The following is a 69,144-nucleotide window of genomic DNA, read 5'->3' as shown; positions in this document are numbered from 1 at the left end:
TTAGGGTGCACACATCCTGTAAACGCAGACACAACCTCAAATTGGGACTAGTGTCCCAGACACTTGGGGCTGGAAGGGAGCATTAGCAGTCACTGAATTTGAACTTTTCATTAAGGTGAGAAAGCAGGTAAGGCCCAGGGTGGACAGAGAAACCAGGCCTCCGCCTTTTCATTCCTGCACTGTTCGAAGGCTTTGGGAACCCTGAGCAGTTCTAGTACCTCCCCGAGGGGAAGAGAGGCGAGGCAGGAAAGGCGGCAGCTTTTATTCCCAGCGGCTTTAAGTCCTGAGACTGTCCGTGGTCTGAGCCTCCAACCCCTTCTACGGTTCCCAGCCTCCCACCCGAGACACCATAGCCCTTTTCTCAGATCCACCCAGACACGTGCTACTTTTGTGTTGGACTCCAGCAGCAGAATTAGCCTGGTGCATTATTAACTCGGCGGGATGCAGGCCTGAGACACTCCAGAAATCCGGCTCTAAGCAGGTAATGGAGTGAGCGGCACCTCTGGAGAGGGGTTCTCCCCTCCCTCCCAAGTGTCCTAGAATAGTCCAGCACCTGGGTCACACCCCTCCCACTGGAGCCCTCTGCCCCTCTTCCTCCAAGTCGGTAATTGACTTGTTAGGTCCTGGGCTTCAAAAAGGACCTGGGCACAGGCAGAGGGCTTTATGAGCTCTATTTCTAGAGAAGTGGGCTAAATATTCACATTCTCATGATGCTGGGGGATATCTGGGACACCCTCTTTATCACCATTCCCTCTCTTTCCCTGTCTGTGAGTTCTGGTGTGAATTCCAATAAACATTTTTCTCCTCTTCACTGAGCTCTTGCTTTCCTGTCAACTCAAATGAGTCCCGGGACAGCTCACCTCCTGCAGGAGGCCCCCACCCCCCGCGTGGAACACCCAATTCCTCCTCGCCTTGCTGTGAAGGGGGAAGGCCTGGCCCTGGGAGTGAGGACACTTAAACGCTGGTCCTCATCTTTGGGGGAATTGTGGTGTGACATTGGACAAGTCATTTCTCCTGTCTAGCCTTGATTTCTGCATCCGTTTAAAGGGGTGGAAGAGATTGCCTCTACAGATCCTTCCAGCTCTGATGAAAAGGACCTTGTCTGTGCCCCTGGGTCAGTTAGTGCTCATTGCTGAAGCCCGTCAGCCTCCCGGGGGATTTGGGACACATTCAGGAGGCCCCTGGAGACCCTGTGTGTGGATGGGTGTGAGCACTTGAGGCTCAAAATTGTTTCGTTCTAGTTCAGTAAACGCCTGTTGGGCAATGCTGTGGGCAAGGTACTGCACGTGGCTGTGAGGGCGGTGCCAAGATACACCAAACCGTGCATCCTGCTGGGAGTTTGCAGTCTCGTTAGATGGATGAGAAATTGGCAAACGGTTATTACCATAAGGCAGAATGCAATTAAGAGCTACTCTGGGAGTAGTAGTGTGCACTAAAATCATCTGGGGTGCTTATTAAAAATGTACATTCTTGGTTCCAGCCTGCACCCCGCCCCCAGGGTTTCCACTATAGAGGATTGGGGTGGAACCTGGAAATCTGCATTTTAACAAGCTCCTGGGTGATTCTGATGCTGGTGACGCAAGGACCGTGTTTTGGGAATCACAGATAGAGCGGCTAAGGGAACAGGCTGCACAGTGGGGCCAATTCCTGGCACCTCGGAATTTAGTAGGCATAAATAAAAAATCAAGTTTTATTTTATTTATTTATTTATCAAAAAATAAATAAAAAAATCAAGTTCAGATAAAGGAATGTGTGACCTTGGGCAAGTTATTTAACAATTCTGAGCCTTGACTTACTCATTTGTAAAGAGATAACAACAATGCCTTCCTCACAGGGCTGCTGGGAAGGTTATATACTGTAATAAATGATAAATGTTTACTATAGGGACCTGTGCCATCATAAGCATGCAGTATTATTATTATTAAGTTATAGACAGTATTGCAGGACTGGGGAAGGCTTCATGGATGAGATAACTTTACATCGGGCACTGAAGGATATGTGGGATTTATTAAAAATGCTAACAATTCTACATAAACTCTTTCAGAAGACAGAAGAGGAAAAAATACCTTCCATCTTCTTTTATAAGGCTGGCATTACCCAGATACTAAAATCAGACAAAGATATTATAAGGAAAAAAACTAAAGACTGACATCCCTTATGAACATAGATTCAAAACTTCTCAAGAGGATATGCACAAATTTAATCTAGAAATATAGAAAAAGGGTAATACATCATGACCATGTAAAGTTTATCCCAGAAATAAAAAGCTTATTCAATATTCAAAGAATTAATTAGTGTATTTACCATATTGACATATTATAGAAGGAAAAAACATATGACCATCTCAATAGATTTAAGATATTAACAAAATTCTATATCCATTCATGATAAAAACAAACAAACAACAAAAATCTCTTAACAAACTAGGAGTAGAAGGGAACTTCCTTGCCTGGTAAAGGGCATCTATGAAAGCCTATAGCTCACTATTTGCTGGTGGAAGTCTTAATGCTCTTCCCATAACATTGGGAACAAGTAAAGATATCTGCTGTCATTACTTCTAATTCAGCATCACAATGGGATTCCTAATAGTGCAATAATGCAAGAACAAGAAATAAAATCATATAGATGGGAAGGAGGAAACAAAACTAATTTTATTCATATATGATGTGATTGTATATGTAGAAAGTCCTAAAGCATCTTACTGGTCAATGTATTCCTGTATTGAGAAAATCTTGATTTATACAGATAGATGAATGCAAATGGTAACAATATTTGGAACTAATTGGTCTTTAAATCTCTGATTACTTTTCATTGAAGGAGAAATGGCAGGAGAAGCTTTAGTTCAAAGTCTGCAGAAACATGAGCTAGTTTAGTGCATTGTTGAACTCCAGTGAATTAAACTTTACTGTGGATCACATTTGAATGCACATACTGTTTATTTTAAATTCAACTTTAATGAAGATTAATTTATATACAATAAAATGCATTATATTACATTTTAAACATATACCTCAATTTTTAAAAAACAAATCCATATAGCCTTATAACTGCTATCACAATAACTATATAGAACACTTCCACCACTCCAATAAGTTACCCTATGCCCAGGCAAATTTTGATGTACTTCTTGTCACTATAGATTGGTTTGTCTGTTCTAGGATTTCTTCAAATTGAGTGTGTGGTTTTACATTTCCACCAGCAACATATGAGAGTTCCAGTTGCTCCAGCTTCTCTCCAGCACTGAGTGTTGTCAGTCTTTTACATTCTAAGGGGTGTATATATGTCTCATTGTAGTTTTAATAGCATTTTTCTGATGACATGTCATGTTCAGCATCTGTTTTTGTTCTTACTGGCCTTTTGTACATCTTTTAGGAAGGGTATCATCCAATCTTGTGTAGATTTTTATTGGATTGTTTGATATCTTATTATTGAGTTGCAGGAGTTCTTTGTGTATTCTGAATAACAATCATTTGTCAGATATATGTATTGTCAATATTTTCTCCCAGTGTGTGGATTGTCTTTTAATTTTCTTAATGGTATCTTACATGCAACAGAAGTTTTTAGTGTTGATGAATACTATTTTATCAATTTTTCTTTATAGTTTGGGCTTTTTGTGTTCTAAGATTTCTAATGTGTAATGGTCACATTTTCTCCTAGAATAAAACTTTATCCTAGAAGTTTTATAATTCTAGAGTTTACATTGAGGTCTATGTCCCATTTTGAGTGGATACTTGGGTATGGTATAAAATAAGGATAAAAGTTCATTTTATTCCTTCAAGTTGATATCCAGTTGTTTGAGTACAAGTTGGTCAAAAGGCTATTGCTTGCTTGTTGAACTACCTTGGCAACTTTGTTAATATCAAATCAGCATATATGTGTGGGTCTATTTCTGGACTCGTTATTCTGTTCCATTGATCAGTGTGTCTAGTCTTAATATTTCTATAGTAGCTTGACTAAGTCTTGAAAAGAGATAGTATAATTCCTCCAACTTTCTTCTTTTTAAAAATTATCTTGGATATTTTCAGTCCCTTGAATTTCCTTATAAATTTTAGTATCAGTTTGTCAATTTCTATCAAGAAATATTGCTGTTTTAATTGGAATGGTGTTGAATCTATAGATCAGATGAGGAGAATTGACATTTAAGTATCTTGAGTCTTCCAGTCTATGAACATAGTATATCTCTTCATTGCTTTAGGTCTTCCTTAATTTTTCTCAGCAATGTTTCATAATTTTCAGCATACAGTCCTTATATATATTTCGTTAAATTTATCCTTAAGTATTTCATGTGTTTTATACTGTTGTAAATAGCATTTAAAATTTTTAATTTGCTACTTATTTGTTGCTCATATATAGCAGTAGGTAATTTTTTTCCAAATATCCATTGTGGCAGAGCATTAGGAACTACTACAGTTTTCTGTGCAAGGTGTGAAGGAAGATGAAGCCAGGAACCTACTGGAATGGATGGAACAGGGAGGCCCAGAGGAGGGCATTGCAAGATGCACAAGGGAGAGGCTGAGAGCAGAGAGAGGTCTTGGGTACCCACTGCAGCAGGCATTCTTTGCCTATTTAGACTAAAATTTCTTTAAAAATAGGAGAATATTTTCTCAAGTTCATGACCTTCCACAGAGCTTGATCCAGGGTGAAATATGCCTGGGATACTCAAGAAAAATTTTATGAAAGTGATTTTTTTTTAAGTGATGACTTTCACTAGAATCCCAGACTTGCCTAAAAAGGAAGAGGAACAAAATAGTGGTGATTGCACAATTACGTTCTGCCTCTGCTAGGGAACCCTCAGTCCCTCCTCCTGTCACTATTGTCAGAGTTGATCTCTTTGGCCTTGACTTGGTCTGTCCTCTCCCCCTGGTCTCACTCTCCCCCTCCTGGTTTTCTGTAACCCGGCTCAGACTCCTCTTTCCTAAGTCTCTTTAGTGGAGCTAGTGGGGTGCCTGCCCTATCTCTATGAAGACCACCCTCTCTACCTGCTCCCTCTCCTCCCCTGAAACCTGCTCAAAGTTCACCACCTTCAAGCAGGGATCCCAATCTGTGTCTCTTCAGCATTTATGGATTCAATTCAACATTTATGTATTGAACTCTCAAATTAATCAGACTTGGTTCAAATTCGGTCTCTACTTCTTAACTAGTTGAATCATATAAGGAAAGCACTTAATCTTTTAAACCTTAGTTTCCACTTCTAAAAAGTGAAGATAATATTGGTAGCCACCTCATAGTGCTGTTGTGAGGATTAAAGGAGATTATCTCTGTAAAGCACTTAACACGGTTCTGAAACACAATAATTGGGTAATAAATGTTGTGTATGCTGCTGCTATTGCTGCTGCTGGGAAAAAATGAGAACTTAGATATTTATCTTTGTAAAATGTCAACAGCAAAAGCTAACATTTGTTTCCATTCCCCTGAACAGTTTATATGACACCCTGGTTATGTAGCAAGGATGGGTCTCATTATCAACCCATTGGACAGATAACAAAACTGAGGCTGAAAAGCCCACAGTCACAAAACCAGGAAGTGGTGGAGCTAGCATTGAAAACCATGGCTGTGGGTCTTACATTGCACATCATTTCCACCATACCCTACTCCAGTTTCCTCCTTTGCCTGAATCTCCGCCCTGTGACTGGGTTGGGGGTGCTCACACAGTGGTTGGGGCCTCATGCTGAGGCCTGGCTGAGCAGGGAAGGTGCCAGATTATAGGGTGGGGGAGACATTTCAGCTTCTCAGCCTGGGTCCAGAGAAGAAGACCAACTGAGAGAAGTCACCGAACCCTGCAGGAAGCTTGTGTTACCTCATAAGTGACGTCTGTCAGGTCTGCAGCCTCAGCAGAAGGAGGAGAATAAGGGGCTGCTAGTCAATGTGGTAGACTGCATTTTCATGCCTGGATAATAGGTAGACAAGAGAAGCTTGAGCCCAGAATATTCCCTCAGGCAGTTGGCCCAAGAGTTATGGAGTGGCCAGAAGAAGGGGTCAGTGTCCTTGGCCTGCGAGTGTTTCCTGAAGGCAGAGCTGTTTCACCTCCTGGCAGAAGAGTTTAAAGCCTGGTGGAGCTTGACTGCTTTTGTTATAAAAATATCACCCATTCATTATTTCAAACTAGGAAAAACAGAAAGATGAAAAATTTAAAAATCAACCATTACACGAAACAACCATGGTTAACATTTTGATATATTTTCTTTTCAAACGTGTTTTTCTAAAGTATTTAGCTTTAGTCGGTTAACAAAAAAATATAGCTATTCTCTTCTTATATCTCCAGTCTTATCCTAAGCCTTCTTTTCTGTGCCTAGGCTTTAGTCATACTGAGTATTCAATTTTGATTTCTCTTTTTCTCACTTAACATTAAAATAGAATTTTTTTGTTTACATAAACCCTGTAATTTTTGTTATCTCTGTAATATTCCATTGGGGGACATAGTTAACTATTCCAAATTCTTTTTGTTTTTTTTTTTGACATTTGTTTTAGGCAGACAAGTATACTGTATATATTTTTTTTGGTAGGGAGGTAGAAGCTATTCCCACCAACTATAGAAAATTCTGAGGGGGTCTCTCTAAATCACCATTCTTTCTAGATATCAGTTTCTAATTCATCAGTATCTCTGTCCTAAGGCTCCCGGGAGACCTATCTTGGGTTTCAATACTACTCTGGTAGAAACTGAAAGTGTTGAAATACCAACAATTTTAGAAAACACCTACCTGAGAGCTTTTTGGGTATAACTGCACACGCCTCATATTGCTGAGGTTAGCAGATAGTTGATAGATAACAAATAAGAAAACCCAGCTAAATAAGCAATAAATATGTGACAGACTATTCTCAAGCAGATGAATGGCATTTTTTATTTTCTTGTCACTTTCAGCTTCAGGGGAGCTAAACTCATGAATTTGTCTTTGGTCAGCTGCTGCTCCAGGAGACGAACAAGGGGGGCCCTGTGCATCCCAGCAGGGACACACCGAGACATCTTCCCACATCACGGTGTCATTCATTGTCCTTGGGTCACCATGAGCATGCAGGTCTATGCTTCGAGATACCAGAGCAGAGATTTCAGCGGTGTCTCAGCCACTCTGCCCGGAGGGTGCTGGAGGGGGCAAGGAGCTCCCTTTCGGTCTGTAGGAGTGGTTGCCGCTAACCAGGCTATGCTGGGCCAGGAGGTTTCAGGAGCCAGAGTTTCGCTGGCCTTGGGGGAAGCGAGGGCATCTCCACCAGTGTAGCCAGAGCCTGGGCCATGGTGGCAGTTGGGGAGCTATGGGGAGGGACATTTGGGGGTGGGCTTTGGCCTTGGTGTTGGTTTTGGGGGGCTTGAATCTGTAGGTCTTGTGGTCTTCCCTGGCATCCGGGAAGTTGTAACAAATGGAAGCTTGTTGGAGCCTCTGGATGTGAAAATTGACCCTTAGGTCCTGGACCCAAAGGTCCAGGAGTGAGAGCAGATCAAGAAACTCAACAAGTTTGCCTTCTTCATTGACACGGTGAGCGCTCACGCCTGGAGGCCAGAAAGCCAGGGCTGCATAGCTCCAGGGACCTACTGAAAGGTCCGTTTGCCACGATGGAAGTGTGCCTCATGGCGACTGCACTGGACAGTACAAATCTAGGATGTCTGAGGCCAACTAGCTTAGTCTCGTGTCTTGATGCTGGCCCTGGTGGAAGGTGCCCACTTTGTTTTCCATGTTCTCCAAACCTCTTCAGAAGACTGCGTCTGAGTCCCAGCAAGTAATAGGGACAAACAACTTCTATCACAGCATGCAAGCATTGAACAGACGCCAGAATCAGTCGTCACTCTTGCCAGGCCAGCAGAGACTTCTCAAGTCCATTACAGCTGCCCCTGGGCCTGAGTGCTTCAACTTCCTGTGTCCAGGTGTAGCTCCTGGAGCAGCAGAACCAGGTGTTGCAAACCAAGTGGGAGCTGCTGCAGCACCTGCATGGCAGCTCCTACACCACCAGCCTAGAGCCCATCTTCAAGGGCTACATGAGCAGCCCAGGCAGCAGGTGGACCAGCTCATGGCAGAGAAAACCGGGTCAAGATGCAGGATGAAGAGATTGCTTAGAGGAGTAAGGGGAGGCTGAGGCCTTTGCCAGACCAAGGTGAGCATCTGGAGAAGTGTCCTTGCTGGGTTATACCCAGAGGAGTGAGTTGAAGGATCCCCTCCTTCCACCAGCGGGGGTTTGTGAAGTCCATGCACTGGACATGGACTTGTCGGAGTCTGGTGAGACGGCACACTCACACGCAAGTTACAGGAAGCACATTTGTTACTACACAGAGAGCAGAAGCCTAGGATTCATGCCAGCTAGTCCCTAAGGCTCAGAAAAGCTGCCCAGGGTGGATGGAGTCACATGCCCCACTTGTACCACAGCTGGGGAACCCTGAAAGGAGCCTGCCCAGGGTCGGATACCCCAGGGCACTGTGAGTCACCAGGCTCAAGTGTTGAAGGACGTTGCATTTCTAGGGGAAACCAGGCTGCTCTGGTCAGTACCCCCTTATCTCAGGATATTGCATTCCCAGAACATTCTGCAGTTATTTTCGAGAACCACAAGCAAGAAACGGGGGAGAACTGGGTTGGTCCAAGGCCACCCAGACAAGTGACCTGTAGGGTGGACCTGCTCCATTTGCCCTGTGGTTGGGAGGGTTGCCTGCCCTCATGTCCTGTCCTAAAGATTAGGTGAGAGGACCACCTGTGAAAGCCTTTGGCTAGGCCACTGGAAGTCACTAGGGCTCTGGCTTGCTGGGGACCTGCCAGTCCTGAGTCAGGGGAGCTGTTCCAACTCTGTAGACTTTGGCACAATGACAACACCAGCCCAGTCAGCTCCCCGTTCCATGGACCATGGTGGCCAATGCTGCCACTCAGACTGGTTTCCTTCCACCTGTATACAATCCCCATTGCTTTCCCACCTCTGTGGTCTATGGAGCTACATCCCAGCCTTCCTAACACTCACCTGAATGGAGCATGATTTAAGGTGGTTCTTTGGCAGAAATAATAATTCTAGGTCCACACTTAAAATAGTGGGTGACTTCCGTCCATTGTGAATTGTCTGTTATGATCTCTTTCTTCATGGTCTGACTGGAAAAGACAGACCATGTTTGTATTCTTGCTCAGCATCTGGCTAGGTGATGTGTGATTGTGGTATAACCATGCTGTGAAGGAAAGTTTTGTTTTCTCCACCAGACTATACACTCCTAGCAGACAGGAATATAGCTCCCCTGTTTGTTGGTTTTGGCCACAGTGACCAGACTGGGCAGGACCTACAAGTCCTGGTTGAACAAGGCAGACGGTCTGGGCTGAGGAGCCCTGGGGTGAGGTGTTGGCTCTCCCTGGGCTGCCTTTTCACGCTTGCCTTTTCCTGGTTCCGGTGCCAGGAGCTCCAGGTCACTGCTGCAGGGAAGGGTCATGACCTCAAAGTCATCAAGATGGAGATCAATGAGCCAAACTGAGCCATCCAGAGACTTCAGGCAGAAATCACCAAACTCAACAAATAGGCGGGGCACCAACCTGGCAGTGGCAGCCACTGGGGAATGGGGTTTAGGTTGTTCTTTTCTACTTTTCTGTATTCTCAGGCGTTCCACAATAAATGGTGCTATGAGGGTGAAGGAGAGAGAGTACAGGAGTGTGGGTAGGTACCTGGTTGCCTGTGCTGTAGTCACTGCCTGCTGCTGGCCCTTGGCAGAGCACTGTCCTGCAAGATGCCATCCTGGAGGCAGAGCAGAAGGGCGAGGCGGCCCTCAAAGATGCCCAGGACAAGCTGGCAGAGGTGGAGGCCACCTGCACCAGGCTAGGGAGGACCTGGCTCGGCTGCTGTGCGACTACCAGGAGCTGATGAGCCTGAAGCTGGCCCTGGACGTGGAGCTCGCCACCTCCTGCAAGCTGCTGGAGGGTGAGGAGTGCAGGTGGGTGGCCCAGAGGGGACAGGATGGGCGAATGTCCTCATTGCTCTGTCACCGTATGTGGTCTCTGCCAGGCTTCCTATCTGTATGATGGGGCGGTGCATTAACTCATTCACTCCCAAAATGCTGCCTGAGCTTCGTTCAGCAAAGGTGTCCAGTCAGGGCCTTTGTCCAGAGTACATGTGGCCAGCAGCGGCCTGGCCCTGAGTGCTGCAGCCCTTGACTCTGAACTTTTCCTCTCTTGGACAAGAGGGAAGGGTGGGGGGATTTCTGTGCCTTTGGGAAAGGCAGAGAGCAGAGGCATAGTTTTCCTTAGCTTCACCCAGCCCAGGCATGGCTAGATGGACCCCAGGCTGGGAACAGATTGGGGGCACATGGGGCAGAGGGGCCTGGAGAGGCATGAGTAGTCGTGCTGGTCCAGGAGCAGTGGCAATGGGGCGACCGTGGGTGGACAGGTGAGCAGGTGCAGCGATGGAGGTCGGCTGCCCTCGTCACTCCATGTGGGGTTTGATGCTATCCCAGAGTGAGACTGAATGTGAAAGAACACACAGACCTGGGGCATCCTTTCCTCTGGACATTGGTCTCCTCTGACCCCTGTCAGAGGATTGACTGATTATTCTGTTTTCATGCCAACAGGCTATCTGGAGAAGTTGCCAACAGCATGCACTACTGGAAGTAGCTGGGGGAGTCTCCTCTGCTGGCCAGTCCGGGAGCTGCCCCTCCCTGTTCTCTGTGAGTCAGGGCAAGGGGCCTTCAGCTAGGAGGCCGGGTCCCAGGGCTCTGACCTCGCTCTGTAGGCACGGGCTGTGTGGCCTGGGACAGGCACCTGTGGTGCTGCCAGGTGCCTGTGGCATGCAGGACGTCACCTTGCCTCCAGGTGGAGGGAGTGGAGACCCTGTCCTCAGGCCCCTCTCAGGCTAGAGTGGGGGATGGCCCAGACTGGTGGGTGGTGCAGGAGCTCTGGCATGGTGGCTACTGTTCAGCAGGATGCCCTTCAATGCTGTGTGAGATGGGTGTCAGGATGTAGAGGGGTGCTGGGATGCTGGAGTGCCCAGAGCTGCCCTGAGCCTCCCTCTCTGTCCCCCCACACTGGTGTCAAGCACCGTCTCAGCTTTTGGTGCCACTGCATCTGGCTTCAGCTCAGGGGGCAGAGTCTCTTCTAGCGGAGGCAGCATCCTCAGAGGACCCGGCGCAGCTTCTGGGTCTGTGTCCAGGGCTGTGGGGTCCTCAGGGCCCAGTTGGAGCATCTGAGGGTCCAGATCTCAGGCCTGGAATTCCAGCACTGGTTCTGGCTTGGGAAATGCGGAGACCCATTCATCGGGAGTCCAAGGCCCCAGGTCAGGGCACAGAATCCTGGGGGTGTCCTCCCAGAGGCAAAGGCCAGTCTTCCGGCCTGCTCTCGGCCTGATCTCTCCCGGCCTCCACCTACCTGAGTGTTTCACAGGGCACACACCTGCTCTGGCCCTACCCACAACTCTTTATTTTCTTTGGCAATTTGGAGGTGGGCACCTGGGTCAAAACAAATTCTATTTCTTTCCCTCTCCCTGCCATACGTCCAAATGTCGGGCCTCATGGGAAACCCTTCACGTGGAGGCTCAATGGGCCTCCAGGGCGTGAGTCACCCCCTGCGTCTCCCTGCACCCTCGTAGTGCTCTTAGCCCCCACCGTCTCCTTCCACAGTGCAGACCCAAGAGCTCTTCCATCTCCGGTCCTGAGCGAGGGCATGCGTGAGCACCCCTCTGCTATTATTACTACCAATCCTCAGTCACCCACCTTAATGGATGTCAGCCATGACACCGATAATCTGCCACCACGGTTTAGCAAGAACATGTTTTTACGATTTTATAAAGCCCTGTATGACCCATTTGGGGGCATAAGGATGCTCTGCCTCCCATGGATTCACAGAGCCTGGGTGGTCGCCAAAGGGAGGAGAGAAGATCCACGGGGACCTGGAGGGTGAGTTTGTGCCAGCCTGGCCCCGCCCCGTTCCCCTAGAAAGCCAAGGAGGACTCTCTACCTGGAGGGACACGTGAGAGTGCGCTGAGTTCAGGTGTCTCCCCTTCTCCAGGGATGAGGATAAAAACGTAACAGAAGCAACTATGTCTCAGGGACCACAGTGCGGCAGAGTCCAGTTTGCAATAACATCCAGTGTGACCTGCTGGGCTAGAAGGGTTATGAACAGAGCCTTGAGCTCCACTGTTTATGGAAGAGATCTTGAATCCTATTTTGTTTTAAAGAATTGACTATTCCCCCCCCTCCCCCCCCCATACTTTTCCAATAAACTTCATGGGAAATTCATTCTGTTTGGGAACTTTTTAAATATTTGCTAATCAGATAGGCCCTGAGTATTGTTCACCATCCTCAAATTGTCACCCTGAAACACACACACACTTACACACATGCTCACTGTCTTCTCTGTGCTCAGCTGTCTGTGCTGATGGAGAGCGCATCGGAAGGGCATGCTATTTCTGTCCAGCTTTGGCAGGTGGGCACAAAGCACCCTCTTTATTGGGAAGGCTCAGCTTCCATTTGTAAAACAGTAACTTCAGGTCCTTGAGCCTTGCTTGGCAGCAAAGCTGGTGTCATTATTGCCTAATTACGGGGTAATAGTGTTGTTATCATTATTGTTGGAGGATTATAATCAGGTAAGTGGTCAGAGGGTGTGGAGTGGGAAGCAGCAGCCTGGGGGCTCAGGTCACAAGGGCAGCCCTGCTGTTTGTCCCCTGCTTTGCCTAGAGGTGTTGAATTGGGAGGTGGGTCTCATCAGCTCTGTCCTGAGCTCTGTTCTGAGAACCAAGGGGAGGGAAGATAGCCCGGGATAGGATGGGCGGAGACCCTGCCCTTGAGCAATTCCTAGGCTCCTGAGAGGGACCATTCATTCATTCAAAAACCATTGATGGAGCACTCACGATGTGCCAGAATCTGTCTTTGACACCAGTGCAAAAATATGACCGAGACCTTTGTTAGGAAGGCAGGCGAGTGAATGTGCAGTGTGATGGCGCAGATGCTGCCGGGGGGAGTGCGCACCCAGGTTAGGCCACAGGGGGACTTCCTTGAGGAAGAGCCCTCGGCTCTAAAACGTGAAACCTGAAAGAGGAGTTAGCCAGAGGGAAGGGAGCGTGTAAGTAGAGGTGCCGTATCTCCTGTGACCCGAGCGGCACTTGGCACATGGCAGGTGCTCAGGAAATGTTGGTTGAATGAAAGAAAAGGGATTGGCAAGAGCTTGGCTCTTTGGGCTCTTTGAAGAAAGTCTGGTGGAGCTTGGAGAGAAGTGTGGCAGGAGAGCTGGGTGGGGCCAGATCATGACAAGTTGGCCCTTCTGGGTAGAGTGACCACCTGTTCCCGTTTGCCTGGGACTTCCTGGTTTTAAAACTGAAAGTCCCCCTGCCTGAGAACCCGAGTCCCAGGCACAGTGGGGTGGTTGGCTGTTCTGAAGCTGCCTTACCTCCCCAGGTTGGGACTCTGTCCTGCGGCTTTGCGCAGTGGACTGACGCAGTGGCGAGGGCACTTACCTCTCGGAGCGTGGCTGAGCCTGCTGGGTATCCCCAGCATCCGTTCTCCTCTTCTTGTACAGAAGTAGAAAGGTGAATACGCACATTTCCCAGTCTCTCTTGCAAGTGACCATGGCCACGAAACCAAGTTCTGCACGGTGGGATGTGAGTCTAACTGATACCGTGCTCCCTGTTTGCCATTAAAAGGCCCTGAGAGTGGGTCCAGGCTGTGATGAAAAAAAAAAAAAATATGAGGAAGTTTAAGAAGCTTTACAAGCTCAGACCTGTCCCAGATCTTTTGAATAAGAATCTCAGGGCAAGGAAAATGGGTTGTTATAAAAGATTTCAGGCAATAGTGGTTCTATAGTGGACTGCCTGGCGTCCATTCCTGGCCCCAGCTGTGTGACCTTGTGCAAGTAACTGAACCTCTCTGTGCCTCAGTTTGTTTATCTATAAGAAGTGTGTTAATTGTACCTTCTTGATGGGGTTATTTTGAAGATTAATGTGTTCAGAACAGTACCTGGCACATAAATGCTTAATTTAATGAATATGCTCAATAAATGTTGCAAAATGGTACCATCTTGTAAGACTATAATATATTACATCCAGATATTGATGTTGATAGAGTTAAGATATAGAACATTTCTGTCACCACAAGTTTCCCTTCATGCTGTCCTTGTATAGAAAACCCGAGTCCCTCCTGTGACACACTCTAATCCCTGTCAACCACTAATCTGTTCTCTATATCTGTATTTCAAGAATTTTATATAAATGGAATCATTTCAAGAATGTTATACAAATGGATCATACAATATGGAAACTTTTAGGATTGGCTTTTTTTTCCACTCAGTATAATTCTCTAGAAATTCATCCAGGTCTTTGCACGTATTAACATTAATAATTTGTTCCTTTTCATTGCTGAGTAGTGCTCCGTGGTATGGATATACCATAGTTTCTCATCCATTGAATGGTATCTGGGTTATTTGCCATTTTTGATTATTGCAAATAAAGCTGCTATAAACATTTCATATAGGCTTTTGTGTGAACATGAGATTCATTTCTCTGGGATAAATGCTCAGGTGTGTAATTGCTAGGATGTATGGTAGGTGCCTGTTCAAATTTTTAAAAACTGCCAGACTGTTTTCCAGAGTGGCTGTACCATTTTCCTAGCCATGTGTGAGTCATCCAGTTTCTCTGCAACCTTGCCAGCGTTTGGTGTCATCACTAAGTTTTATTTAAGCTCTCTGATAGGCGTGTAGACATATCTCATTGTGGTTTAAATGATGCTGAATATCATTTCATGTACTTTTTACCAATTGTATGTTCCTATTCAGTGAGATGTCTTGTTATATTTTTTGTCCATTTTCTAATGGGATTGCTTGCTCTTTTATTTTTGAATTTTGAGAGTTCGTTATATTTTCTAGATACTAGTCCTTTGTTGGATGTGGTTTGAAAATAATTTTTCCCAGTCTGTAGTTTGTCTTTTCATCCTGCTTAACAAGGTCTTTTGCAGAAAAAAATTTTACTTCTGATGAAGCCTAATTTATTGATTTTTCCTTATATGGATCATGCTTTTGATGTTAAATCTAAAAGCTCTTTATCTATAATACCTTTGATCTTGAAGATTTTCTCCTATTGTTTTTCTAAAAGTTTTAGTTTTACATTTGTCTGTGACCTATTTGAAGTCAATTTTTGATCAATTCTTGGCCTTTTGGCTAAGATCAAGTGTGGAGTCAATTTTTGCATGAAGTGTAAGACATAGGTCAAGATTTTTGTTTGTTTGTTTTTTGTTTCATACATGAATATGGAATTGCTTCGGCAGCATTCATTGAAAAGACTATCTTTCTTTTAGCAAATTATTTTTGACCCTGTGTTAAAAATTAGTTGAGGTCTAATTTATCTATGTTTTTTGTTGTCTTTGTTTGTGATTTTTGTTTCTGTTATGCATTGAATTGTGTCCTCCAAAAAAAGACATGTTAAGGTCCCAACTCTTAATGTGAACTTATTTGCAAATAATGTGTTTTTTATTCTTTTTTCTTTTTTTATTTTTTTATTTTATTTTATTTTTTTTTTTGTTGAGACAGAGTCTCACTTTGTTGCCCAGGCTAGAGTGAGTGCCGTGGCGTCAGCTTAGCTCACAGCAACCTCAGACTCCTCGGCTTAAGCGATCCTACTGCCTCAGCCTCCCGAGTAGCTGGGACTACAGGCATGCGCCACCATGCCCGGCTAATTTTTTCTATATAGATTTTTAGTTGTCCATATAATGTCTTTCTATTTTTAGTAGAGACGGGGTCTCGCTCAGGCTGGTCTCGAACTCCTGACCTTGAGCGATCCACCCGCCTCGGCCTCCCAGAGTGCTAGGATTACAGGCGTGAGCCACCGCGCCCGGCCTATAATGTGTTTTTTAAAGTTTTTCTTTTGAGATTTCCTCTTCAACCTGTAAAAGCGTGAGCTAGTGTGTGTGGGTTTTGAGAAAGATTTCTCCAGGCAAAGATTAGGATAGAAAGAAGTCTATTTACTTTTTCCTGGGCAGAAAAAGGGCCAGCACAGAAGTGAAGGAGGTAGAGAATGTTGGCAGAGAGAACCAGGTATTCAGGCTTTTAATTTAGGGGATGTAAAGGTTTGTGGCTGTAGCCAAATTAACCGGGCACTGCAACCCGCTGCATTCGCATCCTCTCTCTTCTTAGCAGCGGCTGGTGACAGAAACTGAAGCCACGGCAGGATGTCAAAGTCCAAGAGTTTAGTGAAAAAAAGCTAAAAAGATTTCCAAGTGCTATTGCCTTTAGTGAAATTGAGGACATGTAAGAAAATGATTATTCTTAACTAGAAAGTAGCTATTTTGCATTAAAAAAAAAGAAAGGGAGGGTGAATTTGTCAATGACATACCATAACTTTTGTACAGAATTAGAAAAGAGGGATGGGCAAACTGTTCAAGCATGCCAGCTAGTGGAACCATTGCATGTTTATGGAGGAGATTATATACTATGGATATATTTGGGATTTCGGAATTGGGAAACTCTTGAGTCACATACTTTGGCAATGTCAAGGGTCTATGAAATTCAAGTGTCTTCCCCCAGCCGCCCACCAAAATTGTGAGCTAGGTTTGTTCTCCTTAGTTTGGGACCCAAGAGCCTAGCACAATACCCGGGACAGAGTTAGCCCTCGACAGAAGTTTGTTAAATGAATGGATGAATCAATGAACGAGTCGATGGCTGACTGGCTGGACAAATGAATAAGGCCTGCGTCGTTCTGTGGAGTCAGAAGACCAGCCAAGGGAGTGCTCAAGGCGAGGGCACGTGTTTTTGGGGGCATTTTCATTCTCAGGGATTCACACACAAAGAAAGGACTCATTATATGTTTGCTAAAGGAATGACGTTCTCAACTATCTGAGCCTCGGTTTCCCCATTAGTGAAATGTGTGTGGATCATGACCACTCCTCTCCAGGCAGAGTAGCTTCTGTGAGGAGCTCTTTCAACACTGTAAAGTGCTGTCCCAGTGTCAGCCATTGTAAACAGTGGCAATGACCACTATTTCAAGGTCAAGAGTCAGGGTAGCGGAAGGTATAGGAGCAAAGAAGTCGGTGTATACAAGTGAAGGTGAGCAGGGCGGCCTGGCTGGCACAGGGGAGCAGCGGGCTTGCCTGGAAGGGCACAGCAGAGGCTGGCAGACAGAGGCTGAACCTAGGTTTCCGGTGGCTCCTCTCCCATGGCTCTGGCCAGACATTGGAAGTGTCTCCAGGAGCCCTGGGAAGCCAGGCCGCGGAGCCTCTCCCTAACCACATGAAAGCAGCTCAGCCAGGGTCCCTGAAGCAGCTCGTCTGATGCCAGCAGATTGTGAGCTTTCTCACAGACGACACTGTCAATTAGAGGTCTCCCCTGGGCACCCCTGCCATCCCAGCTCCCACCACTCCCTGGGTACGGGCAATTGCGGCTGTGACAAACCTCCCAGCCAAGATCTTTCTAGGGATAATTCGGCCAGGCTAATTACCCTATGTTAATTAGATAAGACTCAAATTACATGAGCAAGGCTTTCAAGCCCAGCACTTTGGGAGTTTTCAAGTTATTTACCTGGTGTCTGATTTTGCTGGGAGAAAATGATTTCTTGCTTCCAGGCAAACTGAACCCACAAATCAGGGCAGTGGATCCGTGCTGAGCCCTATAAAGGGGGAGCCCACAATCACAGGCTGGTGACCTGCGTCTCGGCTAAGGGTTAGCATCTGATCCCAGCTCTCCGGCCTCCCCAACATGAGCCGCCAATTCAACTGCAAGTCGGGAGCTGCCACCAAGGGGGGCTTCAGCGGCTGCTCGGCAGTGCTCTCGGGGGGCAGCTCGACCTCCTACCGGGCAGGGGGCAAAGGGCTTAGCGGGGGCTTCAGCAGTCGGAGCCTCTTCAGCCTGGGGGGCGCCCGGAGCATCTCCTTCAATGTGGCCGGTGGCAGTGGGCGCACAGGGGGCTATGGGTTTGGCCGGGTCCGGGCCAGTGGCTTTGCTGGCAGCATGTTTGGCAGTGCAGCCCTGGGGCCTGCGTGTCCAGCTGTGTGTCCTCCAGGAGGCATCCACCAGGTCACTGTCAACAAGAACCTCCTGGCCCCCCTCAACGTGGAGCTGGACCCCGAGATTCAGAAAGTGCGCACCCAGGAGCGGGAGCAGATCAAGGCTCTGAACAACAAGTTCGCCTCCTTCATCGACAAGGTGGGACTTTCTAGAGAAAGCTGAGCACAGGGCCCTGTCTGGAGCAGAGGAAGGCAGGACACATTCCCAGGATGCAGACACAGACCAGGACAGAGCAGGGAGGAACTGCACAAAGCCCGAAACATCAGACCTGGGGATGGGGTTGAGAGAAGTGAGAACTAGAAAGCGTAGTCTGGGACGGTGTCCAGGAGACAGAGAAAGTGGCCTCTGGGTTGAGAAGTAGGAGAGTGATGGCCTGGGAAGCCGGGCAAAGGAGAGGCCCGTGAGAGCGTGGGGTGTCTAGAGAGCTGTGGGCCCCAGCTCCTCCTCCCACGGACCCTGCCAGCTCAGATTCGGTGTGCGATACACCCAACCTATAAGGCGTGGCAGGTGGTAGTCACCGTGCCCTAGAGCAGTGGTTCTCAAAAGGGGTCCCCAAGCCAGTGGCAGCAGCGTCACCTGGACACTTGTAGGAAAGCACATTCCCAGGCTCCACTCCGGAGCAACTGAACCAGAGACTGGGGTGGGGCCCAGCAATCTGGGTTTAACAAGCCCTCCAGGTGATGCTCGAGTTTGGGAACCACTGGGGAACAAAGAGCAGGAGGGCTTTGGGAGGTGGAGACTTCCTGAGCTTGGGGGATCAGGGGTGGCAGGGGAAGCTCCCCAGGAGTGACAGTGAGGCAGGTGGCAACACACACGAGTAGGAGTTTTCCGGAGAGAGGTGGGAAAAGGCGATCCAGGGCGAGAGAGCACGTGCCAAACGCGGGGACTTGTCCGGGGCACGGGAGACCTCAGGTTGCAGAGCATTGGTGAGTGGAGGAGGGGCAGGTGGGCTGGGCACGTTGTGAAGTGCACAGGGGCAATGTGAACTTGACCCTGTACGTAGGTGAGGTGGAACCACCTGAGGTTTTTAAGCAAGGGAACGTTGCAACTTGAGAATGCTCGTCTTCCCCCCCGGGGAAATGTTCTGATAGCAAAAACAGAGATTCAGGTGAAAGCAACACAGGAGGGCTGGAGACCCCAGATCAGCTGAGCGCCTGCCTCAGGCTGGGCTGGGAGAGCTGCGTGCTAGGAGGCAGAGTAGGCAGGGCACAGGCGGGCCACCAGGCCCCGAGCAGAGGGCCCAGGGGCGTGAAAGCCAGCACAGGCCAGCTTCAGTGTCTAAGGACGCACCTTGGAGAACCAGCACAGGCTGAACACAGACATCAGTGCAGGCAGGTTGGGATAAGGGGAGGGGAGACAGGAGAACTCTGACAGATGGAGATGGAGAAGATGTTGGGGCCCTCCTGATCTTAGGGGCTGCCCTAGAGTGAGAACCCTTGTCAGACAAAGGGCCCTTGGGGGCAAAGAGGCACGAGTGGCATTTTTTAAGGGCCGAGGCTCACCTTTTAAGCTAAGGTAGCATAAGGAAGCACAGTTCCTGTGCAGGAAAGGAAGCCTCACGTCCTCTCTCCTCACTGAGTGTCTGTGGCGTGGGATCCAGGTGCGGTTCCTGGAGCAGCAGAACCAGGTGCTGGAGACCAAGTGGGAGCTGCTGCAGCAGCTGGACCTGAACAACTGCAGAAACAACCTGGAGCCCATCCTCGAGGGCTACATCAGCAACCTGCGCAAGCAGCTGGAGACGCTGTCCGCGGACAGGGTGAGGCTGGACTCGGAGCTGAGGAGCGTGCGGGACGTGGTGGAGGACTACAAGAAGAGGTGAGCAGGGACGCTGCATCAGCTGCCCGTCTCCTGGGCCTGGGCTTTCCCAGCAGGGACCAGGACGTTTGCCTCTGTCCTCGGGGGACGGAGCTCACTTGCCCAGGCAAGATGGGAGCATTTTGTGAGCAACCAGGTGGGCTGGACAGTGGACAGCCGACCTCTTGGGCAGTGTCAGGGCTGTCCTGGTAGGTGGCCCTCTCCTTGGCACACTCCTTCCTGCTCCCCACTCGAGAGAGCCTGTGTGTGTGCCACAGCCTCTTGGTCTCTGAGCCCACCCAGTGTCCCCCAGCAGGGCAGGAGCTGGAGTGCCTGATGGGCTTTCTCTCTCACTTCCCTCAGGTCCTGGACCCTGGGGCCATGCTCCTTCCTCCTGCCCCGGGGGAAAGTTGTAGCTTCCTTGGAACTCCTGCCTCAGGATGGAGGGCAGTTGTGGGTAGGGGTGCCAGCCAGCAGGGACACAGGGTTCTGGCTGAAAAGGGCCTCTGGCATGCTCCTGTGATTTGGATGCTGAATGGGAGGAAGAAAAACCTATTCACTCCTCAGGCATCAGAGGAAAGCAGACCTCAAACCATTCAGCCACCAGGCCCGGGAGGGGGCTACTTCAAACCCTGCCCTCCACTCCCGCCACATAGTCCCAGCAAGTTGAGACAAACTTGTAAAGGTGTAGAATAATATCTGTTAAAGGACACGTAATATGGGCATCTCTTTTCTCATTTCACAGTGAGAACACACACACACACACACACAGAATCACACACAGACAACACACACACACACACAGACAACACACACACACACATGGGCTCATGATGTTGCTTGTTTTGCAGATATGAAGAGGAAATAAACAAGCGCACGACTGCCGAGAATGAATTTGTGGTGCTTAAGAAGGTGAGGAGAATGCATGGGCCTCAGCCCCCCAGTGGCGGGTTTCAGGATGAGAGCTGAGGGGAGGGACTGAGGTCTGTGCTCCCCAAGAAAGGCCTGGAGCTAAAGTGCAGGAGGAGATGCAGGGCTTGCTGCTTTGGACATCATGGGACACCCGGTATCGGTCTAGCACATGGCACTTGGTCAGTTCCCTACTTTTTGTAGGGACATGCAGCAGACAGGACCCCAGACAGAGAGTTAGCCTCTGGCTCATGTCCACTTGGCTGGGAACAGGACATGCTTTGGGAGGCTGCAGGTTTACCTTCCAGCTCTGCTCATCTCTGGAAAATCGCCGTGGCTGCCCTTGGCTCACTCTGACTGCTCACTCTGACTGGCTGGGTGGGTGACAGGGCTCCCACACTTTGAGAAATAGAGACAGAACGGGTTCCAGAGGCACGAGGAACTTGCCCACCAGTGAGTGTGGACAGCGAGTCCAGCTGGAAGTCAGGCTCCTGCCCCCTCGGTCTTGAGTGTATTCCCTGGGGCAGCTGGCCACAGGGCTGGGTGCTGGGGTATCAGTTCATAGGCCCCTGCTGGGCCTTGAAGAAGGGTGACAGCAGGGCATCTCTGGATTCTCCCTAGGATGTGGATGCAGCTTACATGAGCAAGGTGGAGCTGCAAGCCAAGGTGGACGCCCTGGACGGAGAGATCAAGTTCTTCAAGTGCCTGTATGAGGGGGTAAGTCTCCCCCCACCCCACCTCCAGCTCTGTCCTCTGGGAGTTAGCAGTTACTTACTTATTAGCAACTTTTAGAGCCCAAGGTTGCTGGGATCTTTGTAGATCAAAGGTGGGAGTGACAATCTATCCTGGTGCCCCATCTGTCTCTGTTGGCCCCACAAATGTCCTGATGTCACATCCTTCAGAAAGCCATGGGTCCTGAAGGGGTTCCCATTGAACTTCAGCCAGGCCTAGTCTCATTCCTGCCTGTCTTCTCTCTGCTGCTGGGGATGTTTCCTGGGGTCTTGGGCAGGAATCCCCAGAGTGGAGGTGGGGAGTCCTCACACCCTTCCCTCCTCTGTGCACATCTGGCTTTAAGCCTCTGCCTATTGGCCAAGCATCTGTGGGCTCTTGTGTTCTTAGTGTCCCTTGTGTGGTGGCCCAGGCCATTTCCCTCCATCTTCCCCACTCCTGTCCTGTCTCAGGTCACAGATAAATGGGCTGTTTTCTTCTTTGCCTGCTTCAAACCCATTCAGCAGCTTTTAGATGTGGTATTGAAAGCTCTGGGCTAGTGAGCTCCATTCTCACAAGCTTCAGGGAATTCGGCTTACATCTGTTTGGGATGGTCTGGGGCCATCCTGCTGGGGCAGGATCATCACCTTGGCACCTTGCTCCTTGTTTCCCCTGCAGGAGATCGCTCAGATCCAGTCCCACATCAGCGACACATCTGTCATCCTGTCCATGGACAACAACCGCAACCTGGACCTGGACAGCATCATCGCCGAGGTCCGCGCCCAGTACGAGGACATCGCTCTGAAGAGCAAGGCCGAGGCAGAGGCGCTGTACCAGACCAAGGTGAGCTGGCACCGCCCCGGTCACCTGTGCGGGGGTCTCTGGTCCATCCCTGTTTTGTCTGCCTCATGACCCCGGTGATGAGCACACCACCGTCCCGGGCACTGGGGAAGCCTGAAAGGAGAAGGTGTTGGTCCGTTTTACATTGCTGTAAAGGAATGCCAGAGACTGGGTAACGTGTAAGGAAGAGTGATTTATTTGGCTCATGGCTCTGCAGACTGTACAAGGAGCATGGTGCCAGCATCTGCTTCCAATCAAAGCGGAAGGCAAAGAGGGAGCAGGCGTGTCACATGGTGAGAGAAGGAGCAGGAGAGAGGAGGGGCATCCCGTGCTCTTTAAACAACCCTTTCCCCTGTGAACTAATGAAGCGAGAACTCACTCATTATCAGGGCACCAAGCCATTCATGTGGGATCTGCCCCCACGACCCAAACACCTCCCACCAGACCCCACTTCCAACACTGGGGATCAAATTTTAATATTTCAACATGAGATTTGGAGGGGCCAAACATCAAACCATATCAGAGAAGACACAGCTCTGTCCTCAGGGTCCCCCAGTGGCAGCCATCAGATGATTCACACAGCCGAGTGCAAACGCATGTGGTGCAAGCAGAGGCCACACTAGGGAACCAGGACCAGGCGGGGCTGGTCAGAAACAACCTCCTGGAGGCAGAGGGTTTTGACCTGAGTCTGGGTGAGTAGCCAACACCTCTTGAATTAATTATGATAAATGAGGGGTCTCTTCAGTGTGATCTGGAATCAGGTAACTCCTACCTTTTCATTCAAGTCCAACTCAGGGATAAAGGGGAAGTTAGAGTCCTTAGATCTTAACTCCTCTAGTGGGTGGTGGGTGGGAAGTGATTCTTTAGATAAGTTGGTTTCTCACATCAAGATGGGAACTTCCTAATGGTTCCTTGCTATTCATCAGGCTCTTTCACAAGGGAGTCCACATCTTGGGAGACCTTATCTTGTCCCTCCCACCTCCTGGTTGGCCTGGGACTGAGAGATTTGGCCTGCAGAGGGGAAGAGGGAGGCTTTTAGGGCCTAGGAGACAACTCAGGCCAGGGCTTCTTGATAAAGGTTCAGATTCAATCCCCCATTCCCTAAGCCCTCCACACTACTGTTACAAGCTAGGGTGGGAAATGGCCATCAGGGACCACTCTGGGCTGTCACAGGCTGTCACTCAACTAACCCTTTCCAGAAGGATTAGGCAGGTCTGCACAGCCACGATTTTTGGACCGTTTGCTGTTTGGGGTTATCCGTACCTCCCCTTCTCTTGTTAGGGGTAAACTTATTGAGCAGATTTGTATTCATGGAGTCCTAACAACAGTATGATGAAGGCTGATTTGAATTATTCCACTTCTAAACATGAGGAAGGCAGGGCTCAGGGAATTTAGGTAACTCGCTAAGGGCATTTTGCTGGCAAGTGGTGCAGCTGATGGGAATCTAGTGACTGACTGCAAATCCCACCATGTCTGGGCAGAAAATCAGAAGAGACCCTGGTGAGAAGCATTTATTCCCAGGGCTCCGAGTGGGCTGAGAGCTCGACAGCAGGAGGATGCTCACCTGTTCACCTCGGAGGGAGGCTGTTTGGTGTCGGGGCCAGTGTGGGGGGCCGTCCTGCTCACACAGCCTTGCAGAGAAGTGGGACAAGGCCACCTGTCCCAGGGTTAGCACTAAAGACAAAGCACAGGGAGTGAAGGGAGAAGATCCTCTGCCTTCTGGAGGGCTTGGCACGGTTAGGAGCCATCCTGAATCTGGGGCCAGGCTGGGAGAGCACCCAGAACAGAGACCGAGCAACACACTGCCCTGGAGTAGTGAAGGTCACGACTGTTTTGTGTTCCCCTTAAGCCAAATTCTGGGTAGAACTGGAGTACTCTCTGTTGACTATTTAGTGGATGACATCAAAGGCAGGAATAATCCCAAATCAGTAGATGACTCAGAATTCATGGCTAGTGGTGTTGGGGTATAGCTGAACCCACCACACATCACACATACAGAATGTCCCTCCATACTGTCCCCGCCCTCTGTCACAATCTAGCAAGATGCCTGTAGCCCGGGGCCTGGCTAAGCTGTCAAGCAGAGGGAGTCACAGAAAACACAGATGGATAGCTCACTGGTTCCCTCATTCATTCTATCATTCATTCACCCATTCATTCATTCATCAGACTTTTGGGGGCACCAACCAGGCACTGTGCTAGATACTGGTAATTCAGAAATAAAAGAAAAGGTCCTGCCATCCATTCAGTCTGAGTCTTATGGGGAAAACACAGAAATGTATGATCACAGTACACTGTGGGAAGACCTATGGACTGGTGTGCCAGGGACAATAGGAACAAAATTGCACCCAAGAAGAGGGTTAGAGAAGGCCTCCTGGAGGGAGTGAATCTGCCCTGGCTCAGCTGGAGCCATCTAGGGAAAAAGGGAGATGGGTGGGGAAGGGTTTCTCAGGTGGAGGAGAAGCTCATGCAAAGACTCAGTGACACCAGAGCACGTGGGTCATTTGGGGGAAACCGTAGGACTGTTTGGCACAGCTGGGGAGCCAGATAGGTGTTGGGCAGGGACAGTGACAGATGAGTACCTGGACGCCATGCTAGAAGTTTGAATTTGACCTTGACTTTGAAGGGCTATAGGAAGAGGAGCATCATAATTGGAGCTGTGTGTTACAAAGTTGCAGTGTGGAGAGTATAGGACATTCAACAGTCCTTATGGCCAAATCTAACCATCAGTGAGATCAGCCATGCTTAAGGCAAACAAATCCAAGGAGCGAATGTTTGAATTGGAGGCTGTTGATAGGCCTGGTGAAGCGGGGGACCTCTACCACTCCTGCCAGGCTCCCTGAGCAAAGGCACAGTCTCTGTGCCGGGCTGAGCTCAGCTGGGCCCTGGGTCAATGTTCCACTTTGGCTCTTCTCCCCCTAGTTCCAAGAGCTGCAGCTGGCAGCTGGCCGGCATGGGGATGACCTGAAATACACCAAGAACGAGATCTCAGAGCTGACCCGTCTCATCCAAAGGCTGCGCTCGGAGATCGAGAGTGTGAAAAAGCAGGTGAAGGGGGCCGGGGCGTCCCTGATGCACTCCCAAGGGAGGGGTGAACAGCTTAGCACACCCCCGCCCCTTCTCCTTCTCTGGGTCTCCACCTTAGAACCCCCTTCCTCAAATGGAGCCCCTTGCTAAGTCCCACACACTTAGCTGCCATTGGAAGTTTGGAACAATTGCAGAGTCTTTTCATAAAGCCGGGGGCCCCAGGCCTGCCAGTCCCAGGTTGACAGGACATCATGGCCATGGCTGTGGCTGGGTCTCTGCGTAGGAAGTGGGCAGGACTGAGGAGGGTCCAACTGCTGTGAGCATGTGGGGGGTGAAGTGAGGCCCCAGGTGCCTTAGAACACAGAGCAACTGCAATCTCCCGACCTCAGTGCACCAACCTGGAGACGGCCATCGCCGATGCCGAGCAGCGGGGAGACAACGCCCTCAAGGATGCCCGGGCCAAGCTGGACGAGCTGGAGGCCGCCCTGCAGCAGGCCAAGGAGGAGCTGGCGCGGATGCTACGAGAGTACCAGGAGCTCCTGAGCGTGAAGCTGGCCCTGGACATCGAGATCGTCACCTATAGGAAGCTGCTGGAGGGCGAGGAGTGCAGGTGAGAGGGGCAGAGAGGCTGGAAGAAGCTTTGTGATCCTCCAACTCAGAGCTTCCCAGAGTGTGGGGGGCAGGCTGCTGCAGGCCGGCACTGGAGATGCGTTATAGTTCACCCACAAACATAGCATCCAGCCAGATAAAGTGACAGCAATTTCCCTTACAGTCCTCCTCTGAAGAAAGTCTCAGCTTGGTGCTGCTGTGTCTTTAATACCTCTCAGACATTTGCATATATCTCCTGTTGATGAAGAGACAGTAGACCTAAGGTTCAAAGTCTTTGGGCAGAGGACAATATCTAGCCAAAAAAATTTAAATTGTTTTATTTTCATTATGTTTATTTTTTCTGCTACTTTTTTTCTTATTTGGTTACGTAATAATACTGGTTTTCTATTTACCTTGGTGATATAAAACTTCTGTTTAAGAGAAATGCAGTTTTGTTGTCAAAGGCTGAGTCAATTGTACCAAATACAGACAGTGTACGTCGTACATGGTCATAGCAACAGGTGGAAGGGTGGTACATGAAGCACTGACATTTGGAAAGCCCTGTTCTAACCTAGCACCGTTTTATAACTGAGACCTAGAGAGGAGCAGTTACTGGTCCCCATATCCTGGAGTTAGTTCGTTAGTAGCGACTCCTGACCCTATCTTTCCATCCATGTATTCATTCAGGCAGTGGCTTCACAGTAGTAAAGAAGTGGGTTCAAGAGGAACCCAGTGGGAGGGTGCCTGGGTGGTGGTGATGGTGTTGGGGGCTCCAAGGTTGAGGCTCCACGTCTCTGAAGGGGAAAGGGTGGGCTGGGGAGGGAGAGGGAGGGCAGCCAATGCCGTCTGGCCAGCTGGAGGGGCACCGGGAGGCCGGCGATTCCTGGGCCCGTGTTCAGGTGGTGGTGAGGGCACCTCTGGGAGTCCGTGTGATGAAGACTGTCCTGTGCTTTCTCTCTGTGCAGGATGTCTGGAGAATACACCAACTCCGTGAGCATTTGTGAGTATTTCATGCCTCTGAGGGATTATTTTTAGTCCATCAACAAATACAAAGTGAGTAGGTGCCTACCACCAGGCCCCCATGGAGCAGCCCGGGCTCTGTCACGTGTCCACCTCCCTTGGCAAGACCCGAGGCCTCCCCATTCGGAGCTGCTTCTTCCCCAGCGGAGTCAGCTCCTGGCACATTCTGACACTGCACGCTGGCCCTTTCCCCAGGGGTCTTGCACTGGGATAAAATTCTCAGCCCCATCCCTTCTTCTGCCGCCCCACCTGGCTTTCCTGCATGAAGGAAACTGTGAGGACAGAGGGTACCTCTCCCCGACAGTCGGCACCTGTGCACACACGTGCTGTGCTGATCACGTTAATGCTGCCCCACAGGGCTCGGCTTGGTCTCCTGAGAGAGGGGCCGGCAAAAGCTCTCCTAGTTCACATAATCAGGAAATACTTAAAAAAAAAAAAAGAAAAACGTTCAGAATAGATTATAAAGTTTAACGTAAGAACTTGTTGGTTTACCTCCTGCTCGAGCATCATCTGTCCCTTGGGGGAGGCCCTTGCCCCACCTGTTAGTTCAGAGTGGCAAGCACCTGATTTGGGGGCCTTGTGGGGTTGAGGCTGTTTTTCCTGGTGCTTAAGCTGCTCAAGTGAACCCAAGTTCACGGAGAAGTGTTTGCTTAGGAGGGAGGCATTTATGCTAGTTAAGGCTGGGAGGTTGAGGGGGACTTAGGGCCACCCCTATCCTGGGCACACACTGACCACTCCTCCCTCCCTCCCTCCTCCACAGCAGTCATCAACAGCTCCGCACCCGGCACTGTGGGCGCAGGGGCCGGCTTTGGGTTTGGCGGTGCCGGCACCTATGGCTATTGGCCCAGCTCTGTCGGGGGCTACGGCATGCTGTCTGGGGGCTGTGTCACTGGCAGTGGGAACTGCAGCCCCCGCGGGGAAGCCAAGACCAGACTGGGGAGTGCAAGTGAATTCAAGGACTCCCAAGCAAAGACCGGAGCTCTGAGCTCATCCACCAAGAAAACCACAAGATAAAGGGGAAGACAGCCCATTTCCCAGCAGGCTGCCTCATCTGGATTTTCCCTGGACTCCCTTCTCCAAGAAACTCCTCTGTTTCCCCATTTGCCACGATCTCCTTCTTGCTTTTCTTTGCCACTGACATCACTTCCTTCTTCTTTCTCTTTGGCCTCTCTGGTTCTGTCTTTCTTAATGTAGAATCAGGATCCTAGACTGGAGCCATGTTGTCTGTCTTTCCGCCTCCATACAAAGAGACCGCTCAACTCAACTCAGCCTCCCTTCCTGATGAAGGCGTGACCCCTTCTCTGCCTGCATGTCTCCTTGCAGAGGAAGGTTCTCTCGCAAGGGTAACCACAGTCTTCCTGCTCCCCTTCCACACACTGGCTTGATGACTGTTGAGCTGTGTGCCTCCTGGCTATGTGAGGTTTCAGGTCTACTCATAGGCCTGTAAGAACTGTCTCCTGCTAGAGCAGGACCAGCTCAGGCAAAACACCTGGAGATAGGTTGTATCTCACATGGCCACTGCATATTATGCAGCTGGGAGCACCCCCTGAGGCTGGTCCCTTCAACCAAGGGATCTGTGCTCTCAATCTGTGAGTTCTTGTCCTTCTGTAGGCCTAACCACCTGCTTCCTGTGTCTCGCCAATAAACTTCTAAAACTGGGTCAGGCTGCTTCTCTCTCCTAAGGGAGTCCTCATCTCAGGCCATGTCTCTGCATGTGGAGTGGCCAATGGACGGGAACCTGCGGCATCCGAGGTCTGGAAGTGTCTTTTGATCTGAGTGAAAGAGACCTTGTTCAGCCTGGAGGATCCCCCATCACCTCCACTGCACTGTTGGCACTCAGGATTCACTCTTCCCCTGGCCCCCCACAGATGCACCTTCTCAGTCATGCTTTTGTCAGGCCAATGGTCCAGCGAATGGGCAATGCCTATGAACACTCAGGTTACGAGCAGGGAGAAGGAGCCAACATTTGTCTGGCGGCAAGATTTAAAACTGGACAAGACGCAGCAGAAGGGTCAAGTTATGGCCGTGCTCTGTCCCTTGAGAAAAGGCCCAAAGGTAGATTACTCTTTGAAGTAATGACCCAAGTTCTCTTGGTCCCCTCCACTGTGTTGAGTATGTATATATGTGAGTTTGTGTATGTATGAGTGTGTGTGTGTGTGTGTGTGTGTGTGTAAGTATGGGGCCATCTGTGCTACACATACCGTCTTGTCTTCAAAACACTCATGCTCAGAGATTTCTCGCAGGTCCCCAGGACACGATGACGCTAGCAGGATGCAACAGGATGCAAAAGCAAGTGAGAGGCTAGCACACATTCAGGTTGGGGCTCCCATGTTGCACGTGAACAGGGTCCCTGTGGATCCAGAGAGAGTCCTGCATTTCAAGTCAATAGCTTTGAATTCAGATTTAGACTCTGCAAGTAACTTGTGATGATGTGCAAAGCTCTCAGCCCACTTGAGCCTCATTTCTTTAGCTACGAAATAAGAAGACTACTATCCCGAGATTGCTGTTAGGTTAAAATGAGACAACATGAGGATGTCTTATGCAATTCCTAGTACAAAGTTTGTGCTTAATAAATGTTAGTGGAAACAAAAGCTCGTCCTCCATATTTTTGGTTCAAAAACTTGACTTAATTAGCTCGCTGAAAGAGGTGTGCAGCTGCTGGGAAAGCAATTCACAAAATCCAAACTTTAAAGAGATCATCTTAGAAACTACAGTGCTGGTTTGTTCATTTCCCAAAGGAGAACTGACTGGTAGAATAACTAGTCTCAGGAATGTACCGGTAGGGTCAGTGAAGGAAGTCAGTTCAATGAATCAGGTATATGCCATGTGCTTAGCATGCGTTAGTGCTGGGACAGAGTGACCAAGAAACTTGGTCCATACCCCTGCTGGACACATAACCATAAAGTGTAACTGCAATATGTGAGGTATCAGCAAGAAAAGAAGACACAAAGGCAGCTCAGAGGAGAGTGAGGGTCTTCAGGGAGGTCAGGGAAGGCTCGCAGAGGAGGCAATGTGTGGAGAGGTTTTAGAGCATGGATGGGAATTAACTAGGTGGACAAGAGTGGGAAGCAGGCTTTGTAGCTGAGGCACTAGCATGGTGGAAATAGGTTACTGTTGCTGGGGTGTGAAGTGTACGGCGGGGGGAGGTTTAGTAGGTGGAGGCGGGTGTGCAGTGGCACTTGGAGTTGGGGAGGCAGACAGCAGCCAGGTCGGAGAGGCCTGTTCATGTCTGATAAGAGCTGGGATTTTATTCTGTAGAGCTTGAGGGAGAAGTTAACACCTTGGGTGACAGATGGGCCCTGAGTCAGGAAGACTCTGCCACTTACTAACTGGGTGACTTAGGCAAGATACTTCTGTTCCAGAAGCCTCAGTGTCCTCATCTGTAATATGGGGTTAAAATAGTAGTTATCTCATAAAGTTGCCATGAGAGTTAAATCTAATGAAATAACGTATGAGAATTATTAATTTCAGTGCCTGGCACACAGAAAGTGCTCTGTAAATGGTTGCTCTTGTTATGCCTGGGTATAGACTATTCTTTCAAGAACGTTAAGTGAGAAGGGAGGTAGAAAAGGTCTAAGAGTGATCAGAAGATTGTTTGATGAACATGAACTTAGGATAAAGAGCATTGGCTATTAAGAGATATTTCTGACATCTAACTTCTCTGCCTGGATCTATATAATTAACTCTGACTGCTTCATGGACACACGCTGAAATCTTAGCAGTTTAACACGATGGGGATTTATTTCTCATTCACAGTCCAAGGCAGGTTAGGGACATTCTCCTATATGGTTTGCCTAGGGGGTGTCTCAGGGCTTAGGCTCTTTTGTCATGTAGCTCCGCCACATGGGACAAAAGACCTCCAAGGTCACCGAGACAGGGGAAAAGAGATGGAGGAAGCACAAGGGCTGCTTACTGCCCCATTGAAGGGACACACTTCAATGCCACTCGCACGCCGCAAGCCCCAGCAGAACCACAAAGGAGGCTGGGAAATGAGGAGCAGGGCGAGGAGACTTGGTGAGCTCTGACTGTCTCTGGCAAACGCTCCTCGCTCTAGATACCAATGCCAGTCACCAGCCAACCCTGGGCAATTGCCAAGAACTAGATCAGCCTGCCTGTTATATTTAGGTCACGTTTTTAGGAAGATATTGTAAGTCTGTTTGGATTTGGGAAATTTAAGTCTATTTAGTGGTGAACTGGAGATACCTTGTTCAGTGTTTCTTAAAGAATATTCCTTGACTAGCACTCTGGGAGGCCGAGGCAGGAGGATCGCTCGAGGTCAGGAGTTCGAGACCAGCCTGAGCAAGAGCGAGACTCTGTCTCCACTAAAAATAGAAAGAAATGATCTGGACAGCTAAAAAAATATATATTAAAAAAAATAGCCGGCATGGTGGCTCATGCCTGTAGTCCCAGCTACTCGGGAGGCTGAGGCAGAAGGATTGCTTAAGCCCAGGAGTTTGAGGTTGCTGCGAGCTTGACACCATGGCACTCTAGCCAGGGCAAAAGAGTAAGACTCTGTCTCAAAAAAAAAAAAAGAATATTCCTTGAAACTCTGGTTTGGTTTGGCCAAAAAGAGGTCTCTGTGGACTAAAAAAGTTTGGAAAACCTGCGTTTTATGTGTTTCTTTTTTTTTGACAACAGTACTTTTTTTTTTTTTGACTAAAATCAGCCTTCCTCCCCTTTCTTCTCTAGTTTTTTTGAAAAAAAAAAAAACTTATTTATAAAACATTATAAGCTCATATTAAAAATTCAGAAATATTAAAAATTAGGAAAAATACACATCATTCATAATCTCTCTTCTCAACCAACATGTGTGAAAAACATTAAGCTTTGTATCACCCTTTGGTATAGCAGAAAGCATTATGCATTACTTTTGGTTATTGTGACTTAATACCATCTATCCATCCATTCATCTATTTATTTAATAGACTATTTTTAAGAGCAGTTTTAGGTTTATGGCAAAATTGAGCAGAAGGCACAGAGATTTCCATGTACCCCTGTGCCCACACATGCACAGCCTCCTAGTTATCAACGTCCCCTGCCAGAGTGGCACATTTCTTACAATTGGTGAACTTACATTTGACTCATCATTGTCACCCAAAGGCCACATGAGGATTCATTCTTGGTGTTGCATATGCTGTAGGTTTGCACAAATGTGTAAGGACATGTACCCACCATTATAGTACCATGCAGAATAGTTCACTGCCCTAGCACTAAGCATCTTAATGGATCTAGAAAGTCCTTCAATAAGGTGCCTGCTTAACTTTTTTTTTAAACCCAGCACAGAATCCACTGAATCCACACTTTTTTCCCATATGATACCTATTATTTTCCCAAGAACTAGAGCGGCAGGGCAAAAGAGACCTGGTGTAACCAGCAATATATTTGCAAGTCCTGGCTTACAGTGGTTTCACCCATCTTTTGTTGTAGAGATCTGGTTTCAAAGGGCCATGTTCCTGGCCTGTTCCACCAATGGAGGGGTTGCTTTAACCCAAGAACTAATGGCAGAGATGGTCACCAGGGCCTCAGGTGACACTATAAGCTGCTGTCAGAGGCAGGAGCAGTGAGAACCCCTCCTCCCAGGGCTCAGCCACCTTTGATCTGCTCATGTCCCCACACATCTGGGGCCTCTGAAATTTGCGTGTGTCACTTGTGTCTCTCTGTGATCTGTGATAAAGGTGATCCAGGGGTTGAGGAATTCCTGATTCATCCAGGCAGTCAACCCCTCCCGGGAAGATAAGAAAAGGTCATCTTACCTGTTCCTGAACCCTGGGCAGAAGAACCCTGGTTCCAGAGGGACGGGGATCTTAGCTCCTTAGACAGTTTCCAGAGAAAAGGTGATTTCAAAGACACTATTTGTAAGCCAATCCTAGGAAAGGATTCTCCATTTTCAGTTTAAATTCTTTTCTTGTGTTTCTATTCTCAATGGCCAGAATTAATAAACTCTTTCCTATGCTTGTGGGGAAAAAAACTGGCTAAAATGATGGAGCAGACAGAAGGAAGAATCTCATGAAAGAATGAAAAGCATAACCTTGAGCTTCTGGCAGGGCCTGCCACTCAACTGGCCACACTGGCATTGCCCCTCCCCTCTGCAGGGGGAGTGGACGACAGCCCCTCCTCTGAGGCAGCGCCCAGAGTCCACCCTCATCCCTACCCAGGACACCCTAGACGCTGCTATCTGTTCATCTGTGTCCGGCGCCATTGCCACCACTCACCACTGCCCTCACGACTTTGTTCCCCGTGGGGTAAACACCTTGGCTGTTATTATGCTCTGTGATTGGCCCAGTGGAGGCTGTGTCAGCAAATTACCCCCCGGTACCATTTGGCTACCCCTTGAGGTCCCCAAGGGGAGCCCAGGCTCCAGGGTACAACTGAGAGCACCCATCTGTTTCACAATCATCCTGAATATCCCTGGTGCCATGGCCTGGGCTGAGTGCTGGGGGAGCGGGGCAGGGAAGGGTTAATCCGGGGGGCCTGTCAGTCTGATGGAGGAAGCAGGACACATAACCGGGACTCACCCGGACTGAGAAAATAAGAGCAATGAAACAATCCCACCTGGGTGCCGGAGGAACGGGAGGGCTGTTTCTGAGAGAAGACTTGAAAACAACTTAAGTTGGAGAAAAGGAAATTGGATGTAGAGAGGTCATAGAAAGATCCTCCAGAGCTTGGAATCTAGTTCCTGGTTTCAGATGTGAGGAGTCTTCCCTGGCCCTCTTGACCTGTCCCTGATAACTCGTCACATTTTGATGCTGAACTAGTGATGACAGGGCAGCAAATGTCCTGTTCACAGGTTTCTCGGGTTGGATAAATGTGCCTCTTCTGCTATTAAAAGAAAACGAAAGCAAAAACAACCAAAAACCTTAGGAAAGATCATCTTCCAAAGCACGCCTAAAGCCTTCCTGTGTCACCTCCCAGGCCTTCTTCCCTCCTTCCCAGCTAGTCTCTCTCCCACTGTTAGTCCAGAAACTTTTCTGGAGAAATCTTTTAGCTCTGGTCCAAAGTCACCCCCTAGCACTTGTGACCAGAGCTCTCACTGGCCTTAAGTCTGTCACTGTGTCCTGCTTCCCCCAGCAGACTGAGAGCCCTGCAGATGCGGCCAGTTTTCCTCCCTCTGAACTTCCCTCTTGGCACACAGGACAGAGCTCTCCTCATCCAGAAGCCTGGGGGGACAGGAAGGGGACAGGCTAAGGACGAATCTCTGGAATACCCTTGACCCTGCTCATGTCTTTCTGAAACAGAGCCAGCCTGGACGCCTGCTCCACACACCCCCTCCCCAGATGCAGCCAGAGGGGCCAGACCCACTGCAGGTTTCCACCAGGGATCTTGGCAGTGATAGCCCCAGTAATTGCAGGGCAGTAAGTGGAGATAAGGTGGCCAAATTATTATAATGCTGGAGGTAAGCAAGGCAAATGCTGGGTTCTGGGCCATTTTATAGGGAGTCTGGGGAGTTCAGGGAGGAAGAGACAAAAATCTCAAAGAGTGGATGGTAATTTCCCAAATGAAGAACCCAAGAGGCCCCAAGTGATCTAAAAGGTGTTCCCAACATGCAAATTATGCTGACTGCAGCCCAGCGCCCAGCCTATTTAAGGGGCCAGCAGGGCGGAGGGTGCACAGCAGTCTGCGCCCTTCTCCAGCCCCCCGCACCGCCAGCGCCCGTCGTCGCCTGCGCCAGCCATGAGCCGCCAGTTGGCCCACTACCCCGGCGGGGAGCGCCTGGGCTTCAGCGGCTGCTCGGCCATCCTCTCCGGCCGCCTGAGCTGCAGCTCTGCCTCCTTCAGGACGGGGGTCAAGGGCTCGGCGGCCTTCGGCAGCAAGAGCGTCTTCTGCCTGGGGGGCGGCCGGCGCCTGGCGCTCAGCGCTGCGGCGGGGCGGGGCGGCGGCCGCTTGGGCGGCTTCGTGGGCACCGTCTTCGGCAGCGCTGGGCTGGGGCCCGCGTGTCCGTCCGTGTGCCCCCCCGGGGGCATCCCTCAGGTCACTGTCAACAAGAGCCTCCTGGCCCCCCTCAACGTGGAGCTGGACCCCGAGATCCAGAAGGTGCGCGCCCAGGAGCGAGAGCAGATCAAGGCTCTCAACAACAAATTCGCCTCCTTCATCGACAAGGTGGGTCTCCAGCATCTGCCTGTCCCTGCGCTGGCGGCCAGCGTGTGCAGTGGCACCTGGCTGTGCCACAGGCCAGCTGTGAGCCTCCCTTTCCTCATCTGTAACCTCAGTCATGGTGCTCACCCCAGTGGGTGGTGACGAGGATTAATTGGGATAAATGGCTTAGAACAGTGCCTGGCACACCCTTCCGAAAACAGGAGCTTCATTCCTTCCTTGTGAGACAAGAGGTGGGCAGCGAGGGGGCAGGAGAACCGTGGAATGCGCCCTTTGAGAGCTCCCCGTGTCAGACAAGGAGATGGAGACGCGCCGTCAGAACAGGGCACTAGAGGAACACAGGCCAGGGAATGTCACAGGACCGCGTGGTTGGTGAATGGGGAAGGACTTGGGAGGTAGGAAGTGGATAAGTGTGGAAACCAGGCAGATGAGAAAACTGAAGGGTGAGGCTGAGGGGAGGTTTGGAAAGAGGATGTGTCAAGTTCCATGTGTGCTTGGGGGGTGTCCAGAAATTGGGGTAACAGGGAAGATGTCTCTGGAGATTCTCAGACAGTGACCCCAGGGAATGGGGAGGAGACAAGGCATGGGCTTCTCTTGTCTCCACCGGGGCATAGGTCTAGACCATGAGTGACAAGGGGACATATTAATAACAGTAGCTGACATTATGAAGACATTTCTCAACACCTGGTGCTGTCGACTGATTCTCACTTACAGCCCATGATTCTGCTATTACTCTGCCTGGCAGGTGAGGAACCTTAGAATAGGGAGGCTAGGAAATGTGGCCATGTTGACAGGACAGTTGATGGCGGACGGTGTGACTCACCACCATGCTAGGGAAGGGGAAGTGAGGCTGCTGGAGGGGAGCAGGCACGAGTGGAAGAAACACAGCGCCTGTTCCAGAGGACTGGGGCATTCTCTTCCTCCTGCTAAGTCTCTTGTTCTCTGGCCTGTTTCCTTCTGTCCCGCAAGCTAAGAGGGGTGAGAAGAGGAATGCTGGTGGGTAGCAGATGGTCTGAAATTAGTTCGTCCAAAAATGTCAAACCTTGGTCAGACTGTAAAGAGGTGACAACCTGCTTTGAACAACAAAGAAACAAACACTCCAAGAGCGATTTAGGCTGTGTAACAGAAAGGACATCCTAACCTAACCAGCACAATTTTCCAATGTCATTCCCCGGGCACTGTTTCTCCCGTGCTTCCCATTTTCCTTTACTCAGAAAACACTAGCATTTATAGCAGGGAAGCTGCCGCAGTCCCATGAAACTCACGGAGGCAGAGGCAGATGATACCCACTTAAGCCCACTTCCTGGTTTCTTTTAGACTGGATCTTAGCTCTTGTCTTGGAGACCAGGTGAGCATGTCCCCTTGGCTGCATCCATCCTCTGATGAGCCTTGCTCCTTCCTGCCCCCATCCTCCAGGACGGCTGCTTCTCATTTCTGGGGTGCTCTCCTCACTTTTGAGAGGCAACAGCATGAGGACTCTGGGCCATGACCACCTTTTGGGTTCCAGGTGCGGTTCCTGGAGCAGCAGAACCAGGTGCTGGAGACCAAGTGGAACCTCCTGCAGCAACTGGACCTGAACAACTGCAGAAACAACCTGGAGCCCATTTATGAGGGCTACATTAGCAACCTGCGCAAGCAGCTAGAGACGCTGTCTGGAGACAGGGTGAGGCTGGACTCAGAGCTGAGGAACATGCAGGATTTGGTGGAGGACTACAAGAAGAGGTGAGCAGTAAGCAGAGAATATGCCCCTGGAGGGTCTGATCACAGAGGAGGTTCTGATTTGGAGCCAGCATTCTTGCCTTTGCTGATACCATTGCTAACTCCTTTCCCACGGGGGAGGGAGGGGCATCTGGACAGAATGGGACTTAGGAAGAGAATAGATCCAACGGTGCTTCGAATTGCCTAGGAAATGTGTGCTCAATTTCTAGCACTAAAAATGGAGGAATGGGGGAAAGAGAAGTATCTCAAAACCAGGTAGACAACCCAATGATTTTATAGTTCCTCCTGAGTGAGGTTTTCCGTGGAAGTTCCCAAAATATCAGACACACAGCTAATCCCAGAACAAATTTTAAAGCCAAGCAAAAATGAATTTTTAAAACTTATTTCATGTTGAAGCATATCTGTGCTGCTGAATCCTACCTTTAAAGAGAATAACTGAGAATGTGTTTGGAAACAGAGATTGTGTCTTCCTCCAAGTTCAGCCAAATATGAAAGAGTAATAAATCTGGGTTCTGCGTGAGCAGGTATGTTGGAAGTTTGCTTCCAGCTGTCAGGATTTCTAGGGATAGATGACTTCCTCCACAATTGAAGGGTGGAGTTGGTGAGACCTGAGTTCTCTCTCTTGCTCCACATTCAGCCTGCCTGTCCATTCCTATTCTGAAGTCTCTGCAAAGCAGAACCCTTACCTGAGGCCTGCGTGGGGATCCCCAGGAAGGAGGAGACACGGGCCCTGACCTCAGAGAGCGCACAGATTTTGGGGACAGGCTTAAAGAACACTTTCAGATAGCTGCCAATAAGCATAAATGAATACAATGTGAACTGAGATCCAGTGGAAGTAACATGGGAATTGGAGCCCAAGTGGAGTGAGCAGGGTCTGGAAAGAACAGGGGCTGCCAGGCACAGTCCAGAAGTCCAGGGCACAGGCATGCAGAGTGGAAGGGCTCAGTGCTCTGGAATCATCACCCACTAGTTCAGCAACCATAGGTGAATCTCTTGATCCTCTGTGAACTTCACCTTTAATATTTACAAAAATCAAATACCGATACCTGCCTTGCTACCGAAAAGAACTGTTGAAAGAACTGTTGAAAGGATAATACCATATGGTAACATATTAACAGCTCTTAGAAGAGTCAAAGGGCTGCATAAAGGTAAGGCATCGTATCCCTGATGTCTAAGTCTTAGATTTGAATCCTAGCTTCATTGATAACTAGCATTATGACTTTGGCCAAGTATTTCAATGTCTTTTGCCTCATTCGTAAAATTGGGATAATAATAGAACCTATCTCATCGAACTGTTGTAGAGATTAAATGAAATAATGTATGTGAAGAGTTAGCACAATGTTTAGCATGTAGTAAGGAGTAAAATAAATATTAGCTACATTTATTATGATTATTTTAAAATATCATTTTTATCAACCATCTCTTCTACCTGTGGGTCCTTATGTGGCTTTTCTTGTACCTCTCTTATGTTATATCATAGATTTGAATCATTAATTTAATTTAATCATAACTTGATCATCCTTAAGTTAGAATTTTCAGTACATTTGCCTTCCTGTTAAACTGTGAGTTTCTAGAAGACACAGTATATTTTAAGCATCATTATATATCCTGAAGTTTTTCTCATAGATTCTCTAAAGTAATTTTTAAAACTCCTCACAATTAAAAAATTTCACAATTAAAAAAATTAATGTCTAACAATTTTTATCATAAATTTAAGTAGTTGCAAAGGAGGTGATTTCAAGCATATTGTATATATTGCCATTTAAAGTTATAAGAGCTATATTACTCCTTTAACCTGCAGGTTAGTACCCATCATCTTTCACCTAAAAAGTTAATGAACAAGCTCTGCTTTAAAAATCGCAAATTTTACCTTGATCCTTTTCTCATTTGAACTAAAATTTTCATGCCACTTTCCCCACATAATTTTATTCCAACGTAATATATTTTTTATGCCTCTAAGTCTTTTACTGATCACCCTCGCTATCACAAAATATGCATGTATCTTGAAATTTTAGATAGTTTACATCTTGAGATCATAAGTTTTTAAGTGTTAAAGATTCATTCTGGGTTGAGTTACCCAAACAACAAAATGTGTTACTAATTTTGTTAAGTAAGTATTAAACATAAAAAATACAAAATAATTTTGGAAATGCATTTCTTAATACGTTGAATGTGGCAGATTTTTTTTCCAGCTGGCTTAGTTATCCACGTGTGAATATAGATTCTTGTTAGAATGAGATAATATTCTAGTCCTGTGTTTTTTCTTATTCTTAGGTTAAGTGCTGGGAAAATTTACTCATATAAATAGATTTTAATGGAAGAAGTTTTGCAAGGGTGGTGGTATTCAGTTTTCTGAATGCCTGCTCAGTTTTTCTGTTTTTTTCTTTTTTCCATAGCACCTGTTGTTTTCTGACATACTGTATAATTGATTTATTTGTTGTGTTCATTGTTTGTCTCTCTCTGTTCCATAAGGGCAGGGATATTTGTTTGTTTTATTCATTTGCTTATCCCAACTTCCTACAAAGTACCCCACCCTAAACATATATTTCTGTAGGTGAATTAATTACATGTCAAAATCAGGTAATAACTTATCATTAAAGATCATTTTTAATAATCTGTCAGCTGACGACTCAGATCCTTCTTTCTTTTTTTGAAAGCAAAATTAAAAACCATCTGACTTATAAAAAGGTTTTGTTTCCTAGTCAATAAAGTCATTTACCTTCCAAATTTCTGGAAAATTTTTCAATAATGTTTTACCAAGACTGATCAAGTGACCACTGAGGATACAACTTACTCTGTCCCTAAGGGGCACCATGTTTAATCCAATAGATCAGAAAGAACTGGGAACATAAAAGCATTGTTAGTATTCAGTACACATTTACTAATTTTTTATTTTTAAAAAATAATGTGATTCTATCCCATGTTTTTATATATGTGTACACACACATATACAGTTTTGAAACTTTGGAGCTGCAGATTTAGCTCATTCGATTTATAGAGAATATCTACCATCTAGCTTCACTGGACAAGCCAGTTTTCTTGATCAAACCAGAGAAATGAGTTGCTTTTTGTTAGAAAAATTCTGACTCCATTTCTAAGTTCAAATAAAAGTATAAATATGTACTTTGGGGCCTATTATAAATTCCACTCAGCAATAAACTAAGGAATATATGTTGTACAGTACATTACTAAAAGCATTCAAGATTAAAATGATATAGATTTAATATAACGAATACATCTATGTTATAAAACAAGATAAATCAATATGCACTTTCTCATAGTTTGACTTTCATTCATTGTAATGTATTTTTAAAATTATAAGTTATTTATAAAGTCAATAGTACTATTATAGCATTGTTTTTCTTTGTAAATGTGTGTATGTGTATATTGAACTCTAGAGTTTGATCTCTAGAGGTAAATAATATAAAATGATTAGTAACTAATGTCATGGGTTTTGATAGCTCTTTTGATCAAGCATTTCCTATGTATTTTAGGAAATAGAAAAATATAAAATACTAAAAACTAATGGGTCTGGTAACTAGCATATGCTTTTATTTTTATTAAGAGAAGGTAGACATTATTAAATATTTTATAAGATAATATGAGATAAAGATTGACTATAATAGCAGTAACTATTTCATGATGGAATTTAATAAAAAGGTTTCAATTCTTTTCAATAACACACGGAATCTGAGATCAATCATACGAACTGTGTTCTGTGTGTTTTATCCAGTGTAATCAGAACAATCTGGCAGCCTTGGAAAACTTTCTGTTCACATTTTGCCAACTCACTTCGCTATCCTGTGCTGCTGTGCTCCAGCCACTCAGCAGGGCCTTCTGGTGGGGAGGGAGCTGCCAGGTGCATGCCTTAGGGAGGAGTAAAGAGTGAAAAAGAATTGCTTATGTTTAAGTACACAGGAAAAAAAGCTATTTTCTAGCATTGATTATTTATTGTTTTCCATTTTTTATAGTAAAATACACATAACAAAATTTACCATCTTCACCATTTTTTAAGTGTACAGCTCAGTGGTATTAAATACATTCATAGTATTGTACAACTATCACCGCTATCCACCTCCATAGCTCTTTTCATCCTGGGACACTGAAACTCTACACCCGTTAAACACTAACTCCCCATTCCCCCCACTAGCCCCCACAACCAGCATTCTACTTTCTGTCTCTATGAAGTTGACTACTCTTAGTACCTTGTGTAAGCGGAATCACACAACATTTGTCTTTTTGTGACTGGATTACTTCACTTAGCATAATGTCCTCAAGGTTCCTCCATGTTGTAGCACATTGCAGAATTTCCTTCCTTTTTAAGTCTGAATAATATTCCATTGTATGTATATATATTTACTATGTTTTGCTTATCCATTTGGCATTAACTGTTTCTTACCAATGCACTATTTTGTTTGCTTTCACAAATGTTTTGTAATACATTTTTTGACAATAGTAAGGGATAGAAGAGGTGAGCTCTTAATAAATAAAATGATCAATACTCTCACCTCCCCAGTCTACAATAGATCTGTATTAAGTACATCCCAGTCTCATCCAAACCTCTGTTTCTTAAACCTTGCTTCATCTGGAGCAGAAATATGTATAAGGAACAGGTGTAATGTATAGTTTGAAGACGAGAATATCACTTTTGTTTGGTGCCTGGGAGACTTTTGCACCCTGAGCCATTGCACCATATTAAGATGCCATGTGGCAGAGTGGGGTGCCTTTCTGCTATGACATGGGAGAGGCTGTGACAGGGAGGTGAGACAGTAGAATCTGCATGACATCTTGACCACAGGTGCTTTCTCAGGCAGGTACACAGGGCAGACTGCACAGGAACTAAGGAGCTGGAAAATCGATTTCTTTAAACCTGTCCTTGCCCACATCCCGTTTAGAAAGGTTATATGTGCCCCAGGGTTACGTGCATTCCACTTTGAAGACCCCCACCTTGCAGCTCTTGACACAGAGGTGATCACTAAGTGCTCAGTGAGCATTTATGGAACTGAATTATCCCAATGTCTTGCCCCACGCAGGTATGACGTGGAGATTAACAGACGCACAGCTGCTGAGAATGAGTTCGTGGTGCTCAAGAAGGTGAGAGGGGTGCAGGAGGGGCTGGAAGAAGCCTAGAGGGCTCCCGATTGCCTGGCACAGTGATGTTTGCAGGATGAGGAAAGGGACCCTGTGGGTCGCTCAGTCCCTTGGGAAGGGGCGATGGGGGCTCTAACTTCCCAGCTCCTCCTTGGAAGTCCCTTGCCTGGGATGCACGCTGCTCCCAGAATTTGCCAGCTTAAAATCCAGGCACTTCCTGTGTGGCCATTGCATGGCACATCAGTTGGTTTGCTCTCAGGGACTGAGCCCCCATGAAGCATGCGTGGGGTGAGGAGAGTGGAGAGAGCTGGGGATCTGGGGCTCCCTGTGGCAGGAAGGGAGGTGAAGCAGCTGGCTCCTCTTGGGGCAGCCTGACCATCATGTGTTCCCAGGATGTGGACGCTGCCTACATGAACAAGGTTGAGCTCCAGGCCAAGGTGGACTCCTTGACAGACGAGATTAAATTCTTCAAGTGCCTCTATGAAGGGGTAAGGGCTTCACTGACCTCTCTTGTGAGGTCTGCTCCTCTTGCAAATGGCTTTGGCCCTTGGCCTGGATGGATGTGTGCACCAGGGGTTGGGAGGGAGAAGCTTTTCAGCCCAGTGCAGCTGACATCCGCCAAGGCCCTGCTGGGTGCTGTGCAGTGAGCCAGGCTTTGAGGAGACCATGAAGGAGAAGAAACAATTCCTGTCTTCCAGGCTTTCACAGCCTGGCAGGAAGAACACCATGGAGCTGAGCTCTGGGAGAGCAGAGGAGGGAATGGTGAATTCTGCCAGGGCTATCAGGAAAGGTTCCTGGAAAAAGAGAAGGAGGAGGAGGGGGAGGAGGAAGATTTTAGGGGTGCTGAGAAGAGCAGAAAAGTGAAGATCCAGGCATCTGTGCCGTGCTGAAGCACTAGGGGCATGGAAGGGGGCAGAAGCCTTCCACAGAGGAGGGAGAAGTGGCTGGTGACACCCTAGGGGCCTCCGTGTGCCATACAGAGAGTTCAGACTTGATCCTGGGGGGAGGGTGGCCATTGCTGGTTTTGAGGACCAGAATATATTTAATAGAAGGGGGTAGGGGCCATCCTGAGTGCACGGTGGATGGGGCAGGGGCGTCTCACCATTCCGGGCTGGGAGCTCAGGGTGCTCATTCACATGTCTGGCAGGCACTGATGCCGAGGCAGAGTTCAAATGCCAGGCAGGGGCAGAAAGGGGCAGCGGGGCAGCAAGGAATTTTCCCAGGGAGGATCAGGAGAAGTGGTTCCTCATGGGGACCCCCTAACTGGCTCCCCTCCTCCAACTGTCCCCCAGGAGATCGCTCAGATCCAGTCCCACATCAGCGACACGTCCGTCATCCTGTCCATGGACAACAACCGGGACCTGGACCTGGACAGCATCATCGCCGAGGTCCGCGCCCAGTACGAGGACATCGCCCTGAAGAGCAAGGCCGAGGCCGAGGCACTGTACCAGACCAAGGTGAGCTGGGGACAGGTGTGCTGAGGCCCAGTGACCACAGCTGGTGTCCTGTCATCATGCATGCATGCATGTGTCCCTGTGTGCTTGTGTGTGCACGTGTGTGTATTTGGACTCAGCAGAGACCTCCTTTGTCTCAGAGGTGGGCCTTGTGGGAATGTCTCCCATGGTGCAGGAGGTCAGCCACAGTCTTGGCATATGTTGGGGACATATGTGGGGCTCAGCCCTTACCCTGCCACAGCCCTTGGCTGACAGCTGAGGCCACACCAGCCACAACCCTGATAGGATTCTGACAGTTTCTTGGGTAATCTTTGCGTTTCTAATGTTGGCAAAATGAGGACAGGAAATTTAAAACTCCACCAAGGCCCCTCCCTGTCCCCTCCCTCCTCCCTCTCTCTTCTCCCTTCCTCCTTCGCTGGTGCCTGCACTATGTGAACATTGAGAATGGCAAATGGTTACCCTGTCTGTTCTAAGCACTCTTAAGCAGGTGAATTCTCAACTGTCCTGTGCTCCTCTTCTCTTGTCACCCATCCTCAGATCCAGGAGCTGCAGGTCACAGCAGGCCGGCATGGGGATGACCTTAAGCTCACCAAGGCTGAGATCTCTGAGCTCAACCGGCTGATCCAAAGAATCCGCTCGGAGATAGAGAGTGTGAAGAAGCAGGTGGGTTCCACGGGATGAATTAGCTAACAAGGCCTCCTGAGCACCAGTCTGGACAAGACCAAATATGGAAAAAGGGCAGGACACCCCTCCGTAGGGTGTTTATAATTCATCAGGAGAGAATAATGTGAGCACACGTGGAGGGTGAAGCAGTCTACACACTGCAGCGTGCTCAGTGAGTGCTGTTGGAGTCCAGAGGGGAGACAGGTGAGTGAGGACCCAGGGAAGCTTCCCCAGGGGGTGGGATTCACTGGGCTGGGAGCCGACAAGGAGAGGGGAGGTCCAGGTGCAGGAGCCAGCAGAAGCAATGCGTGCAAGTAGGGATGTGCACTGCACGTGTGCAGACGGGGTTACCCCCCTGGAGTAGAAGGCCTGCCACGGGATAGGGTGGCAGGGAGCAGAGAACGCCACTGGACAGCAATCGGTGGGTTATGCGTGGCCCAGCAGTGGGGTTTAGACCTGAGGCAGAAGGTAAAGGGAGCCGTCGGCAGGTTTCGCATGGTGATTCCTTGTTGGAGGAGAGAGAATCCCGCAGTGGATTTTAGAACAGAGCGGAGAAGGAACAGTGTCCTGTCCTGGACTCCACCCTGCACTCATATCGGGCTTCCCCCGGGGTTGTGCTACGGGAAAGGCACTGCACCGAGGTCCCTCTCTCTGGGAAGCCACGCCTGTGCGACCACACCTGTGGTTCTGAAGCCAGCAAACCCATGAGTTTCCCAGAGTTTGTGGAGGTGGTGCAAGGAGTTAAGGCTCTCAGCTCCCAGGCAGTCAAGTTGCCCATCTCCTCATCCTCCCCTGCACGAGTGTACACACACGCACACACACACACACACACACACACACACCTCCTCTGTGCAGTGGGCTCACGGCAGTGGGAAGAAGAAAGACCAGCATTAAATAAGCACTTAAGGCATTTTGTTAAACAAGATCTGTATAAATGCAAGAAAAACGCAGTGTTTGAAGTGGCCACAGCATTCGATTTCAGCTTTTAGCTGTGTGATATTTGTTTCAAAGGATTTCATGTCCTCTCAACTCATGCCAATGCCAAAGACTCAAGCTTTTGGTGCCCTAAGGATCACCCTGGGGGATCTTGGTCAGTGAAAAAGAACAGAAGACAGTGCCACTGAATTCAGGTGACAGAGTTTATTGTCACTCCCTGGAATGTTTAGACCTAACAGTCCCAAGGATGGGACGCGGTTTTCTGTGGCCAGAAAGGGTTCTAGGCGTCTCCTCGAGGTCCTAGTCACGTCTTGGGGATGTGAGCCACTTACCCCAAACGCCGTGGGTGTGGGCACTGCTGGGGGCCCGCCTGGCAGAAGAGGGTGGCTCCAGCTGGACGACATCCTAGAATTTCATTTGGCTTCAGGGTCAGCTGCTTTCCTTGATGTGAAGCAAACTTAACTCCACAGAAAGGGGCCCCCAGAAAGAGAAGCCTGGTGCTGAGATCCCACCAAAACCTCAGCTGTGGGGCGAGAACACACACCCAGACTAAAAGGCTCAAGAGCTTTCACATGCTCGCAGGCACCCGGCCCACGGCAGCTTCCTCCAGCGAGGCACACCTCTCCCCTGACAGCAGGTGCCTGTGGCTGGTAACACCTGTTAGCTCTGGGAAGGTATCTCTTACACCTGTTGCCTTTTAGCACAATGCTCTGTGGGATTTTAGGGCCTAAGTGTGGTAGGTTTATCGGACATTTTATTAATTGGAACTTTGTTAGCCCTCATTTTTTTTTCATGGTTTACAAGATCTCCCGAGACAACCTGTACATTGCAGAGCTGAATCGAGTCTAGCTTCCCAGAAACTTTTTTCAGGGTTGGCACTAGAATCCTACAGCTGGTGTTGCAGAGCAGGAGGGAGAGGGCAGGGGCCATGTGCCCAGGCAGCCCACCTTCTTAGCTCCTGTTCCCTCCTCCCTTCCAGGTGGAGACTTTCCACCTTCAGATGCTGAGGCATGAGCCAGGTGAACTGGACCTGGAGTCAGGGAAAGGACAGAGTCACCTCTAGTGATGGCGGAAGTTGGATGAGCCAGGAGGACTGGAGGCATTTGCTGTCAGCCAGGACCAGATGAGGGGAGGCTGTCTGAGCAGGATCTCAGAACTGGGCTCTGACTCAAAGTGCTGAATCCATTTGCCCTGCAGTGCACCAACCTGGAGACGGCCATCGCCGATGCTGAGCAGCAGGGAGACTGCGCCCTGAAGGACGCCCGGGCCAAGCTGGACGAGCTGGAGGCCGCCCTGCAGCAGGCCAAGGAGGAGCTGGCGCGGATGCTGCGCGAGTACCAGGAGCTCCTGAGCCTGAAGCTGGCCCTGGACGTGGAGATCGCCACCTACAGGAAGCTGCTGGAGGGCGAGGAGTGCAGGTGAGGGGCCAGATCCCTGTTGTCTGGGGCAGTTTTCTCTCTGCTTTGGTAGGAAGCCTAAAGGCAAGAAGTTTGGTACTGTTTAGATCCTACTGAAGTAAAACCATACAGCCAATGGGCTTGCCATGTGCTTAGGACGGCTGACGTTACACAGCAAGAAGGACCAAGTTATAAAAATCCCAGAGAGGCTGTGGGAAAGGAAGTATTAACGTCAGCAACGTTTGAGAGACAGGGCATCCCCTGACCCTTCATGGTGCATTCTTGTGGGTGGATGGGGGAGGGGCAAGATGGCCTGCTGGAGTCATCCAAGTTCAAGGTCGCTCTGGCAAAGCCTGGAGCTCAGTGAGGATGTGAGCTCATTCTTCTTACTTGTCTAAGGCCAAGGGCATAACAGGAGGGGTGGGAGGCGTAATTATCCCACATTACAGACCGTCCCAAATCCTCTCGGAGAGCTGACTCCTTGTTTTCATCTCAGGTCCCCCTGGCATGTATGGGAAGAAAGCAGACTGGGACAGGGTTGGGGACGCATTCTGAGAGGAGGGGCTTATTCACAGAGGTGACTCCCTGGACAGGTGGGGTGCTTGTTTATGGAGGATTTACCTGTTTTCTTTTCCCTCTCCAGGATGTCTGGCGAATATCCAAATTCCGTGAGCATCTGTAAGTACCTGCAGATCTCAGGTCTGCCCTTGGTGACCTTACCGGAAGTCTAAATTCCTCTAATTCCATGACACAAAAGAGAAATCAGAATCACAGACAGGGTTCAGGGGAGACTTAAGGGCCAAAAGAGGGAGCTGGCTTTGGTAACCATGGGGAAGCAGTGGAGGGAGAATAATAATGTCATGAAATACCAAAGGACAACTTACAGAAAGATCAAATGGCACCCATCAGTGTACAACACAACAGTCTGACATAGGAAGGATGCTTAATGGTAACATTATTTTTCTTTTGAGGTCTGACCAAAATAAAGGCTCTATATTGCAGTAAGAGGGATTGGGGGCACCTAAAGGGCTGAATGGTGGAAGAAGATAGCTGAGTGCACTTCCTCCGGGTTTAAAAGCTGGAGAACGTGTGGGGAGGTGCGGTGTTGCTAGGAGGCGGGGCAGGGGGGGGCTCTGGCGCCCCCTTTCCTCCATAGCAGGAGCACCGGCCTCTGTGAAGGGCCTTTCTTCATTCGGTCCTGCCCGTGGGGAAATTCTCTGATACAGCCCTGTCTGCTGAGAGCTTCGAGTCTGACATATGTAATAGACTGACACAGACTGATAGGGAAAGATCAAACGCATGGGGCTAATGCATGAAAGATGAAGCCACATATCATTAGTGCTGATAAACATCTCTTAGTAAACTACAAGCACAACAGCGAGAATCTGTCTCAACATGAAGCCACCGCAGGGGAGAGAGCTGAGGGAGTGGCCCGGCTGCCCCAGGAGAGGCCCTGATGTGGGGCACAGCTGACGGGGCTGGGGCTTCTCTCGCCCATTCCAGCCGTCATCAGCAGCACCAGCGCTGGGGCAGGAGGCGCCGGCTTCAGCATGGGCTTTGGGGCTGCAGGCGGCTACAGCTACAAACCGGCTATAGCGGACGTCAAGACCAAAGGCAGCTGTGGCAGCGAGTTCAAGGATCCCCTGGCTAAAACCTCGGGCAGCAGCTGTGCCACCAAAAAGGCCCCCAGATGACGAACTGGCAGTCGGCGATATGAGCAGAAGCTCCAGGACCCATCCACCTCCTCCCTCTCCTGCCTGGGGCCCCTTTCCAAGTCAGGACCTGCTTTGTCCATGACCACCATCTCACCTCCTCTTCTTCTTGTCCTCTCCAGGGTGACACTGTGACGTGGGGAGTCCAGTCATGGGCTCTCTCAGTGGCCTCCTTCTTGGTCACCTTTCACTGGGTCACTGCCCCAGATACAGAGGTCACACCCTCCCCCCCCAGATGTTCCCCACGGCCAGCTGCAAGCCCCCCTGCCCCCGTGCCTTTCCTGGGCCTTCACTGAGAAGGGACTCTCTTTGCCCTCTCATCGGAATTGTGTCCAGTTCTCTGCTTCTCCTGCAATAAATAATCGATGCCATTTGGTTCTCAGTGTGGAATCTGTTGCCCAGATGTCAACATCTGCCTTGCGTTAACTGTCCTTGGTCTGACTCTGGCTTCCCGCTGGGTGCCTGGCCTCTTGAGGATCTGTCTGGTTCTAGCCAGGGGGGCACTGGGTGACAGCCGATCCTGGTAAATGGCCGAGATTTATTCCTGAGACTGCTGCCCGGCAGGCGCCGTGCTTCACATGACCCGTGTCCCCTGTTCCGCACAATGGCCCTGTGAGACGTCGTTGCCCTGTTTCAGAGAGACACTCCCGGACTGCCAGAGCTTCGGCGTGGCTTCCTGCTCCAGTTCTGGAGGCACCCATGGTCTCCATGCTCGCTGCCTGGGTTGGAGTGGTTGTCCCCTCTTTTCCTCACCTCCTCCCTCTCCTGACACTCACCACCCAGTCTTGTTCCCCCACGATGGCCCTGCTTTCCTCTTCTCACCAATTTCTTTTTCACCCTCGCATGTGAGGCCTGTGTGTATGTATGCTCAAGGGTGCATCTCTAGCTATTGTGTCCATGAAGTAGTGGCTCATTTAACAAATATTTAGTGAGCCAGGCATCGTTCAGGCACTGGGGATACTGGGATAAACAAAATTGGCACAGACCCTGCCCTCGTAGAGCTTATAGTCTAGAGGGGAGAGCAAAAGTGCACAGCTAACAGAGCAACGTACAATATGATGTCAAGCAGTGTTAACTGCTCCGAAGAAAAATTCAGTGAGGTAAGAGGCTAAGGATTCACGGGTGCTCTTTTAGGCATATGTGTGTGTTTCTACAAGAATCTTAGTTTCTCAGAGTCAGTTAGCACAGGTGATTTGAGCAAAATCTTTAAGGGCAAGACCATCTTTTAAGCATGAGCCCACCTGAGGTGGTACTCAGAGCGCCTGTGACCCCTTCTCCTCCATCACTCGCTACCTTACACTCCAGCCTCTCCGCAGCAGGCCAGAATTTTCACACTCGTGGGCCTTTGCAGATATGATTTTCTCAACCTCAGGTGTCCGTTGCCTGTTTATTGAAAGGCTGCTGGCTCTTTGTGGCCTGGCTGAAGTGCCACCTCCCATGTTCTTACGGAGTCTAGTCTCTGCAGTTGGAACCATCAGGACACCAAGCACTCAATGAGAAGGAATGTTAGCGCTGCCTGCCCAACGTCTCCCCCCAGCACCGCCATTCTATAGGCAAGCAAACGGAGGCCCGGATGGCTGAGCGATCTGTCCAGGGTCTGGACGGCACTGGTGACCAGCAGGGTCTGGACTGGTGGCCTGCACACCCGCAGAGCCATCCCTAAACCTGTGTTCGGTTGGTGCTTCATTTTCCTGGTGTCATGTCAGCTGCCCACATGTTTGTCCCCGCACTCCACCCCCTCACATCCCCTCGTTCCATCCCCCTGTTCCAGGGTCTGGCTCACAGTCAGCACTCAGCGTGCATTTGCTGCAGGAGAGCGTGGCTCAGTCTCAGCATTCGCTGGGGAAAAGAGCTCGACGTACACGCACACACGTATACAATATACACATGTACACACATGTATGCACGCACACAGAGAGACACACATGTACACAAACATACATGTACACATGTGTACATGCATACACACGTACATACATACATACATACACAGTACACACATACACAAGTCTTGATCACCTGGCATGCAAATGATGAAACACATCGTGTTAACAAATTTGTTGTATATGCATTCATGTGTGTGCAGCTTGTATAATTTATCACCCAAATAAGGACACTTTTGGTAGAAATAAATGCTAAACTGGATCCTTGGACAACTGGCAAAGCCAGGACTGGCAGGTAAATGGTCCCCCCAGCTCTCGCATTCTGGCCGATAGTCAAATACCTGGCTTCAAATTCTGGCTCTTCTCATGGTCAGTAGTGACCTAGTGCAAGATCCTGCCCTTCTCAGATACATTTAGTACAAGCTGGCTTTTACTGAGTGCTTTCCATAACTCTTCTAAGTACTTCACGGCTGGCAACTCAATTAATTCTCCCAACTACCTATGTATTATTGTTATAAGGTGCTATTGTTATCATTTCCATTTCACCTGTGAGGATATTAAGGCTCAGACGGTTTAAATAGTTCACCAAATGTCACCTGCTTGGTAAATGTCAGCATTGGGAGTTGAACCCGAGTCTGATTCTGGAGTCTATACTCGCAGCTTTGACAGCTCCTTACCTGTCAGAGAGCTCACCTTCGAGGGGACCTGAGAATACGAAAAGAGACGATGGAAGTAAAACGGTGCCTGGGATACAGCGTGTAGCCCACAACAGATGTTCACTGCTATAATCATTATTCAATATTAGTGCGAGTTCTGTGCTTGCCAGCTGTGCACCGCTTCCCGTCCGAGGGGTGTGGATCCGCAGCAGAGCGCTGGCTGAGACGGACTAAGTGAGGGACACTGGGTCTAGTCACAGAGGCACATTCCCATCAGTCACCAACTGCTCATTTCCATGCAGGGAAAAAAAACCAACCCAAACTCCTTGGTGCCTCAATTTTGTGCACACACTGCCCTCTGCCATCAGCCACAGGTACTGCACCTTCCATCCCTGTGGCTCTGGAGGAGCAGGAGGGTGTGGGACGATCCTAGACAGTCTCTGTGCCCCCTGCAGAGCTGCCAGAGGGAGGAGGTGCCGTTTCACTCCCTGGCATGCCCAGGCTGGCGCCAGCCTCCGTGCTGCCCAGGCCCTGGCTCCTGCCTCCCCTCCTCTCCTCTCCAACTTCTCCTTTCACTGGAGGAAGGAGCGGGCAGGGGCTGCTGCCGCCTGAACCTCCTCACCTCCAGTTAGACAACCCAGGGCTTCAGATGGCTCTTCCTCAATAGGTGCCTGAGAATCTTCGCACTGATCCAGAGGTCCTGGGCGTGAGAGCCCCCCCGTCACTCAGCCATACTCCCCTCCCCCAAGCCCCACTGCCCTGTGTGCAAGCCCCTGCCCTGGCTGCAGGGAGGGTCCTCTGAGAATTCTTTTTTTCTCATGCAGTGGATGATGCAGGCGTGGAGGCACCGGCAAGGCACAGCCATAGGGAAGGAAGGAAGGCAGGCATCAGAGCTGAACACAGGCAACCTGGGAAGGCTTTCTGGAGGAGGAGGTAAAAGGGACATGAATTGTTGGAGATAGGGAGCTTCCTAAAGACTTCTTAGGTTCCATTTGACAGCTGCCCTGGGTTTGAGCTGCCCTTTGCCAGCTGCCTCCAATCTCCCTTCCAGAGGCTCCACCACTTCTGCTACCTTCAGAGTGGCAACTGCATGGAGGACACTCATTTTGCGCTGCCCCTCCGTCCTCACATTCACATTCGGCAAATGCTTCCAGGACCAGCAGGGACATTGAGGGACCCTCTTCTGCAAACCACCTGCCATTCCCGCCTCCGACCCTCCTCCCCTGGCCTCCTCTGTGGAGGCTTATCACGGAAATCCTTCCTTCCTTCTTCCAACCCATCATCCTCCAGAAGGCTGAGCTATTCCTTTTAGACCCAGCTCTCAGGAATTCCAGATCTTTCTTTCTGGAACTCCAGATGTAGCACCAAGCACTAGATTAAAGCTGCTCACAGCTCAGGACCTGAGCCACCGAGTGGTGGACCGGCTCTGGACAGGGCCTTGGAAGCGGTCCAGTGCAGAAGGACCCACGCTTTGCAGCGGGCCAGGCATGGATCTGAATCCTTTCATTGGTTTGTTTCTTTTGCCACTTTTAACTGTGACTTGGGCAACTCGGTTTCTCTGCTCTTTTGTTTCCTCATTTGTAAAGTGGGAAAAATTACAGTATTAACCTCACAGTGTTGGTGTGAAGATGAAATGAGTTAAAACGTGCAAAGACCTTAGCCCAGGGACTGGTGCACAGCAAGCCCCATCCTACACCTGCGGTATGCTGGCATTCCAGTCCCATGGCATTCTCCTCGGCCCTCCCAGCCCACATCCCTTTCCAGAAGGTTCTCTCCATGGCTGCTGCTTCCGCCAAGCCCTCTCCTTGGCCCCCTTTTGTGACATGCAGCCCCCACCCGTGCTCCACACTGCCCCTGTTCCTCTTCTCTCAGCGGGGAGCCAATGTGCCCTGTCGCTGTGGTCACCGCTCGTACTTCCAGACGGCTTGCTCCCCGGGGTGCGCCATTCTCCCCCACTCTCGGATCTGCGCCCCCCGAATCCACAGCTGCGTGTCACATCTGGTAGCTCAGTCATAAAAGTCCACCTGCCTCAGTGGGGGCTCGTGACACTGGGGAGGTGGGGACTTGGTCTCCTGGTGCCAATGTCTCCTGCCTCCTTCTCTGCCAGGGAGGATGGACAGAACTTTCCAAAGGGGCTTGGCTGTGGTCTCAGCTCCAGACAGAGGAGCTCACTCTCCGACCAAGCCTCTCATTCCACGGCAGGTTTGCATCCTGGAGGGTGGTGCTCAAGGCCCTCACCCCACAGCAGGGAGGGTTCCCCATACCCAGCAGGCAACCCTCCCCTTCCGCCCCAGGCTGGGGCTGCACAGCTGTGTCCTTCATGGCACTCTGGAGGGCTCAGTTCGACTTCTGGCCTCGGGGTTCATCCTCCCTCCATTCTCTGTTTTTAGCACCCCCAGCCCCTGCCAGTGCCAACCTGGCCTCTCCATGGCCCCGGCCTTTTCTAGCGCCTTTCCCTAAAGCAGCCACTTCTTATTTCTTTCTTAATGTCCTACTTTTACGGTTTTGCTCCCAATTCCCACATCGTCTATGGTGATCCAGGCCCTAGAGCCCCTGCCTGCCTGGGAGTCTGTCCCCTTCTCCTGTCCCTTCTCAGCGCCTTCCCCAGGGCCCATCGGGCTCAGCGATAATGTGCACAGTGAGGCCTGGCCCAGCAGGTGTGCTAGGGACGGCAGGGATGGGCTCTGCTTCCTGTTTGGACGGGCTGTGCAATGCTCGGTGATGGGAGATAGAGAGCCTGTCATTAGCGATGATGGGCTTAATTACAGCCACTGCACAGGTGGCTTGTTTGCTTTGCAAATGGGCAGAGGAAGAGGCGGATGGCATCTCCAGCACTACAGTCAGATCAAAAGATTGAGCACTTCCCCTCAGCCTCTCTGTTCTTTCAGAAAAGAATCATGTGAGAAAGGGGGCTGGGGTCAGAGAATACTGTACAAACGTCCCCCAGGAGTGGCTGGGGGCGGAGGGGCCGGAGGTAGGGAGGTAGACGGAACATACCCAGATGGGATTCTGGCGGAATTGTAACATGAACGAATGGAAGAAACGTGTCTTTCCCAGAGCAAGACGGTTCTTGTCCCGACATACCTGTGCCTTCAAGCCAGGAGAAAAGCTTCCTGTGATGACTAGGTCGGCAGTGGGTGGAGCTGTAAAGAGTTCAGAGAGCTTTTTTTTTTTTTTTTTTAAAAAAAACAAAAAACAAAAAGACAAAAAAGGAGAGAAAGAGAACTAAAGAGTGATTGATCTATAGTAAAGCTAGGGCCTGTCCAGTTGTAAAAGCCTTAGGAGCCCGAGTAGGAAAAGGAAGAAACAAGAATGAGAACTCGGGAGACACAATCCAGGATTGCTGAGGGCAAAAGGACCCCCAGGCTGGGAAGGAGAAACTAGCCGGCTGATGCCTGAGCCAGAGGACAGCCCGGCAGGGCAGACTTCCCAGCGACAGAGTCCCAGGGGTGCTGGGGAGGTGGGAGCTGGGGGACCATCATGTTCCCCCGGGGGCTCAGAGAGGAAAAGATACAGAACTGGAAGACAGAGCCCAGGAAGCCCCTGGGGAGCAGGGGACAGCTCAAGGGGCAGCCAAGAGATTCTGTGACCCTTCTTTGTGCAGGAGGGAGAGTTTCTTTTCTTTTCTTTTTCTTTCTTTCTTTTTTTTTTTTTTTTTTGAGACAGATTCTCGCTCTGTCACCCAGGCTGGAGTGCCGTGGCGTCAGCCTAGCTCACAGCAACCTCAAACTCCTGGGCTTAAGCGATTCTCCTGCCTCAGCCTCCCGAGTAGCTGGGACTATAGGTGTGCGCCACCACGCCTGGCTAATTTTTCTATTGTTAATGGAGGCAGGGTCTCACTCTTGCTCTGGCTGGTCTCGAACTCTCGACCTCAAGCAATCCTCTGCCTTGGTCTCCCAGAGTGCTAGGATTACAGGTGTGAGCCACCACACCTGGCCAGGAGGGAGAGTTCTGACCAGAGGCTCAACTCACCCATGTAAAACCAGCCTACCTGGAGGTTTAGGGAAGCTACCAGGGCATCCCTGGGAGGGACGTGCAGGTGGTGCCACACTAGGGCATGGTGAGGGGCAAGTAGGGGCTGGAATCCAGCCACGCATTCCGGCAAACGGCTGATCTGCCCAGAGGAAGGGGCGCTTTATCTCATTGGCATAAAGTCCTGGTATGGGCCTGGCAACCACTTGTTTAAACCTCTCTGATGCTTCTCTCTTGATGCGGGAGGGGTAGGACACACCCCGGCTGAGCTGCGCTGCAGCAGAGAGGAGGAAGGAGATGCTAATGCTGGGAAGAGGAAGCAGGGAAGGCCCTAGACTCAGAGAAGGGTGTTTGCAGAGACTCGGCTCCTCCACGTTTACCTGGAGAGGTGCGGGTAGAAAGTTCCACGAGACCAGCAATGACAAGGGAACCACTACAAGCTCTCAGGTCACTAGGCATCCTCTGCAAGGTTTTTAAGGATTGGAAGCTTACTGCCCTGTGTCTCCGATACTCACGTGGCACCGAGAACTGGGAATTTTGACCGTGTTGACAGCCCGTCTGGGATTTCTGTCAGCACAGTGTCCGTGATAGAGTAGGCATTTAGTAAGCGTGATTGGAACTGAATTTAAATTGCTGCCATCCAGCTGCCTGTCTTCTCTACTAATCTGAGGGTTTCCTATTAACATGAGTGTCTGTGAGGGGACAGGGGTCTCGTAGTGGTGGAGACAGGCCAGTGACGGCTTGCATGTTTAAGTTTTACAGACTTGGGTAGGCGGGACTTCAGTGAATCCTACATCTCCTGGAGAGTCTGGTACTTTCTCTGCAATATGGTGGGTGATATTCGGGTGATCAGCTATCTGGGTTTTTCCAGAACTGTCCAGGTTGTATCATTGACAATCTTGGAAAGCCCCTCAGCCTGGGCCAACTGAGATAGCTGATTACCCTACAAAGTGGTACTTGGATACTCCCAGTGTCTTGTCTGGGACGTGTTCCCTCTTCCTCTGTGCCCAGAGTTGCCCCTTCCCCTTCTCATGAACACAGAACTTTCTGCTTCACTCTCACGTCCTCTCTGGCTCGGCCCCCAGCCTGTGTCTAGAGCCCTGGAGCAGCAATGGGTTCTGCCGCCTCCTCTGGTGCTGAGCCCTCCTGCTGTCCGACTCGGCACTGCAGGAACCCGGGATTTCACGTCAGGAAAGGTGGAGAGGGTGGGAGCAGGTGGGAGAGGGTGGGAGAGGGCGTGGAGAGAAAGGGAGGGAAGCAGACGGGCTCCGTTGTCTGAGCTGGCTAACTTTGGACAAGGATGGAAAAACAGGCTCCTTTCAAACCGGTTCGGACAGGCAGAGGGTGTTAGGTTTCTGCACTGAGCTCACTTTTAAAGTGCGCTCAGAGAAATCAGAGAACTCAGTTTCAGGTCTTTGCCAGTGCTAAGGTGCCATGATTTGTCCCCAAGTCTTGTCACCCCAAAGTTTAGCTCACTTAGTATTTCAAGCTTCTTCCTCTCTCCATGAATGAACTTGATCTACAGAATGTGGGTCCCTCGACTCTTGTTCTGTGCCCAGGAGCAGTCAAAGGCCAAAGGGCTGGAGGAAAATGACGTTTATCCATCGGCAAACCAGACAGACATGGCTTTGGTTATGCGCGGTTGGGATTACTCCTGGCACTGCTTTCTGTTTCCCTCTGGTGTGATGTGCTTTGCAGAATGGGATTCTTACCCTCCAGGGAGACGGTGGCAGATTATGGTACAATGGACTCAGCTCCCACGGGCTCCCTGGGAGCCCATATCCCCCCGGTTCTCCTCCTGCAACACAGGGCCTATTCTTTAACCAAAAGCACTTCAGGATCCTCGCAGGGTTGCACACTGTCTGCAGGGAGAAGGGAATCCTCCAGGGCTGCTCCTCCATCTTCGCCTCCATCTCTGCCTCCCAAGTCACCCCTTCCCCGGCATCCACCCGGCTTCTCACGGCCTCGGGGGTGCAGTGTGCACCCGCCCGTCCCCAACCCCCACCCACAGAGCCCGACCTCTCTTTTATTCTATTTTTTCATTCAAGGCTGGAGAAGACTTATGGTAAACAAAAAGCAGATTTTCATGTGTTGTCTAATTCTGTTTTTAAAAAACATCAGAATTTCAATAACAGCGTGTCTGAGTCACCCAGGCAAGCACATAATCCAATACAGACACGCAGAGTTAAAACCACAGCAATAACAATAACAACACAACTTCCATGTGTTTGTATTTTGTCTTCTCCAGTTCAGTTAACTTCCTGGAGGGGAGAGGGAGTGCTCAGGCACAGCTCTCGATACCTAGCACAGGGCTGTGCACACAGTAGGTGCGCAGTGTGGTTCTTACTGAGTGAACTGAGCTCCTCAGGCCTGGGGACACTCATTAGGCCACTGAACTCAGAGACCGGGGTGTGGAGTGTGATGACTAATTACAGGGTAGCCAGCCCAGTAGTGTTGGAACTGCCAGAGATCCAGCTGAGTGGGTCAAAGAAAATTCCCCTGCAATTAAGTTTCCCAGGAACCGACTAGGAGGGGCACTTCTGTGTGGCCACGATCACAGCGCTGCTGTCAGGAAATTCCACTCTGCCTCCACCTCCTCCTTCTCCGTCACAGCCTCCACCGTCACCACCCCATCACCGTCGTCAGACCCTCACTGGCTGCCTCCAGCACAGGGCCTGGTTGGTTGCGGGCACTCAGGAAATGCTTCTGGAATGGATACAAAGGGTGCTGGGCCCCCAGCTCTAGGCCTGGCCCTGCCTAGCCCGTCACTTCTGAGCCTGGTGGGCTCGGCTGATTCTTAGCATTTCTACGGGCATCTGAAAACCTGCTTTTCGTTGACCCTAAGTCTTCTCCAGCCTTGAAGATCCAGCCTGTGCCTTTCTTTTCTGCTTTGTAAATGCTCTTTTGTTGGGGTTCCCAGTAAGAGGTCCAGCTCTCCTATCGGATAGGGGCTCACACTCAGCCAGACCGTGGTGGCGCAAAGCCCGGCCCAGGCGACTCAGATAACCAGAACCACGTTTACTTCCCTGTGGGAGCCCCGCGGTGAAGAGTCAGCTACTGGGGATTCTAGAATAGCAAAGCCCCTCATGAAAGTGAGGCTCTTCCTTCCTCTGTCCATCCTTACTGTGGCTGATTTTCTCTCTAGTGCGGCGTCTAATGTTACACGAGCCCCTAGCTCGGTGGCAATCTCCCCTTCTCCTTACGGCATCCTCGTCTCCAAAACACAATAGAAACACAAACACGAGCCACCCAGTCCCGTGGTAACCACATGCGTCAGAAAGTCTTTGCATCTCTGCCACAAACTTGCATCTCTAGCACGTAACACGATAGTCAGGAACGTGGACTTTGAATCCAGATGCACTTGGATTCCAGGCCCAGCTCTGACTTAGTAGCTGAGTGACTTTGGGCAAGTTCCTTAATGTCTCTAAACCTCAGTTTCTTCAACTGTAAATGAAGTCAGTAATGTGAGGGTTAAATTAGATATCCTTTCTAATTTAGTGCTTGGCACAAGGCCTGGCGCATGCAAAGTGAGCAAGAAGACTTAATTCTTTGTATTACTACTGTCGCTATGATGACACCTGATATTCTCGCTGGCTGCCTCCATTGCTACCACCCCTATGCTTCAAGCCCCACCGCCCCTGAGCCTCTGCTCTGAGCCAGCCCCTTTGATGAGCGCTGCTGGGAATTTCAGCCCAGCCTTCTGGAGGTCCCTACAAACCCGGATCTAGCCACTACTCAGCACACCTCTGACCCGTTGCTCTTAATGTGTTTTTATTATTCTGTAGCTTTGGGCCTGGATTAACTTCTTTGTGTACATTCCACCCACTGGTCTGCAGGCTTCCTGGGGGCTGGGCCATATCATGGTCACCCCTAGGTCAAGGAACTGGCACCATCTGTTGACATTCACACACCAGCACGGGAGGGAGACAAGCCCAGCATCCCAGGTAGCACCCCAGCTAACTTTGTACCTGCTGCTGCTCTTGCAGTCTGGCCTAGAAAACCTCAAGCAACCACTCGATTATGTCTTCCCAGGCTCCAGGGCTAGGACCGTCCAGGAAGCCTGGGAGACAGGGTCCCTCAAGAAGGACCTTCCGCTGCCGCCTCAGGGGCTGAGAGGAAAACACTCTGGAAGGCGGAGGTCCTCTGAGGCAGGTCCCAGGCCTCAGCCTCCCCTACTCCACCAGGCTCATCTTCCCTGTCCCTCCCCAGCAGCGGGAGCAGCTGTCTGCCACCCCCTGCCTGACCCAGACAGGCCAAGGCCTCCCAATTTAGTTATAGGAAGTGGTAGGAGCTCTGCCTCAGGGCAGCTACAAGATTCAGAGTTTTTAAATAATTTTTAACATTCCACTCTACCAGGACTACCTGTGCTATAAAGGGCTGTCCCCAAATTGGGTGGCTCCCTGAAGTATTAAGGAAACCAGCAGAACAGCCCACCCTGACTGTGGGAAGGAAACTCGGGGGTTCCTGTCCCTTGGTGACTTCAGCCACAGGCTGTTTCTCCACGGAGTACAGGGGCTAATGTCCCAGCTCCTGCCTGACCTCCCAGGATAGGACAGACAAGCTTGTCCAAGAGAGAAAAATCCAACTGCAGGAAATGCCATCTCCCTGAAAAGGTCCTCATAGTTGAAGGTCGCCACAACCCAAGCCCTGCCCAGTACAGAAAGCCCCAGGCATATCCCTCCTGGGGGCCGGGCGGATGCCACATGGTCATCCCCACTTCTTTCCTGGGCTCCATTCCATTGCTGGGCAGCTATGGTCCTTGTCACAACCCAGAGAGGGACCCCTGCAGCTTCTTTCTTGGATCCATATCTTTGAAGATTTCTTCCCAAGAAGAATCAGGTCTTCTTTCCAGGTCTTCTCTTCTCTGGCATAAACCCCATAGCTCCCCAGCAAGTCTGGGTCACAGGGAGGTGGTTTCTTTTGGGATGAAACCTGGGGTTTTCAGATGAGCCCTCTCTGGGTAAAGCCAGGCATTTACCCTGCTCCTTGCTGAGAGATAAACAAAAAGGAGGCAGCAGTGGAGAAATACAGCCAGGAGATCTCTGCAGGGGATAACTCCCCAGGTGCCTAATTAGGGAGCACAGATAAACCCCAAATTAGCCCACTCCAGTCTGCAAGACCAGCATATTCCACTCGCTATCAGAAGGGCTTTGTTGCTGCAAAGGGCTTGGAGATCTCTGTTCTTCAAATCGCCCACGGCCCTGGACCTTCAGCGGGGGAAAGGAGATAGAGGAGAGACGCCCTTTTCCGGTGTCCTGGGCTCAGCAGGGATAAAAGGAGGCAGCGCTCTGGGTGCCCCATCAGTGTGTTCTCTGTCCCTTGGCGACTGCTTTTCTCTAGCTCTGTCAACTTCCTCTCTCCCACCATGAGTCGGCAACTGAACATCAAGTCTGGAGGCGACAAGGGCAACTTCAGCGTGCGTTCCGCAGTGCTGCCGCGGAAGGCTGTGGGCAGCCTGGCCTCCTACCGCACAGCTGGCAAAGGGGCTGGGGCTGGCTTCAGCAGTCGGAGCCTCTACAACTTGGGAGGGAATCGACATATTTCTCTTAACGTGGCTGGCGGCGGCGGTCGGGCTGGAGGTTACAGCTTCGGGCATGGCTCTGGGTATGGAGGGGGCCGGGCCAGTGGCTTTGCTGGCAGCATGTTTGGCAGTGTGGCCCTGGGGCTAGCGTGTCCGTCCGTGTGCCCGCCTGGAGGCATCCACCAGGTCACTGTCAATAAGAGCCTCCTGGCCCCCCTCAACGTGGAGTTGGACCCCGAGATCCAGAAAGTGCGCACCCAGGAGCGGGAGCAGATCAAGGCTCTGAACAACAAGTTCGCCTCCTTCATCGACAAGGTGGGTTGATAAGGCAGCCCCGTGAGGTCTGAGCGATTTCCCTGCTGCCTAGGAATGCACCAGGCATTGATCATGGAAAGGTGCAGCTGCGCCTCGGGAAGGCACCCTGATCGGCAGTGCAGGAGGACAGATCTGCGAGCTGGGTAGAGCAGAGGGGTAAATGCGTGTGTTGCCTGCTTTGGCGATTTTGCAGAGAAGAGTGGGAAGTTGCGTAAAGGGTCACCCTACCTTGAGAAAGAGAGATAGGATTCTGGAGGGCACCTGGATGGCTTCCAGCTCCCCAGAGAACATGAAGGGTATTGGAATCCAGCACTATTCAGAGGGAAGGGCTCGTGGGACAGGCAGAAACACTTAGCTGAGACATCAGGGAGAACGTCTCGTGGGACCAGAGTCAAGCAATAGAAGAAAGCTCTGGAGTCTTCGTCTTTAGTAAGTTTTCAGTGACTATTTGTCCCGAAGGTTATGGAATGAGCACTGGTATAGGGTCTAGTTTGCATGGGGTGCCAAGGGTGGAGGGTCAGGACTTGAGCAAAATGACTTTACAAAAATCTATTTAATGTGGAGAGTCCACGGTCCATGGGGCAGGATAGCATCCATGATGGTTCCAGGTGTCTGTCGATTTGTGTTCCAGGTGCGGTTCCTGGAGCAGCAGAACCAGGTGCTGGAGACCAAGTGGAACCTCCTGCAGCAGCTGGACCTGAGCAACTGCAAGAAGAACCTGGAGCCCATCCTCGAGGGCTACATCAGCAACCTGCGCAAGCAGCTGGAGACGCTGTCCGCGGACAGGGTGAGGCTGGACTCGGAGCTGAGGAGCATGAGGGACCAGGTAGAGGATTACAAGAAGAGGTGAGTGTCCCTGCCAAAGAGCACAGGTCATGTTCCTGGTGGCTCTGGGCTCCCCTATCTTTGTGCCATTTTTTTTTTTTTTTTTTTTTTTTTAGAAGGGGCAGGAGCAAGCTCCAGGGTCAGGAGCTCGTATCCCCTTCTCTGGTTGTGGGGGAAAGGCCTACCCTGTTTGAAGAGAGTTTCCTGCCTGGGTGATAGGAAGAAGTTCCTATGCTCACTGACCCACTGAAAGGCTCAGCTGCTGGCTTGGGGTGCCCCCTAGGCACCTGTGCATTTTCCTAGGATGCAGGGAGGAGGATGCATGTGGGGCCACCCAGGACATCTTACTCCTGCCACGAGTGCCTTAGTGCTCACCCAGAGACCCTGCTGGGCACTCTGCATCCAGAGCACTTCCCCAGCCAGCGGGGGGAGGAGGTTCCTCGGACAAGGGGGCTGAGCCTCTGCCATCTTCTCTCCCTGCCCACAGATACGAGGTGGAGATTAACCGGCGCACAGCAGCGGAGAATGAGTTCGTGGTGCTCAAGAAGGTGAGGGGGAGAAGAGTATCCGGTATCTCTGGCACCCCCATCCTCAACAACTCTCCCAGGACTTAAGCCCAGGCCACTGAGGAGGGGGATGGTGCCTGATGAGAGTGGAGTCAAAGTTCTGGTCCCCAGCGAGGTAGAGAGGAAGGACACACACCTGGGAAAAGGACACAGACAGACAGAAGAGAATTCTGGTCTAGGAATTGGGAAACTCTGGTCCATCTCGGCCTTCCTGTGTGACGTGGGGAGGCCACTACCTCTCTGGGCTTTGTGTTCCCCAGGCATAGCAGAGCAAGTGCAGGGCCCCGGTCCCCTTTCCCTATTCCCGAAGGTTCAGTGAGTCTGAGAGAAAATTGATATTGAGTGACTATTCAATCGATATTGAATGACTATTCATCACTATGCTTCCCTTTGTGGGAAAAAATAGGACATCAGATGGCTTTGGGGACAGGGTGAAGGCAGGGCTGCTGATGGGACAGTGGTTGTACTAACTAGTGGCTCTGGGCACCCCTCGGCAGGATGCAGATGCAGCCTACGCCGCCAAGGTGGAGCTCCAGGCCAAAGTGGACTCTCTGGACAAAGACATCAAGTTCCTCAAGTGCCTGCACGATGCGGTGAGGACACCCCTAGGCCCCACCCCCCTCTGCCTCTTTCCAGCTGGGGGCTTCTCCTGGCTTTCCCTGGAAAGGCCGGTGGGGGAGATCTAGGATCAGCACAGTGAGAGATGTTTTGATGGAAAGGTGTCAAACCCTGCACTAGGAGACTAGGGAGGTACAAGATACTGGTCCCTGGAGGCCATATATGTGGGAGGCAATTGAGCTGGACCACAGCAGTGGCCTTGCCCACAGGCAGGAAGAAATGACCCAGTAAGATCCTACCAACATGTAGATCCCTGGATTCTATGAAATTGTGGGAAACGCATTCTTACGCTGGCTGTGCTGCCTCCCGCTGCCTGCTGCCCATGCACCGCTCTCCCTTGGCCCTGCAGACGCTCCCCAGCGGGCGTTTCTTCTCTCCACTTTGGCCCCATGGACCCTGGTGACCCATTCTGCGGGGGCCACAGGCCCAGAAGCCTGCTGGGCAGAGGAGGGACGCCAGGGCACTCTGACTCTGTCCTCATTTCTCAACACAGGAGATCGCCCAGATCCAAACTCATGTCAGCGAGACCTCTGTCATCCTGTCCATGGACAACAACCGGGACCTGGACCTGGACAGCATCATCGACGAGGTCCGTGTCCACTATGAGGACATCGCCTTGAAGAGCAAGGCCGAGGCCGAGGCGCTGTACCAGACCAAGGTGGGCGCTGGGCAGGTCTCCTTCCCCCACTGCCCTCTGTCCCTGGGGAGGGTCAGCCCCACCAGCGAATGCAGGATGAATTCACCTCTGTGCTGAATGAAAGCGTGGTCTTAACCAAGGCTTCAACCACACTCTACCCATAGAGTATTCTCAGCAGAGATTGCTCCCACAGGTAAGTCATGAGAGTGGTATGGATGGATGTGTCCCACGGAGAGGCACGGGCAGTCCTCTGTTGGAGGACAGAAGTGAGGTGTTCCCACGTAGAACAATCACATTTGCAGGGATTGGGGTGTGTTGCTGCAGGGAGGGGAAGAGTCACACATGTGGAAGAGCAGCCGTGGAGGGACCGGGGTGGGCGGGAGGAGAGAAGGAGAAGCCCTGAGCTCCTTTCTGAGCTGTGGGAAGACTTCCCAAAGGAAGAGGAGTCTAGAACTACCCTGAGGAGTGGAGCTATGATTTGGGGTAAAACCCTTTGGGGCCACCAGGGAGGAAACCTTTGACCTGGACACACTCCAGGGTCCCTGCTCGGGACTTCTTTTCCTGTCCGTTGCATCCCACCAACGGCAGGAATGACAGGTGTGGTTCATCCCCTACTTTGTCTCATCACCAACTTCCTGTCCCTGGGAGACCAGATGCAGGAGCTGCAGCTGGCGGCCAGCCGGCACGGCGACGACCTCAAACACACCAAGAACGAGATGTCAGAGCTGAACCGGCTCATCCAGAGGCTGCGGTGTGAGATTGGCAACGTGAAGAAGCAGGTGGGCAGCACCCCACAGAGAACCCCAAGGCTCAATGTCATCCTCTGGGGTGCAGAAGTGGGCCCACCTTTTAGGAACAAGCAAATGTCTCTGGCCGGGCTTACGGGCTCCGCACCATCCTCAGCCCCTCTTCCTCCAGCCTCAATGCCCCTGTCTTGGAGCTGGCCCCCTGCTCATGGTCAGGGTGAGCCTTGGGCCTGTTGCTCTGACTCCCCAGCTTGCAGATAAGCAGCTGGGCTGGAGAGGGGAGGGGGCCAGGATTGGAATCTGGTTTCCTCTTTCTCAGCCTTTTCCTGTGTCCAACAAACCTGTCCCACATCCACTTCAGGTGTCCCTTCTGAGGGCAGGCCCTGTGCCCCTCCTCCCACAGGACACGGGACATGTGCGGGGTGCAGGGGTGTGTGTCAGGGCCCTCTGTGACCATGCTATGTTCCTACCCTCAGGGTGAGGCATGGTCTTGGTGACCGAGGGACACAGCAGCAGATGAAGCCCTCCTGGGTCCCCCACCCTGTGCCATGGCACCATATCCATCTTAGCTAGGGGACCCTGTCTTACCTGAGAGCAGCAAGTCTTAAACACTGTGTCAGTGGGGACATGATTCTGGACCTGTGACCTCCCTAAGAACCAGGTCGACTCTGAGAATGATAGAATTGCCAAACTGGAAAATCTGAGCCCAAGCTCCTCCCCGTGCCCCATGGCCCACCATGTGATATGGGGACACAGGCACAGCTTCAAGACTCCACATGTGGCTGATGTGCAGGTTCTGCGAGGACCGTTTCTCTCCCCATTAGTACCTGGCATCAGCATGCCCTGGAAGTTCATCAGAGTCCAGTTTCTGAGGTTGTGCCTACAGTTTAGGGCCGTAACCTCCTGCTCTAAGTGAAGGTTCCCTCACCCATTCAGGCCAGATGTGGGAGGGTTCAGACAGACCCTCCCCACAGAGTGCTGGAAGAGTCCAGAAGCATTCGCTCTGGGTGCCAACAGGTGGGGAGGGTGTCCACGGAGGAGACGTCCTGCAGCAGGAACCTGATGACAGTGGGGCCCGTGCATGCTCTCTGGTCCTAGGGGCGTCCTGGCTGGGGTAACAGGCACAGTTCTCCTGGACCTGGGTTACTTTGAATCTCTAGACGTTGGTGCCTCCAGCCCCAGGCACTACCCCACCTTCCAAGCATGGGCATCTCTTCCTGCACTCCTGAAATGTGACAGCTCCGTGGCTTCCCATGACAACACTTCTGAGTATCCATCTGCAATAGAAAATAGGGAGGCTGGGTTCTGGCACTGGCTTTGCAGCTCTTCCTCGTTGTCACCCTGGGCCCTGTCTGTAACATGAACAGGTTGCTCTGCCTAACCTCTAGATCTAGAAATTATTCTCTGTTCTGATGGTTTCTCCATTCTTTGCCCTTCAGTGCACCAACCTGGAGACGGCCATCGCCGATGCCGAGCAGCGGGGGGACTGTGCCCTCAAGGACGCCCGGGCCAAGCTGGACGAGCTGGAGGCCGCCCTGCAGCAGGCCAAGGAGGAGCTGGCGCGGATGCTGCGCGAGTACCAGGAGCTCATGGGCCTGAAGCTGGCCCTGGACGTGGAGATCGCCACCTACAGGAAGCTGCTGGAGGGCGAGGAGTGCAGGTGGGTGGGCTGGAGGGGACACTGGGAGAAGGGGCTAAGGGGCCACGGGGCAGCTGGAAGGTGAGAACAACCGGCTGGTGACCTTCTTAGCAAGGAACGTGGTGGTCTGACTGGTGAGTTCAGCTGCAGCTTCCTGCAAGAGGCTGTCAGACGAGCCACGAAGGCGGGTGGCTGTGTGGTACCGTGCAGAGAGCTGGCGCGGGCGGCCTGGGGTTAGCTGCCGGCCCTGCCACATGCCATCTGTATGCCCTGGTGAATCACCTAACGTCTCCGTGCCTCTTATTTTCTCATCTGTAAGATGGAAGTTGTAATCTCAAGCTTATGGGATGTTACATGGGTGGGTTAACATGGTGTACGTCTAAAGCAGGAGCCCATTACGGTTTCGCTGAATCTGGATGCTCCCTGAGGTGTCATCCTTCTCTAACTCTCTGACTTACAGGATGTCTGGGGAGAATCCATCCTCTGTGAGCATCTGTGAGTATTCTCATTGCAAGGGATGGTTGGGAAAGCTGGGGACCCTGGGACACAGTGTGCCACCTCCATTCATTGTCTCCCCATCCAGAAGTTTCTGTCCTGTCTGGGGACGCTTCTCTGGCCTCATAGGAAAGCTATTCCTGTTCTGTCCTGTGGAAGCAGAGACTGAGATCATGCCCACCCCGTTCCCTTCCTGCCTGTCCCCTGGGGCAGTGTCATTTGGGGAAAGGACTGGGAGTATGGGCTTCCCCAGGACCTCCAGGAGGCAGGGCCGTGTCTGTCCTACGTGGTCCCCACCTCACACCGAGTCTGGTACATGATAGCGTCTCAGCCCCTCCTTGTTGTGTTTCTTGACTGCTGAGGGCCGTCGTGGGGACGGAATAGGGTGTCAGATTAGAGGAAGCCCTGGGGACAGCAGTTACTGGAGCTGTCACCCGCTGATTGACACTGTCCCCTTCCCCTGCTCTCGGCCCTTCCTCCTCAGCCGTCATCAGCAGCAGCAGCTACGGCTACCACCCCAGCTCTGCGGGTGCCGAGCTCGGGGCCAGCGGGGTGGCAGGCAGCTCTAGCAACACCCGAAGTGGGCAGATCAAGACCAAAGGGGCGCGAGGGGGAGACCTCAAGGACTCCCAGGGCAGGAACGCCCCGGCCAGCGCCCCAGCCAGGAAAGCCACCCGGTAGGCCCACGGCCCCGCCCGCCTCAGCACCTGGAAGAAGAGGTGACTTCGCCACTGCCCGTGTCTGCCACGCCCAAATCCTCGGTCCCTGAGTTTTAAAACTGTCTATAGCACACTCAACTGTCTGCATCGTGGCTTATCTTACTCTCAGCTCTGACTGACACTGTAGGTCCTGTGTGGACATATGACTGCTCACTTTCCTTGCTTCGGACGCACAAGCCATAATCGCCTCCTTGGTGTGGAGGAAGCTGTGATTGTTCCTACAGACAGAGAAGGAGGGAGGGAGGAGGGGGTGGGGGTGGTTAGTTCCGTGCTTAGGCCGGGTTAGCAGGTGTCTGAGAGTTTTGCTGCCCTTGCTGGCATCGCGGAGCCAACGTGAGACCTGCCACCAGGGGGTGGGAAGTCAGACAGCCTCTACGTGCCCACCAGAACCGACTTCGCAGGACGACTCCATTACTTAGGAGACAAGTGTACATTCTCAGACTACCAGCTCACCCAAATTCACAAAGCCAAGTGAGGGAGAACTGAGGATTTTTTGCCACCTGGTGTCACCTACCCACTTCTTTTATTGTCAACGATAGCAACTACCATTTGTCAAGCACCTACATGTGCCAGGCACATGCACTGCCTCTAATTCTCTCCCAATTCTGCAAGGAAGATGCGATCGGCATCCTTCGAACAGATAAGGAGCCTGATCCTCTGAGAGGCTGTGGAACTGGCCTCAGTTGTCACCTACGTGCCAGAGTCAGGCTGGGCTGACTCCAGGTCTCTGCTCTTTCTAGGGCATGTCACTGCCGCCTTACCAAATGGAATGTCCAACTCACAGTTCTTTTTGATGAAGGCAGCATAATTATGTTGCCTTTGGTCAGCACTGTGGGTATGCGGTTCGTCTTTGGTCCTCTCTCTGGGGCTGTGTCCTACATAGCTTCTGATTCTCAATTTCTGTTGCCGGGAGCTGAGTTCTGTGAATGGAGCTTGGTCCTCTGTCTCTGTGTGGTACCCGCCTGGCCTAGAAGTTGTGGCTCATGGTGTAAATATTCCTAGGTACAGCGGCACCTAGTTCCTCCTTTGCTTGAGTTGGAGACTCTGAATTTCTGCTGCATATTCAATAAACTGCCCTTGAGTGATGTCAGAGGTGCACTGTCAGTCTGTCAATCACTCCAAATGTTCCACCCTCTGATGACAACGTGCCCCCACCGCTCCCCAGAAAGTGCAAATGAGCCTTAAGCAGAAGCTGGAGGACTCCCAGGAGGAGGCTGCCCTGAAGGCAACCTCAGGCTGCTGGGACAGGCACACACGCACTGCACAAATCAGCGAAGGGCAGCCCAGCACAATGCTGAGAAGTGACAGGAGTGGAGAGGCTAAGCAAGGAGGGCTTTCTGGAGGAGGAGAGTTTAATCAAATAACCAGAAAGATGGACACATAGACTTCTGCAGGGAGCCATCCCAGTAGGTTTGAACACAGGCTTTGTACGCTTATTTGGTGTGGGGTAGGAGATCTCAGATTTTCCAAAATTGAAACAGGTTGAGGATCCCTTATACAAAATTCGTAGGACCAGAAGTATTTCTGATTTGAATTTTTTTCGGATTTTGGAATATTTGCCTATACATAATGAGATATCTTGAGGATGGGACCCAAGTCTAAACACAAAATTCATTTATGTTTCATATACACTTTATCCATATAGCCTAAAGGTAATTTTATATAATATATTTAATAATTTTGTGCATGAAACAAAGTTTTGACTATGACCCTTCACATGAGGTCAGGTGTGGAATTTTCAACTTGTGGTGTCATGTCGGTGCCCACGTAGTTTTGGGTTTAGGAGCATCTTCGATTTCCGACTTTGGATTAGAGAGGCTCAACCTGCAGTGGGCTGGATGTGTTTCCAAGCCCCTCAGCTTTGGCTGGCAGGGTTCAGCCCTCTCGGCTGCTTTCCAACTGGTCTTGTGGCACAGGTGTGCCCAGAGGTGTTAGTCTCTATAGGCCTCAGGACACTGAAGTGGGGCCTTGGGAGGGCGAGACCTCTGGCCCCAAGCAGCCACTTCCGTTGCCCACACTGTGCCCTTCACGTGTGCAAGAGGAGGTCCTCTGCTGTGTGTGCCAGCTGTGACAAACCGCGGGAAGCACAGAGCCCAGGCGTGTGATGGGCCTTCTGCCCCAGTGTCTCCTCTGATGTCACTGCTGTCACCACGTGGGTACTGAACTAGTGTCCTGGGACTTATGGGGCTTCCACTCCAGCTCTCCCATTAACCAGGCACCTGTTACACTCTGTGATTCTTAACCTCGTGGATCATGGACTCTTTTGGGATCTGATGAGAGCATGAGTCTTTTTCCTGAAAAGTACAGAGTCATGTCTACATGCTCAGAGATTCACAGGTTGTCACAGACCCGCATAGCCCATCCATGGACTCTCTGGGTCAGGCACCCAGGTGACGAGCCCCTGGATCCCTATCCCTGAAGTCTTTCCCAGCCCTGATGCTCTGCCTCTTCCCAAAGATCAAGTCCCCAGTGAGAGACCCAGGAAGAGCGGCTGAGGTGGGGAGAGCGAATGGGACCCGCAAGCTGAAAGAGCTGTCAGAGGAACACATGAGCCTCTGTGAAGTCACTCCCGAGGCTGCTGTGCAGGCACAGCTGTGGCTGTGGGGCACATCTGCCCTGGTGTGCTGGGTGCAAGGCCCGCTTGCTGCCCAGGCTCTGGATGCATGGACGAAGGGCCAGAGGCTACAT

The 69,144-nt window shown here is 50.5% G+C and overlaps 3 protein-coding genes across 4 annotated transcripts; all 3 read left to right on the top strand.

Moving 5' to 3' along the window:
• The first annotated feature begins 17,609 nt into the window (after positions 1–17,609).
• Positions 17,610–27,815, top strand: LOC138397493 (keratin, type II cytoskeletal 73). Its single transcript, XM_069491590.1, has 9 exons — positions 17,610–18,056; positions 19,519–19,733; positions 20,564–20,624; positions 21,243–21,338; positions 22,008–22,172; positions 25,089–25,214; positions 25,583–25,803; positions 26,747–26,781; positions 27,562–27,815. The coding sequence occupies exons 1-9, from the start codon at positions 17,610–17,612 to the stop codon at positions 27,813–27,815; spliced, it is 1,620 nt and encodes a 539-aa protein (XP_069347691.1).
• A 6,650-nt stretch (positions 27,816–34,465) lies between these two features.
• On the top strand, positions 34,466–48,224 carry KRT72 (keratin 72). Of its 2 annotated transcripts, XM_069491311.1 has the most exons (9): positions 34,466–34,898; positions 36,400–36,614; positions 41,645–41,705; positions 42,095–42,190; positions 42,995–43,159; positions 43,694–43,819; positions 45,953–46,173; positions 46,796–46,830; positions 47,656–48,224. In XM_069491311.1, the coding sequence occupies exons 1-9, from the start codon at positions 34,473–34,475 to the stop codon at positions 47,844–47,846; spliced, it is 1,536 nt and encodes a 511-aa protein (XP_069347412.1). In that variant the 5' UTR covers positions 34,466–34,472; the 3' UTR covers positions 47,847–48,224. The 2 variants fall into 2 exon arrangements, with proteins under 2 accessions (XP_069347412.1, XP_069347413.1); XM_069491312.1 differs by lacking the exon at positions 43,694–43,819.
• Positions 48,225–59,740: 11,516 nt separating this feature from the next.
• On the top strand, positions 59,741–66,418 carry KRT74 (keratin 74). Its single transcript, XM_069489503.1, has 9 exons — positions 59,741–60,211; positions 60,843–61,057; positions 61,524–61,584; positions 62,100–62,195; positions 62,714–62,878; positions 63,511–63,636; positions 65,043–65,263; positions 65,703–65,737; positions 66,222–66,418. The coding sequence occupies exons 1-9, from the start codon at positions 59,741–59,743 to the stop codon at positions 66,416–66,418; spliced, it is 1,587 nt and encodes a 528-aa protein (XP_069345604.1).
• The last annotated feature ends 2,726 nt before the right edge of the window (positions 66,419–69,144 follow it).

This window comes from Eulemur rufifrons, chromosome 16 (assembly GCF_041146395.1).
Source record: "Eulemur rufifrons isolate Redbay chromosome 16, OSU_ERuf_1, whole genome shotgun sequence".
Lineage (NCBI taxonomy): Eukaryota > Metazoa > Chordata > Mammalia > Primates > Lemuridae > Eulemur > Eulemur rufifrons.
The sequence above is the reverse complement of the archived record's forward strand: the minus strand, read 5'-3'. Positions and strand labels throughout refer to the sequence as shown.

Bases quoted from the DNA above. Each gene is read 5' to 3' on its own strand.
- KRT72 (XM_069491311.1), top strand. From the start codon at position 34,473: ATGAGCCGCCAGTTGGCCCACTACCCCGGCGGGGAGCGCCTGGGCTTC. The intron at 34,899-36,399 runs GTGGGTCTCCAG...TTTGGGTTCCAG, and splicing joins TCGCCTCCTTCATCGACAAG to GTGCGGTTCCTGGAGCAGCA. The intron at 43,820-45,952 runs GTGGGTTCCACG...TTTGCCCTGCAG, and splicing joins TAGAGAGTGTGAAGAAGCAG to TGCACCAACCTGGAGACGGC.
- KRT74 (XM_069489503.1), top strand. From the start codon at position 59,741: ATGAGTCGGCAACTGAACATCAAGTCTGGAGGCGACAAGGGCAACTTC. The intron at 62,196-62,713 runs GTGAGGACACCC...TTCTCAACACAG, and splicing joins TCAAGTGCCTGCACGATGCG to GAGATCGCCCAGATCCAAAC. The intron at 65,738-66,221 runs GTGAGTATTCTC...CTTCCTCCTCAG, and splicing joins TCCATCCTCTGTGAGCATCT to CCGTCATCAGCAGCAGCAGC.
- LOC138397493 (XM_069491590.1), top strand. From the start codon at position 17,610: ATGAGCCGCCAATTCAACTGCAAGTCGGGAGCTGCCACCAAGGGGGGC. The intron at 19,734-20,563 runs GTGAGCAGGGAC...CTTGTTTTGCAG, and splicing joins GTGGAGGACTACAAGAAGAG to ATATGAAGAGGAAATAAACA. The intron at 21,339-22,007 runs GTAAGTCTCCCC...TTTCCCCTGCAG, and splicing joins TCAAGTGCCTGTATGAGGGG to GAGATCGCTCAGATCCAGTC.